General features: G+C 38.4%; 3 protein-coding genes across 9 annotated transcripts; 2 read left to right on the top strand and 1 right to left on the bottom strand.

Annotated features, from left to right (window-relative positions):
• Window positions 1-482: 482 nt before the first annotated feature.
• On the top strand, window positions 483-31,804 carry LOC121635906 (semaphorin-5B-like). Of its 4 annotated transcripts, none has more exons than XM_041979317.1 (22): window positions 483-555; window positions 15,922-16,107; window positions 18,060-18,159; window positions 18,658-18,703; window positions 19,117-19,179; window positions 19,264-19,386; window positions 19,576-19,789; window positions 19,884-20,169; window positions 21,433-21,568; window positions 22,532-22,739; window positions 22,835-23,042; window positions 23,544-23,661; window positions 23,750-23,934; window positions 24,279-24,422; window positions 24,544-24,691; window positions 24,841-25,066; window positions 25,900-26,121; window positions 26,198-26,368; window positions 28,387-28,530; window positions 28,797-28,832; window positions 30,763-30,974; window positions 31,067-31,804. In XM_041979317.1, the coding sequence occupies exons 2-22, from the start codon at window positions 15,963-15,965 to the stop codon at window positions 31,220-31,222; spliced, it is 3,291 nt and encodes a 1,096-aa protein (XP_041835251.1). In that variant the 5' UTR covers window positions 483-555; window positions 15,922-15,962; the 3' UTR covers window positions 31,223-31,804. The 4 variants fall into 4 exon arrangements, with proteins under 4 accessions (XP_041835251.1, XP_041835252.1, XP_041835249.1 ...); XM_041979318.1 differs by lacking the exon at window positions 483-555 and adding an exon at window positions 7,628-7,752 and having other exon boundaries at window positions 19,288-19,386; XM_041979315.1 differs by lacking the exon at window positions 483-555 and adding an exon at window positions 7,628-7,752.
• Window positions 31,805-38,043: 6,239 nt separating this feature from the next.
• LOC121635706 (voltage-dependent L-type calcium channel subunit beta-4-like) lies at window positions 38,044-56,640 on the top strand. 3 transcript variants are annotated; one of them, XM_041979009.1, is made up of 14 exons: window positions 38,044-38,279; window positions 39,657-39,740; window positions 45,045-45,215; window positions 45,367-45,489; window positions 45,608-45,735; window positions 48,314-48,390; window positions 48,861-48,880; window positions 50,591-50,671; window positions 51,583-51,641; window positions 52,040-52,149; window positions 52,275-52,426; window positions 53,266-53,361; window positions 53,527-53,712; window positions 53,820-56,640. In XM_041979009.1, exons 1-14 carry the CDS (start codon window positions 38,217-38,219, stop codon window positions 54,081-54,083), a joined length of 1,614 nt encoding a protein of 537 aa, XP_041834943.1. In that variant the 5' UTR covers window positions 38,044-38,216; the 3' UTR covers window positions 54,084-56,640. The 3 variants fall into 3 exon arrangements, with proteins under 3 accessions (XP_041834943.1, XP_041834944.1, XP_041834945.1); XM_041979010.1 differs by lacking the exon at window positions 48,314-48,390 and having other exon boundaries at window positions 48,862-48,880; XM_041979011.1 differs by lacking the exons at window positions 38,044-38,279; window positions 39,657-39,740 and adding an exon at window positions 42,617-43,030.
• A 3,265-nt stretch (window positions 56,641-59,905) lies between these two features.
• Window positions 59,906-67,403, bottom strand: LOC121635708 (ETS translocation variant 5-like). Of its 2 annotated transcripts, none has more exons than XM_041979012.1 (13): window positions 67,279-67,403; window positions 66,056-66,129; window positions 65,847-65,931; window positions 65,629-65,676; window positions 65,459-65,509; window positions 63,276-63,384; window positions 62,910-63,170; window positions 62,540-62,817; window positions 62,369-62,431; window positions 61,994-62,062; window positions 61,754-61,908; window positions 61,545-61,646; window positions 59,906-61,471 (listed from the first exon to the last, which is right to left on the bottom strand). In XM_041979012.1, the coding sequence occupies exons 2-13, from the start codon at window positions 66,101-66,103 to the stop codon at window positions 61,238-61,240; spliced, it is 1,503 nt and encodes a 500-aa protein (XP_041834946.1). In that variant the 5' UTR covers window positions 66,104-66,129; window positions 67,279-67,403; the 3' UTR covers window positions 59,906-61,237. The 2 variants fall into 2 exon arrangements, with proteins under 2 accessions (XP_041834946.1, XP_041834947.1); XM_041979013.1 differs by having other exon boundaries at window positions 61,754-61,905.
• Between the last annotated feature and the right edge of the window lie 425 nt (window positions 67,404-67,828).

The raw sequence follows: 67,828 nt of genomic DNA, 5'->3' as shown, positions 1-67,828 counted from the left end.
CATAAAGAATATGGGCTTAAAAAGCAGCCTCTTCCAGGGATTCCTGTTTTTTTTTTTTTTTTTTTTTTTTTTTTTTGTATACCTCACATAAAAATATTTATTTATTTATTTATTCCTAACTTAGAACTGCAGGTTTTAGTACAAACCAACACTGTTTACACGTCTGATAAAATTCTAATTTGTGCAGCTCAAACATTTGAGGATATGGAGAGTTTTTGCCACTAGATGGCAGCAAAGCACCAAATTTAATTTTTCTTCATTAAGCTGCCGGTGAAATAACTGCAAATAAGAAATAGCAGAAATGTGCCAATAAGTATGATTGACCAAATAAACAGGCACATATCTTCTTCTATTTAATCAACACCCCTGTCTTAATTGAGAAGTAAATGTTTTCTTTTGTAATGAGAAAGTTTTCTTATGGTTTTGTTTCTCAGGCTGAACGCTGGATATCAGCACTACCGCCACAGAGCTGCTGTAACGAGAGTTACACACTCACAGCGGACTGATGTGAATCTGCAGACAAGCTCAATCACCGGGATGAACTAAAACTGAAAGGTAAGCTCCACATACTTCATAAGTAGTCATATTTTTTATGTGTATGCTTTTAATTGTATTTCACGGGAGAATTTAAGAAAATCACCCGCAGAATCGTCATTTTTCCTGCTTTTAGCGTGAAATGATTTAACGCAGAACTCAATAAATCTACCACCATTTAATAGTTTTTCCTTTCAAAGAGGAAAACTTTTAACTGTGGGCAAAAGATCTTTCCATACATGCACTATGTTTTTATTATTATTTATTTTTTCAAGGAATGTGTCAACTATCGAGATCTTCCTTAATTTTAACTCATAATACCTACAGTCTATTTATTAGTCTTTACATGAAGAAAAGACATGTTGACAGAAAATCATTTAAGTGTTGTTTTCTTTTTTACTTCACAGATTGATAAAAAACAACAACACGTATTTATAGCAGAAATAAATACCAATGTTTTGATAAGAGACATCCTGACACTGAATAATTGACAATCATGCTGTAAGACCTTCTGTGTTTTTCTATGTGGAAGGAGAGACAGATGTGGTCTTGTGCATCTCAAAGTATATAAATTCATTTATAAATATATATTTTTTTTCACTCATCACTTTGTAGGACAGTCAAGTAAGCAGTTAAACAAAACAAAAAGTACATAATTTGAATGCACATTATCCTCATGTCTCAAATTAATGGTTAAATATAAAGTCATTGTATGGTAAATTAAAAAAAATGTGCAAATAATTACTGGCTCAACTGTATCTAATAGTATATTCCATGCTAAAACACAATAAACCAACATATTTTTGGATTTAAATGCAGAATATTGCATTTTTATTTTAAATAATGCTAATATCACTCTTCCTTGTGGTCACCATCGTTGCTGGAGGATGCTTCTGTCTCATTTATGACATATAACCAATAATACTCCCAAATCTAGTAAACATTAGCAAATATTTATTAAATTAAAAACATAATTTTAAGATGTGTTGGTTTACAAATGTAATTATTGTTAAGAGATTTCACTTACATGGTAATATATCACAGTGAACATATGTGCTGCTATTTTAGATGGTTATGTTATTATTCACAGAATATTCAAATAATCAGAGATCTGCTCAGTGTGAAACAGAAACAGCTGTGGAGAGTCTTTACTGCATGCAACAGCTCTGCTTTCGTTGATGTATAACCCTCTAAATGGAAGTGGTATTAAGTCATTAAATAGGGGCCTGTTTGACCTGAAGTAGGCTCAAGTGGGAAAGGAGAAAAGAGAAAGCTTAGTTCTGACATGATGGACAGGTAGTTGGGTGTTTAGTTTTCTCTGGTTACACAAAAAAAGTTGAGAAAGCAGCAAAAGCATGAATAACATCTACGAGAAAAAGATTGAGGATGCTGTGCGTCATGCTAACCATAAACCTTGGTAAAGAAATAACTTAAAGTCTATCTGAACCACAGTCTCACAATGTTACATTTCTATTTCTAAATAAGTAAACAGGCAAACTATGAAATGTAAATAAGACTTTTTGGTGTATTTTTCCCCTTTGACAGTCTCGTGTTAAGCTGGCTAATCTAGATGTGTCCAATATGTCATAAGAGCACCTTTTTTGTCATTTTTTTAACCTAGCTAAATCTTGTGAACGCCATACAGTTAAATTCGTGATTCACCATAAGTATCACAGCTCTGCTTCTTTAACCTCTAATGTGTGTAAGCAGCTAGTGTGTGTGTGTGTGTGTGAGAGAGAGAGAGAGACTCCTGTAAGCAGGTTTTTACTGCTCCAGTAGAAAGGTGAACCTCAGTGACTGCTGGGTTTTCAAAGATCAACACAGTCAGTCTTTAAAATGGAGCAAGCTGCATGTTTTAAGAATTAAAAGTCAATATTTCTTCCTGACACATCGACCTGTTTCACAGTGGAGCTCTATGTGCAGCACAAGGCATCTATTGAAGGCTGTGAGGTGGGGGGCAGGAGGTGGAGGTGCTGGTTTTGTGGGTTAAGAGTTGTTGGGTAACCACTGCAGGTCTCGTTTGCTGCTCGTCCAGAGATTAATGGGCACCATTTGAGAATGATGAGCATTTACAGTGTATTAATAAAAACCAGTGGGGCTATGAGTCTATACAGAGAATATTTCCTTGAACAAAATTGAATTGAAGAGTTTATAACCCTTTAGAGCCTGACCCAAGAAAAAAATAGGAGGGAAATTAAAATTTTATTAATCTGAGATCTTTATTTGGTCCTTTAAAATAATAAGTAAAAATAATTTGTATATATTTAATGTTTATTACTGTGTGATATATCAACAGGTATCCACCAGAAGTGTTGAATTGAAGAGGGTTTTGAGCAAAGTTTTTACCATAAAGTGATGCAAAAGCTCTTAGAAACTGATACACGCCTTAAAAAATTTAAAGAACTTAAACAACACTCATGTACAGGTTCATGATTTTATTATGGTTGTCTGCTAGACAATATTTAAGTTAATTAATGCTTAAAAAATGCAATAATTTTCTTAAACGGTAAATTACTGCTGCATCATCACGTGAGTCGAGCTAAGACTAAAAATATACTTGTGTTTTAACCTCTTGTGAGTGCAGTTGTCCTCATACTTGCTTGTGGATTACGCTTGTTACCAAAGGGTTCCACTAGGGGGCACCTTAAAGCGCTCAGAACTATAGAGTTGCTGAATTTATAGTAAACAAAACAAGCAAATATGTAAACAGTAGAGGAAGTTACCATTTTGTTAATTTTGAGAACATGGTGGAAAAAAATGACAGCAGCATTAGTGTAGATCAGTAGTTCCAAACCTGGGGTCTGGGACCCCCCAAGGGGTCCCCCATAGAGCACAGGGGTCCCTGAGGCTTTGAACATTAGAGCCATTGTGATTAATGTCCACAAATTGTCCCTATTTTAATGGATAAACAAAAAGTAAGGCTGTATGTTGTTCATTTAACTTTGGCTTTATCAGAGGACGGGACTCAGCCAGAATACATTATATATGGTGAGAATCTCACTTTTGAAAGTCTAAAACCAGCATAGTTCCAGCACAGGGTGAAGCAGGGGGTCCATGGCATTTTAGTATATGCATGAAGGGGGTCCCAGAGGAAAGAAGGCTGGGAACCACTGGTGTAGATGGTATATAAAGCCTCTAAAACAAGCCTGTTGTGTCTTTTCTTTCAAACTTTCCATCATTTTCCCCGCTGTTGATAACTCACCTCTGGTCAAACTGTTCCTACCCCTAGAGGTTATTCACATACTGCAGCCTGTGAACAGGTGGGGTTAATTATTGAGGATGTGCACAAACAACTCTTCAAATGCTAAAGGCAGCCATGATTTATTTTCGGCTTAACTTCAACTAGAGCTAATGTATTTGCTTCGTTCACCAGTTCCAGTTCGTTCCATGTTTTTATCGTCTGAACTGAAGCACCAGATAGTTTAACATGTCAGGGAGCTGGATTGACCGACATTTCTCCAATTCAAAGTGTAAACGTTTCTTGAATAATGCATAAGGGTGCATGTCGTCACAGCTAAATAGCTAAATCTTTTTAAGGTATGCCGTGTAAAACCACATCTAAATTATGAAAATACTCGGACAAGGCCTTGCACCTTCCTTGGACAATATTAGCCATTTTGGTGTGTTTGTCCCAAGCAGTAAAAGATAAAGTCTATGCGGAAGGGCAAAAAAATTGCAGTTCATGCTTCATCCGCTAGGGGCTGGCTCCAAAAAAGAGCAAATCCCTATAGACTCCCATGTAAAAAAGACCAACTTCACAGCAGAAATAAACATGTTTAAAGCCTGGTACCAAAACCTATTTTAGGATTAATAGGTCAAGTTTACCTTAATGACAACTGTTAGGGGGGTGAACTTTTTTATAACTCATCCGTTTAGATGTTATTTGAACTTGAAATTCGGCATAATTTGGGGCGTGTCCTTTAGATTAACAGGTATGGAATATCTGTGGCAAGAAGGGAGAGTGCAGCACAACTGTGGTTCTTAGCCGGCTGACAGACCGCTTTAGCTTTAGCACGCCTACATCCATTAGCTGGTTAGCTACCGTTAGCTCCGGGTTAGCTCGGTTAGCCCTTAGCTATAGACAGCTCGGAGTTTGATGGGTGTTAATCATCCATCCCCACCTTTACAGTCCCCCTCTCAGCTCCACCTCTTTGCCATTTTTGGATTTTCTGCATTTTTTCTGGAATGACTACATATGTGACACTGCCAAGATGGCGACAGTGGGAACTGCCTAGTGAGCTTCAGGTAAGCTCTTCGGAAACCTACAAGTGACGTCACAGAGGCTCCATCCATCTTTTATATATTGTCTATGGTTTGTCCACAACTCTCACTAAAAGTACATGAGCCAAAGATATGCGACTTAAATCCTGGCAAAATAGTCCGTTCAGAAATGTGTCCTGGGTAACACTGAAAGTCCAATATTTCGCTAAATGTATTTGTAATTTTTCAGAAACACAACCTACTGACAGCTGATTGCATGATGTAGGTTATATGTTTGTGTGCATAGAGAGTGGGTATCTGACATCTGATTACAAACGGTCTTTTAAGATACATGTGAGGATTCATTTTAACCCGTGTAGACACACGAAATCAGAGCTATCCAGTTGTGATCGGATGATAATACCACATCTAAACAGCCACACATCTGACAAGCAGCATACAGATGTGTTACATAGTAATGTCATTACCCAAAGGAAGAAAAGTCAGGACTATGAACAAGGAGTTTCAGGCAGTTATCTAGTTGGATAGCACATTGAGAGCAAAGGAAAAGCTTTTTGCATTGTTTTGCTGGTTGTTAGCAAGATATTGCAAAAATTATTGAACAATTCCAACACGTTTTTAGTTAAATTTGGGTTATTATGACTGATTTTACATTTCATACTTATATATTTTATTTGGTTGTGAATTTTATCGACTGCTTTCTCTGTGAAGCACTTGGTGGTGACCGTTAGTGAAAGGTGCTATACAAATAAACGTGATGCAGAGGTGCATAGAAGAAGAACTTGTCATGAATTCAGTGCAGATGGAGTAATAATATTAAACAGGTGACACAACAGCTTCTTGGTTTTAACATAATCTTCTTGACACTATAAAGTTAGAAAGCACAAGTGATTAAAAGAGCTCTCAACCAGTATTGATATATTTTTAGAATCTTCTAAGATTATAGAAATTAGTGTCATTTCCACTTGTAAAGGTGACAGCTTGTTGGATGTATTACATCCCTGAAGCCCATCGTCCTCTGCAAAGCCGACAATCTTTCACTGGTCCTGGTTTGGCTTTCATTCAGCTCTCCCCTGCATCTCACAGTGCCTGCAATCTTTCAGCTGCTGCAGTGACAGGAGGGCTGTAAAAACAGAGCCCGAGGAGGTCATCGAGAAGTTTGCACAGGAACGAGCCATTCATCGTCTCAGGGGGGTTTGGTACTCTGCTGTGGTGAGACTGAGGCTTAGAAAGATGAATATCCTACGCTGTAAAAGCAGGGGATGAGGCCGGGAAGTGTTATTTGTCTCTTATGCTCTGCTGGACACATGGAACGCTAAATGAGCCTGTCGTTTGTCAGTGTGCATGATTTATTGCTGCTATTACTTTCTGAATGGCAGGTCAGTCATTCACCTTATCAGACTGGCAGTCACTTCTAAAGCTAGTCCTGACTGGTGTCTCGGATGACAGCATGTCATGTTTCCTCCTTGTTGACATAGACAGGTTGATAAAGTACATCCACCCTAAGCTACAATACTGTTTAGGTGCAAAAATGCATCAATTTACTCCTTTTCAAACTTAGGGGTTACTCTCCATTGCAGTGCTTTGTTAAGTTGAACAACATCTGGCAATCACTTCAATACAGCTGGTATCTTAATAGTATTTGTTTCCACCATCCTATCAGCTCGCTTGCAATTGTGTTGCTTAAGCAAACATCACAGATGTATAACAAACCCAAAACCTCTCAGGAATGAGGAAAAGAATGTGTTGCGGGGGATTTGAATAAGTCAAGACATGCACAGAAAAAGCTACTATCCGTGGCTTTAATGTTGTTTTATGATCCCAGTGATACTGCAGATGTATTCAACTGAACTTAAGCCTCATTTCATATCTAAATAATTTAAAATGAACCTTAAGTCTCTGACGTTCTTGTTTGACTTTGTGCCTCCCCATACATAAGAGGCTGGATGCTCTGATAATGATAAATAATCTACACAAGTCCTTGATTCAACACATAAACAAAAAAAAGGGGGGTTTTTATGTGGCTTCTAATAGCAAATCCTACAATAACCATCTTGAATCCCTTTTCAAATCTAGTTCTGTCTGAAAATGAACACACATTTATTATTAAAAGATTCAAACTTTTTGAAGCGTGTAGTATAAATGAATGAGGAGAAGGTGCAACAACAGTTATCACTGGTGACTTCTCGTGAGGTCATCGTAGATGCTGCTACCGCATCAAAATCATCAGAGTTCAAGATATTTTTTTTTCATTAAAAAAGGGGGTAAAGAATGAAATAGGATCTTGTCTCTCTATTTATGGCTTTTGACCGGGGTTTGATTCAGCAATTCCACTCAATGGGTCTGGTTGGTCGAAGTTCAGCTGGGATAGATGGACGAGTCATCCAGTAACTTGCCAAAAGAAAATGATCTATCAAAGCTCTACCAGAAGTTTAGCAGAGAACTGGTAGAAGACTTTTTGGTTCATTCACCAGGAGCTGCTTGATTAACTAGCTTGCTATTAGCTAGTGATAAGCCACTTTAAAGGGGTAATAACTTGCAGAGATAGGAGAGATTTTAAAGTTCTCTGAAGTAAATGCAGTGGAAAACAGCACAATGCTTAGCCTATGTGACCAAATGGGAACAAAACATTACTGGTTGAAACGCTTGAGCTGGTTACCACCTTAATGTGACCTAATTTTTAACTGAATTTAAAACTGGATCCCACACAGGGCAGAACATCCCTCTGTGTTGGGAGAGTTAGCAGTTTGCTGTGCACAAACAGAAATGCTCTGCCCTCATTTTCCCCTCCATCTCCCCCATCACACACACACACATATACCCCTTTACATCCCCCCGCCTCCCTGCACACACTCGGGTCAGCGTGCTACTGTGAGTGGATGTGTAACAAGTTCTCTCTTTCTCTTATGTTTCTCATAACTCTTTTCCTCTCCCGCCATGTGAAGCGTGAGGATCTGGGACGCTTGTTTTTCTGCCCATTCTGCTCTGGTGGTGATGGTGAGCAAGTATTTTATTTAGTTTTTCTGGTATAAAGGAGCAGTGTGTGGAAGCATGCACGTGTCTGTGCAAAGGTTGGCTGTGTTGGTGCATTTACTTATTCTGTTGTGTTGATCTTTCAGTCTTTATACTTTTTGTCTGCAAGTTTGTTTCCTTTTCTGTTGGCTCTTTCCTACTTTGGTAGGACCCTTCATCTTACCTGCCTCTTTTTTACCCTCATTTTTCTTACATTTACAGCATATCCCAGATCAGTCTCTTCAGCTTTGATTATCTCTAGTAAAACTTTTGCCAGGCTATAGACACATGTTGCAGTGGCTGATGGCTGAAGTTTTTCATTTTGCTTTGGAGAACATTCTTTTGAGCAGCAGCAGCTTCTATCTGGAAATTTGCTTATAAAAATTCCTTTTAGTTTATTTCTACTCCTAAAAATGCAGATTGTTGCCTCTCTTTGTCAATATGAGGACTAGCTGTTGATCAGTCTATTTATGTGTTTTAATTTCTCATTTAATGAGTGCCATTTTTGGAATTTTCTCATGACAGGAAAATGAGAAATTCAATAACCTTTAATATGATTTGGTGAGTAATAAAGAGCAGATTTTATTATATCTTCTTCCATGACACTAGCATCAATTAGTTACAGTGGATTAGTAATAGAAACGATTAGACTATTACTCATCCAACATATTCAAAATCAGAGAGACAAATTCTTTCATATGAACCTACACTTTTAATCCTGCAATACAAGAGTAAAAAAAATCCAAACGCAGTAAAATAAGCAAATTTTTGCTTTAATATTATTGCACATTTGCATGGCTGTAGGACTTTATTATTGAATTATTTTTAAAATAGATATAAAACAACAATCTTTTCTTTCTAGTGATCCTCCTGAATCGTTTGGGTTTTCTCAGTTGTCACAGACATCATCACATGACCTAAACAGGAAGCAGTCATGTGATGTCAGGTTGTTTTAAATGGTTCAGAGATGGTCCTGACTGCTATTGATGTCTGCTTTTTGTCCACCGATGTCTGTTCAGTATGCAAAGTAGTAGTAAATACAGGTTAATAGGTATGCTCTATTATGTAACAGCTGTATAAAATGCATGTACCTTTCAGAGGAATGATGTTCAGTAAGTGATGCCACATATAAACAATCCTTTCTCTATCTCCAAAAAATATTATATATTATTCAGACAATCCCATCAACTCAAGGGAATAGTTGAATTGAGACGGATTTCTTGATTATCATTCTTTCCAAAGAGTGAAAAGCAATTATTGCTTACTAAATGTTGGATCACTACAGGCATTTGATTGGAGCTATCTTTGGAGCTGCACTGATTTGTGAAGACTTCAACCTAAATGAGCTAAATACTAAACCAAAAACAAAAACTGGCTCTCCTCCTGTCTGATTGCCATAGTTTGGGTACAGGTGACACAGTATGACAGTAGGATGATACTTTTTTTTTTTTTTTTTTTTTTTGTACATGGATGAAAAAAGATGCAAGGGTGTTTTGTTTTAAGGTGAGTAGAGTTTCTTCTGTTTAAACTTTAATTCTCTCTGCTTGCTTTCATTGTCTCTTACTCTTGTTTAGTCATTAAAGCTACTTTGTTGGGTTCAGGTATTTATTTATAAGGCTAGCTTGTTGGTTTTTCCTACTGGCATTAAAATTTTTTTTACTGTTGCTGCATTCCCCTCATCACTATCTAACGGCCCATTTGTGTTCTACACCAGGGATCACCAACTCTGGACCTGTTGAGCCAGTGTGCTGCAGATTTTAGATGTTTCCCTGCTGCAACAAACATGGTTCAAATTAATAGGTTAGGAGGCATGTGCAGAATACGACACAAGCGGTTGGAGAACCTTTGCATCTGAATCAGGTGATTTGCAGCAGGAAAACATCTAATACCTCCAGGACACTGGCCTAGGAGGTCCAGAGACGGTTATCCCTGCTCTGTGCTAAAGACAGATCCGGAGCATTTTATCCATCTTCTGCATCATTTACATGTGTGATTTGGTCTGCTTTTGGGGACCTTGCAGATGAATACACTGATGGAGCAAATGGGCCACCGGAGACCGTGACACATGTGGAATAGACGAAAAGAAGCCCGGATGTAATTAATGACCATACCACCACCGTCTACTTTGCTGCCTCTTTTAATGTCTCTTTCTGAGAATGTACAATATCATGATTTCCTTAACTGGCGCTATGTTTGCTGTTGTCTGAAACTGATGCCAGAACTCGGAGGTGAACTCTGAACTCTACACTAGATGGATGTATTGGTTAACAACCATGTCAACGTAAGGGGCACATGAAAGAACAAGGGCAGTGGTGTACATAAAGGGAGCATAAATGAGCCTTTCGGGTGCATTTGTATCAGGATAGTTCGGGGGACACTTTCACACTTTACTCAAGCAAACCAGACAGCGTCATGTAGTTATAGCGATTGACCAAGAAAGACCGGCTCATCAACTGGTCAGGTCTGAAGATGGCTCATACAGTGTCCTGCATCACTTCCTCTCTTTGGTTTTGGTCTGTTTGCTTTTTACACTGTAAGCAAACTGCACCAGGGTTCACTTGTAAGTGAACCAAGCCTCAGTTTTCAAGCGGACCAGAGTTTTCTTTGGTCCACGCCATAGTGTGAATGGGCATTTGCACTAGTCCAAACGAACCAGGCTATTCATAGAAGTGGACCAGGGTTAGTGTATAGCAGATGAAACCAGTGCCAGTGTGAATGTGAAAAAGATTTACCTCATGCTCTTTAAATTCAGTTTCATTTGATATTTATGTTGCTTGGATTGAACTAACAGGACATTCATTTGGAATCAAGAACTTTCCTTCAAATTAAACAGCATCAACTGGGAGAGATTCCTGCAACTGGTTTAACATCCTACTTGTGCCATTTATTCGAGAAATCAAAAGAAACAGAGTTAATGATAAAAGGATGGTGGGATGGAGTGGAGGGAGATAGGATGAGAAGGATCAGTGCAGCTGTGTACCTCTTTAAGATTCCTCCTCTCTACCTCCTCTCTCCGGGGCCAAACCGGCATCATTAGGTTTGGCACACCACCCGAGCGGCCATTGTTGGGACAGCCATGGCACGTTAGTGTTTCTTTTTAACTGTGGCTAAACTCAGTCTATTCACTTGTAAAAGAGAGCAGCCATTGGCAGATAGTTGGCAGGTTGCACAGAGAGGCCATTCACCTCGGTAGGAAGGAGCTGAGAACGCTGCCTCGGAAATGGTCCTCTCTGAATATTTTGATGGAGAGACTTTGGGTGTCCTCTTAGCGTCTGTTTGCTCCAACAAATCTCCATGAACTAACTTCTCTGGAGATTAATAGTACTGTTTCTTATAGTTGTGGATTTGTTTACTGTAAAGTTGGAGCAGCAACAGAAAGAGAATTTCAGGAATCTGCTGGTATGCATTGAGCTTTTTTTTAATTTAAGGAGGAATCTGGAGTTTGGAATCCTGGGTTTATGGGTTTAGGAAGGTGAAGGATTCACTGTTTCCTTTCATGATATTTGGACTTAGACCAAGTACTTGGGTGGACAGAGTTTAAACAAGAGGCTGATGTACAAGGGTCAGATGCTGGACCCCTCCTTTTATTTTTGACGCCAGGGAGGAACAAATTACAGGGCTTCTGAATGAACAATTAATTACTTGTAATCATTTCCCCTGTCATACATCGCCTCACTAAAGAGGATTTGTCTGGATTTTAATGAAGTTTCAAGAGGCTTGTTTTGCTGCCTGTGTAGTTTTGTGGAAGTACTACAAAGCATTTTCAAAGCCTTCATAAAAAGTAACCCATGTTCTGCACTCAGACTGTGACGTAAACAACTTTACCAAAGAAATTATGGGCTGGCTCAAGCTGACAGGAAAATAACTGCACCTTCTCTGTAAAGAGTTTCACTTACACCTTCATCAAATCAACTCATTCATAAAGAGGAAGGAGTATGGGTTTAAGTGAGACACACCATAGGAGGGCAATCCTTTGGGTTTGTCAAAAGACAGAATTATCTCTGGATCTGTTTCTTTCTTCTGAACAATTTACTGTTTTACAAGAGCTGTGATAGAAAAGGTGGTTTTAACCTGATATACAAAAGTATTTCTTAAGACGTTACAATACAGTGGAAAATACACATAAGAAGAGAATTTAAAGATTTGCAAAGCATTGAACCCTTTGAGCCCTGTGCCTACTTTAAGGCCCCTGCTCAAAAATTTACATAAATGTATCTTTGCAGCTAAATACTTTCCGAGTCACAGTAAAGAGAACATTTGGGAGATTTGTTAAAATTTGCAAATATGAGCATATGTGCTACTGGTGAAGAATAATTGAAAATGGCACAAATAAACAAAATTTGAGAGAGTTTAGTTTAGACAGTTCAGGCCATTTTGGCACAGTTTGGTCATCTGTTCTCAAATTCCTCCAACTGGAAGACCTTGGGTTTTAAAAGATGAAATCCCATATTTAGTAAATAAATAACTAAATATATAGAAAGGCATTCATTCATTCTTTATACCGCATAGTCCAATTCTGGGTCGTGGGGGCTGGAGCTTATCCCAGCATTTAGCAGGCAAGAGACAGGCTAGACCCCGGACAGGTCACCAGTCTATCGCAGGGCCACATAGAAAGATAATTAGGCCAATTTTGAAGCTGAGAAATATAATTATTCTCATACTGGAATTTTCACAGTATCCGATATGGCAATATTTGTCCCCTAATTTTAATCAATTGCAATTGTCAGTGCAGATAAAAAATCATCAAACCTCTCCTGTAGAGAAATGTCATAAGCTAAACTTATAATATGCTGTATTAACCTTTATATACCATTTTAAATGCATAACTACATGTCATCCTTAACAAGCTTGGCTAATCCGCTCCTGGCAACAATACTGAAATTAGCCACATCCAGACCAAATTCAGCTTCATGCATGTCAGTGTTGATCCATGTCTGATATTTGAATTAAAGCAGTTGTTAAAAATGGCACATGGAAAAAAAAAATCTTCTAGGCATGATCCAGTAACTGAGAGTTGGACAAAACTTCAGCTCTAAGTAAAGTTTATTCAGCTGTGACAAAGTTTTGCAGGAGCACTTTTACTCTCTCCAAACACTTGTTAATATGTCACAACACTTCTGCTGAGATGCAGAACTGAAGGAAAAAGTCTGGAGACTCTTATTAACTTAAGCATTTGTGGGGTGGAGCTGTTAATAGATCATAAGAACTAAATAAAACATTTATTTTCATGAATCACTACTCAAAAATTATTCAAATTAAATAATCTGAGGAGTAAAAAAGCAGTCAGCATCTAGACTTAATGCATCAAATGGCAATGAGTCACACTTTTCTCAGAAGTAGGTGCCTAGATGAGTCCTTGGAGCACATAATGAAGATAATTAATGCCCACAAAGCAGAGGAAAGCAAAGTGTTTTCAGCTTGCTGTTTTCTTAGTTTGAAAAGAAATGGAAGCTTGCAGGAAGAGCAAGAAATCTTTCTGAACGTTGGAGTTTGTATATGATAAGAAATAAAAATCAGATCCTGTTTTTGACATGTGCAACATGTCAAAGAGGATCAGACTGGGGTGGTGATGCACCACATGTACACGGTGAATTTTGGAGTTTGCAAAAAACATCTAAACACACACGATGGAATTTTGGAAACCAAATATTTGCTGAAGATTAAAAAAACATTTTTTTAATGTGTGTATTGGCAACAGTGTGCAGAGCTGCCCTCTCCACTGGTAAAGCATGAAGGCGGATTGATCATGCTTTGAACTTATGTGGCAGCCAGCAGTAGAGAGATGAAAGGACAGCGTAATTTTTTTAATGCTGTATCAGTGGAGTTGAAATGATATGGTGTTGTTAGTGGTTTTGGATCAAGAAGTTCCAGGATCTCTCTGAGGGTAATGGGGATTGAGGAGCTCCCAGAATGACATCATATAGTATCTTCATGGGCTTTGTAGAAGCTACAAATGACCTTACAAGACACACAAAGAGAGTACCATTTGAAATAAATCCAAAGGGAAGAGTTTATAATTTTACTATAAAGTGGAAAGTATTTGAGGAACAAATGAAGTGCCAGTAATAAATGTCAAGGCAGAATAAAATTGCAGGTGAAATGTCTATATAAGGTTAAAGAGGAGGGGAGCACCGCTGTTCCTATTGTAAGAATTTGTTTACATCCTAGGAGATGATGGACAACAGACCCCTCTCTCAAGACGAAGATACATGTAGTGGTTCATAGTGGTCACCAGGGCGTCTCATCAGGATCAGTGTAAGCTTGTTTTGTTACATGGTTTTCATCCTTATGATGCAATAAATGCTATTTTAGACACTATGGTATGTAGTGTGAAGCAAGCTATGCAGAGTCTCTTTTCTCCATTTGACTGAGTTTAATTCTCCTAGAGGACGTATAGGCAGGAAGAGAGGGGGTTTAGTCCAGAGAGAAACCTCCAGGTAAATAGAACTGTAACAGAAGCTAACAGATACACCTGTCCCACATTTCTGTATCAATGCATGCTGTGAGTCACACCACATCTTGGCACATCTTGGCAGGGCTCCTCCTGTGGGAGGTCACATGTTTTGCTTCGTGTTCCTGTGGTCCCCCCCTCCCCAACCACACACACACACACACACACACACACACACACACAATCCAAACATACACAGGTCACATGAATCTGAGACTGTATGTCTAATCTCCTCATAAGTTTTTATGGCTTTGTGGTGTTTTTCCAACCCGGACTGCTGCATGAATGTGTGAATGTTCTAATAAGCTTGTGGCTGCAGGAAAGCTGATTTTCAATTATCCAGATTAGCTTAGCCTGACTTACACGGTATATTTGCAGCTCATTTATTTATAAACAAGGTAACAGAAGTGCTGATATGTGACCTCTCATTGTCACACTGCAACGACTGGCAGATCTGAAAACACTAGTTAGTTCACAACCTATCTGATGATGAGAGTCTTTGCTTTTATCCAAGACAGTGTGAGAGTCTGCATGTGTATACATTTCAGAGCACCACTGAGGAATCAGACTGATGTCTGCTCCTTCTCCCCTTCATTGTACTGAATAGACAAATCCCAGAACATTAGGCCTCTCACTAGCCGGCCTTTGCAAGGCGAGAGGAGCACAGGCCCATAACAAAGGGCCAGTAGTGCTAGCTCTGTTCCTGTCGCTTCATTAAGCAGCAATGTAAAACCCAGCAGGTTGGAAAACTTCTGCCTGCACATATTCAGTTCTCCCAGAGAGCAGCAGACACACAGACATTCACTGTTTTGAATCTTGTAGCCCACAGAAGCATCAAACTGACAATTCCCTGCATGCTAACAAGAGTAGACTCTGTTAAAAAGGTTTAATGCTCAGCTTCAAGTATTTCATCATCAAAAGTACTCAGCGTCCAACCTTTTGTCCTCTGAACAGACCACAGGTGACAGCATAGCAGCTTGTAGTGCTCCATCAGTCATTTGAACTGCTTTCATGTCTCAGGTTTCTCTAAATCAAAGCATACTGCACAGGAACAGAGTCCAAGTTACAACTATCAGCTGAATAAAATACTAAAACCTATGTTGGTTTATGCAGCTTTGCTCCCTTTTAATCTCTTTTTGTGCTGCAATTAGGTATGGCTGATATTAGCAGGCTTATTTATGTGTAAATCTTTGCTAAAGCATGATTCCTGTACACCAGATCATCATCTTTGAGCAGATTTGATGTACTAAATGGATTTTGATGCTGATACAAAACTGCTCATGTGGCTCAGTTCAGAGTTCACGCCCTCTGTTTGGCTGTGAGCCCAGGATCATTCTGAATAGGTCCTCTCAGTCAGAAAGAGCTCTGTTGATGGCACCCTTGGTTTGAGAGTCGCCTTTGGGGAGATTGGCAGCCCCAGCCTTTTGAGGCGAATTAGCCATGACTGAGTCCTGCTGACAATGAGGAGCTGAACACCCAGAGCAGACAGACAAGAGGCAGAACAGGGACAGTGGGGTGCTGGACTGGCAAAACTGATTTTGATGGATGGAAAGGGGGGGGGGGGGGGGACAGAGACAAGGGAGGGTGTTCAAGCCTAAGCTCAGTCTAACATAAAATTTAAAATTACATTTTTGTTGACTGCTGACAAGATTGATTTGTTCATCTGTGTTTGAATTGACAGATATTCCTCTTTGCTCCCACAGGTGATTCTTGAGAACCTGATAGAAGACTGAATGTTGTAACTATGGTTACTTCAGGGTGGGGGGCATTGGCCCTGTCCTCCTGTGGTCTCGTCCTGGTCATCTGTTGGTCTACATGTCTGTCCGAGCAGCCACAAATCAAACCTGCAGAGTGCAGCAGAAAAGAACATCCTGTTGCCTCCTACCAAGGTGAGAGCATCAGTATCAGCTGTCTTATCTTATGATTTTTGACATCTATATTGAAGGAGGGACACTGATGATGCGAAGCATCACATTTGCTATGTTCAGTTTCAGCTAACATTAAATACAATATGCACCATTAACACAAAGGGGGTGAAGTTGCAAACCATGGATGTTAAACAAGTGAAAGAAGAGCAAGCACAAAGGACAGATGGCCTCTCCGGATATTGTATCGGTATTTTGGCTCTTGGGAAGTTTGCCCTTTCTCAGTTGTAATGGAGCTCTAAATAAACTCTAACACTCTAAATAAATATTTTCATTCTATTTTTATTTTAACAGCGCTGCTTTTATTTTTTTAGGCTTATTTAACTTTATGTAGGAACTATTTTTTCTCAACTAAAGCACTAACCATTAATGATCTCAGTGCACCGGTTCAGGTTGGTGACAACTTAACTAGCTGTTAAAATAATCTTTGTCAAAAATCACTCACTCATACATGAATCCTTGCTGACCAGGCAATTCATCATAAGGAATAATTCCTTTTGGACACTAAGGTCGATACTAGCGTGCATTTTTGTGATGTACCAAGTGCATTTAACTTTACCCATAAGTGTTTAAAGCCTTATATGTAATGGTTTTCTGCTTGGCTTGCATTCATCATATTACATTTTAGCACATCAAAAATGCAAGAATCATGTAAACTAAAATAACACAAAAATGGTGTAACAATAATAAAAAGAGTAGACAGAAAGACACTTAACCATTTAGTCTAGTGGATCTCTTGTGCTCAATAGTGATTTCTGGTGTGCCTTTAGAGGTCCTGCAGCAATAAAAATAAAAATAGATTAGTTATTCATCATGAGGTCCAGTCTGACTCCTGACCACTAGGCCTCCAATGACATTTTCAGAGCATCACCAATGTCCACCCCCTCTGGGAATGGCTGCAGGTGTGGCTGACACCAGTGGCAGCTCTGGATTAAATAGGTATCAAATTGCATTGCTCTTACTTTGTGCATGATGAAGAATTGTGAAGATTAGCAGCTTGGATATGACACTAAAAAATGTGGTTGAAAGTTAACTAAAACTGAAAAGAAGCACAAAAAACCCCCAAAAAGTTTGTATAAAAAGCAGACACAATATGTACACTGGACTCTACAAGTGAAAATGTATATCCTTTCCTCAGCAACATACTAAAAAAGGCCAACAACAGCAAACTACATCAGGCAGACACGACTGATACAATAAGCAGCAGAGTGCATGTCAGCTATAGAAATTTTCCAACATATAGCATATAGAATACAGGGTGGATGAAATTACAGGGCATTAATACGCACACAGGAGTATGTTTTATACATGAATGCAGTGGAGTCTAACTTTCTAATAGTATGTTGTTAACTGAGGTTGTCAGAGACAGGGGGGTTAGAACCAGTCTGCTCCAACAAACAAACTATTTCTCCATCTGAGCTGCAGGATTAGTGTTTTGAACATGTTCGTGTGCATGGATTCTGCTGTGCAAGTGATGGCTGTTTTTCTCCATCAGGACTCAAAATGCTGAAAGCAGAAAAGAATGATGTTCACTGTTGTTACTAATAGGCATATTGACACAGTGGTTGCTCATAACCTTTCAAAGTGTTACTTCACAATTTATGTGAGATTAATTAACATAAACTTTTACAAAGACCACATCAGCTGGTATTAATCTACATCTATCTGCTGGTGTTTACTCTTGTGCTGATACACAATATGAGTAATACTCTCAATACTTTAATATAATAATTCAAATTAAATAAATAGATGTAAAGATTGTCTGCAGTTTTGGCTCATTAAATGTTCCTCTTCAGCTGTTGAAGAACAGTGTGTCATGTTTCTTTCTCTTCTCCTCTCTTTTTTCTTTTCTTCTCCATCTACCTCTTCTTTTCATCCATTAACCCCCCCCCCCCCCCCCCCCCCCGCATCTTCAGCACTGAGGTCATGGGTTTCTGAGTTTTCTCATCCAGGAGCAAAGGACTTCTCACAGCTGGCCATGGACCTGAGCAGAAACCAGCTCATTGTAGGAGCAAGGTGACCAGAAACAACATTTGTTATGAATTTCCCTGCAAAGGGATTAATAAAGTATTTTTCATTCATTCATTCATTCATTTACTGTAAACCTAAATGTACTTCTATTTATCCTATATGCTGTTCCACATCAACACTACCATGTTCTCGACCATAATGCAGCATTCATACAGCATCATCTCGCCAACTACCTACATGGGTGACAATTTTTATCTGTCTAAGCTGTTAGCATTTTACAAAGAGGATGTAAAAGTCATAAAACCACCAGATGGGACAACTTTACATCGTTAAACAGCCAGTAATGCTGAAGAAACACTGATAAATCTTATGCTTAAATTCAAAGCAAGGCCTCTGACCCACAGCTCAAACAGCCAGTCAACATACCATAAATGACTAGAATTCAGTTCTAATATACAGCAGATATTTATTTATCATTTACAAACAATGTATTTCTGCTGTTTGCACTCTGCTGTTTAACCTCGGGAAAAATGTCTTTTGCAGAAACTTCCTTTTCCGGCTGAGTTTAAGCAACGTCTCCCTAATGCAGGTAAAGTCTAATATATGGTGATAACCAGAGTTTCTTTACTACTAAGAACAGTTTTCCCAATATCTATAAAATACATTTAAATATGATGTTCCCTTTGCATGGAGTCAACATCAAAATCACTGCAAAGGAAAAATAAATCATCTTGCTGAATAAAGTTAAATCAGTTTCATGTGACCTAAGAGGATATGATGTTTATCTTATGGTTTTATGATCTCACTTTCCATCTAATTTATATGTAAAAGTTACATGATTTTGTTAAATAATTGTATATGTAATAATAATATGTGTTATTATTTTTGTAATAAAGGAAAACAACTATGCTGGCACAATTAACACAGCTATATGTTGTTATAATTACAAGTACAAGAAAATAATTTCTAATTCTCCTAACCAAATCTAATTTCTTTTCTCAGGCAACAGCCTGGGCACCCAGTGAAGACACTAGGCGTTCATGTCAGAGCAAGGGCAAATCTGAGGTAGTGTGCTCTGTCACAAAATCAGGTCGAATGCATCATCTTTTTACTCTGACTAACAAACAGTCTGTCACGTGGAAGTGACAGCAGTTGTGTTGCGTTTTTCTGCAGGATGAATGTCAAAACTATATCCGTGTTTTGCTGATAAACCGGAGAACGCTCTTCACATGTGGGACCAACGCTTTCACACCTGTCTGCATAACCAGGCAGGTTGGTACCACAGGCTGCCATATCCCACTGTGGCATCTTGTTTTTATGTAAAACCGACAAAAAAATAACATGGGAACAGCATTTCTTCAGCCTTTCTTTAGATAAGGTTTACTGATTTTTTTCATTTGTGCGTTTTGGTATTTGTTGAATATGAATGAGATGATTTTTTTTCCCCCTTTTTGTTGCCAGATTTCTAACATCAGTCAGGTGCTGGACACAGTGAACGGTGTTGCCCGCTGTCCCTACGACCCGCGGCATAACTCCACCGCCATGATGACAGAGAAGGGCGAGTTGTATGCTGCCACTGTGATTGATTTCTCTGGGCGTGACCCTGTCATCTACAGGAGCCTGGGGAACATGCCGCCACTGCGCACTGCCCAGTACAACTCTAAATGGCTCAACGGTGACCAACGCACAGCCCAGTTTGTGTCTTTCCTCAACTTTGTGTTGATCCATGTCTCTGAACTGTTTTTTTCCTCTCCTCTCATCCCCTCTAGAGCCTCATTTTGTCTCTGCTTATGAGATCGGCCGGTTCGCCTACTTCTTCCTGAGAGAAACCGCGGTTGAAAATGACTGTGGGAAGATGGTGTTCTCTCGAGTGGCGCGGGTCTGTAAGAACGACATAGGCGGACGTTTTCTTTTAGAAGACACCTGGACCACCTTTATGAAGGCCCGCCTTAACTGCTCTCGCTCCGGAGAGATCCCCTTTTACTTCAATGAGCTGCAGAGCACCTTCTACTTACCAGAGCAAGACCTGATTTATGGAGTCTTCACCACTAATGTGTGAGTATATTCATTAACAGCATCATAAAAGGAGACAAAATGAGTTTACAAATGAGGGAATTATCATGAAAATCATGGTTTCTTGGGTTGTTCTTTTGTGAAAACTCTTAAAGAATAGAGAAAAGATTACTTGATTAATCTCCAAATGGAAATGGCAGGATATTGTTGCAGTTAAAAAGGAAGATGCAAAGGTTAAAGCACTACATAAATTAAAACTCTGTGCTTCTGACTCAATTTTATGGAACAGTGACATTTTTTTTACGTATAGTTGTGAAGCCATCGATGCCCAGCAGTTTCTTGAGTCTGAGAAACAACACTTCACAGATTTTTTTCATCCCGGCGTTTCACTGTACAGAAGTATTTCACTTTTTGGCACTGCGACACAACTAGATGACACCACGTCGGCCATTTTGAATGCACACCATGGTTATTCAGCAAAGAAACCTACAAGAAAGTCAGGAAAAGAAAGAGAGAAAGTGACAGAGCAAGACATAAGACAAGAGTCAACATACGACTGACTTTTACTCGCTGGTGAGATCTCAGAGTAGCGACAGTATGCAAAACGGATGCTAATTTGGCCGTCATCAGGGGGCACCTCAGTGAGAAAATCTGCCAGATTCAGTAGTGGGGCTTTACATATGTATAAATTAATAAAAAGAACTAGAACAAACAGTCATTATAAACATTTGTAAGGTGTCAATGAATAAAACTGTTGCTGTATTGTATATGGCACAGCTGGATATGAAGTAGCCTCTGACTGAACACTCTCTTGTTTGATAATGGTCAATTTGTAGGTGTATATTTGAAGACTTTAGAAATCACCCTTCACAAAAATGTCAATAGAGAATTGACTGGTTTATATATATATATGACAATCATACTTGTATATTTGTTGTCTTGTTTGTGATTTCCAGAACGATATGTAGATAATTGTATGTAGATATTTAAAAAACTGTAAAGAAAAATTGATGGTAGGGATTGACAAGTATTTATATACTTTTTCTTACTCCCTTTCAGACTTTATTTTACTTTATTAATTTATTTTTATTTTTATTTTATTTATTGATTTTGTACATATATTTCTTTCATCATATGTTCTCAGTAAAATTTTTGTTTTCAGATTTTCATATTTATTAAACAAAGAAAAGAACAGACAAGCACAGCACCTGAAATGCCACTAATGTTCTAATCCAAAGTATGTTTCTTATTTTCTATCACATTAAATAGAGATCTGACCCTGATTAACACCCTCTCCTCGTTCAGGAACAGTATATCAGCTTCTGCTGTGTGTGCCTTCAATCTGAGCGCCATCACCCTGGCTTTCAACGGACCTTTTCGCTACCAGGAGAATCCTCGCACTGCTTGGCTCTCCACCCCAAACCCCATACCCAATTTTCAGGTAACTCACAGATCAAACCAAGCAAACATTCCACACTGCATCCACAGATGCAGCAATGCTTTTCTATTGACAACTTGTTGGTAGACATAAGAATGTGTAAGCCACCCTGCAAAGTTTGTAAGCAACCTTTAAAAAAACTAGCATGCATTTAATTTTATTTTATGGAATTTAAAGCTTTACAGTACATAGATAAAGAGTGCAGATCTCTAGATCTCTAGCATACCTCTTAAAATAAATGCTTGGCAAGTTGTCCAGTAAACTACTATTTAATTCAAACTTCAGGGACTTAGTAGTGAAGATTTGCTGTTTTATTTAGCTTTGCATTTAATCCCTGTTGAATAAATATTTACTTAAACAAAAATATTTTCTCATTTTTCTTACTCAAAATGGAAGACATGATGAAAATATAAAAAAGGACAATCAAATGAAATTGGGTTAACTATGAAACAGCCATAAAATTGCCTAAAAAAAGAAAAAAAATGATCATTTATGCTGTAAGTGTGAAACATGTGTAACTAGTGTATAAGCCAATCAGTTTTATAAGCCGTCATTCATGTAAGGAACAAAATAACATTGCCAATTTCAAAACTAGTATGTTTGACACTAAGAAGTCATAAGAAACCAAGGAGTGTAAACACTGAGGCAAGTAGAACTAATAGAAACAGAAAACTTAACACATAGCAGGTGTGACATAAAGACTGGAATAAAATTAACAGAAATTCATAAGAGTAAACAGATTTTGAGACAACAACATAATTAATTTTAAATTCTTTATTTTTAGGAAACTCATTCAGCAGATTCTCATTGTCAGGAATTCTGCTGTATGAAGCAGCAAACAAGAAAGTCCACACATACAGCAGCAGCAATAATAATCATGAAGCTGCTGTTGCATATTATAAGAACAAAAACTAAATGTGTGGTACTGATACCCGTCAGACTGATCCCTCCTTTCTGACTTGTCAGTGTGGCACGCTAGAGGAGGACGGCCCAGGGCGAAACCTGACTGAGCGCAACCTCCAGGATGCCCAGCGACTCTTCCTCATGAGCGACGTGGTTCAACCAGTCACCATCAACCCCCTGCTCACCCAGGACAACCTGCGCTTCTCCAAGCTGGTGGTGGACATCGTGCAGGGCCGAGACGCTCTCTACCACGTCATGTATATTGGCACTGGTGAGCAAGAAAAGGCTGATCTGCAAATAACAGTAATGTTTATATTTAAATATTTCAACTCATTTATTGCTGTGCTTTTCTTCTCATTCCGTCAGAATATGGCACCATCCTGAAAGCTCTTGCCACAACCAATAAAAGCCTTCATGGCTGCTACCTGGAGGAGCTCAGGATCCTCCCAGAGGGGCAAGTGGGGACGATAAAGAGTCTGCAAATCCTTTACAACGACAGATCCTTGTTTGTGGGGCTCAATGACAGACTGGTGAAGATCCCATTAGAGCGCTGCTCCACCTATCCAACCGAACGGTATGAGCCAGCTGTCAACAATTTCAGGACTCGGTGTTAGGAATCAAATTCAAAAGCTGTCATCTTTAATTTAGTGTATAATTGTGTGTTTTCTTTTCTTTTCTTTTTTTTTTGTGCTGATGGTAAATGTGTAAATCCATTGACTCAGGTTAGTACTAAAGTGATGAATAAATGAGGTGCCATTAAAAAAGACACACTCTTGTGGGTATCCAAGTCTGTAAGGAACATAACAAACGCTGACAGAGGTGATTAAGCTAAAAGCATTGTTTACTTCCACTGTAAAGAGGCCGCATTTGAACGTTTGGGCCATATTTTGGCATGGCGGAAAACAGACTTTACATAATGAATTGCTTGATGATAAATGAACTTCTCAAATATTCTGATAAACTGTACATTAGTTCTTAGTCCCAGCAGCTCTTTTATGTCCTTATATATTGAGAAAACCTGTTGAAGATAGTCCATGTGTCTTAAACAAACTTTTGTTAACTGTTTTCCTCTTAGTGAATGCATGGGGGCTCGGGACCCTTATTGTGGCTGGGATCTAAAACAGAAGCGCTGCACCACCATCGAGGAGAGCTCCAACATGAACCAGTGGACCCAAAACATCACCGAATGCCCAGTAAGAGCAAGCTGTGGATATCGTAGTAATATTTGTGCCTCTAAAGGAATGTGATAAAGTCAAACACCCTCTTCAATCTTCTCTGGAGGTGAGAAACCTGACACAGGATGGCGGTTTTGGTCCGTGGGCACCGTGGCAACCTTGTAACCACGATGATGGCGAGGGCTTTTTCAGTAGCTGCCTGTGTCGGTCTCGCTTCTGTGATGGACCAGTGGCCAGATGTGGTGGGGCTGAATGCAGAGGCCCGACCATCCAGGTGGCAAACTGTTCAAGGTATGTTCCTCTGATGGACACGTTCAGAATCTCAATGCTATTTATTTAAAACATCAACCAAACCAGACAGAGTAATTAGCCTAAGCTGCTGTGAAACTGCACCTTATAAATTCTGTAATAGCTGTAGCAAAAGAGCTCATCAAGCTGTATGAAAGAACTTCATTAAGTGATTAAAGATGGGACAAAGATTCACAGGTGATTGCATGAGAAGGAGTAAAGAAATTGGGGAAAAAAAACCATCAGCCTTATTGCACTTTTTTAAGTGGACTACTAGCATTTAAATTCTGACGGATTGGCACACATCCTCACCTCATGTAGCATTTACATTACCTTCTGTTTCTTAGAAATGGTGGCTGGACTCCCTGGTCTTCCTGGGGCCAGTGCAGCAGCAGCTGTGGCATCGGATTCGAGGTAAGGCAGCGATCCTGCAACAACCCCTCGCCTCGCCACGGCGGTCGAATATGCGTCGGTCAGGGCCGGGAGGAAAGGTGAGGAGGAATGTGTTTGTACAAGGAAGGGGGAGAATGTAATCATAACAGCTGCTAGAAATGTAATCATCTTACAGGACTGTGACTGTGTTGCAGTCATGACGTGATTTTGTGCTTTCAGACTGTGCAATGAGAAAAAGCCGTGTCCGCTGCCTGTGCTGTGGACAGCTTGGGGGCCCTGGGCTCACTGCAGTGCTGAATGCGGAGGAGGGGTCCACTCTCGAACTAGAAACTGTGAGAATGGGAATAACTGTCCAGGATGTGAAACGGTACAGCTGTGTTTTTATTCAAGATGATAAAATGTTTTTTTGTTTATAGACAGACTATAGTTAATTGTTACTTAATAAAGCTCTTTAAAAAAGAAAAAGTAGTTGTTGTTTATTTAGTGATGATGAGCTCTCTTGATTCTGTTCTCTAGGAGTACAAGGCCTGTAACCTGGAGGCTTGCCCTGAGGTTCGTCGCAACACACCCTGGACCCCGTGGATGCCAGTAAATGTCAGTCAAGATGGGTCAAGGCAAGAGCAAAGGTTCAGGTACACCTGTCGGGCGCTGCTGCATGACCCCCAGCAGCTCCAGCTGGGCAGGAAGAAGCTGGAGACCCGTTTCTGCCCCAATGATGGCTCTGGATCTTGCCAGACTGACTGTAAGTCCTTGATTCGAGAGGAAACAATCCCACCAAAAAATTGCTAGAAGTTGTCAGCATGTATTCTTTGATTGTTACCGTGGAAACACAGCTGGAGCCTTGGATTCGGGTGTTTCCAGATCCGAGTTTAACTACAGGGGGATAATTGGGTGTGATTTTCTTTTTTTTTTTTGTTACATTTAAATCAATCTGTTATTTTAATTGAACTCCACAAATGAGTCCAAACAGTATCTATAACTGCTTGGTCTTTATGCTGCGCTGTTTGTAGCACTGCTCCCAGTCAAGAAACACAGCTGGTTTTATGTCTGTGAACACTGGACAACCAGACTGATTGCTTTTCATGTGGTCAGGATGAAAAGTGGGAGATTGATTTATGAATCTTGTTACCATTTCTCCAAAATCAAAAAAGCTGGCAGGGCGAAAATGTCTACAGTCCTTAATGACACGTTTTTGTTAGCCTTATTTGAAAGCCGCAGGAAGTGCTCCTGATTCATATGTAAATAATTTCTGATTGTCTGTGTGTGTGTGTGTAAGTGGGCTCTCAGGGAAATCCACTTTCTGTTTTTTTAGTCTGACTCACATTGCACTTGGCTAATTAATGTTTTATGGCACACTGCTTGCTAAGTTTGGCAACAAAAAACACACAACTCTGTGGAAAGTTATGTTTTATAAGCAGTTTATTCATTTAACAGGCTATGTCTTATGTTTGCATCAGCGTTAATAATTCAAATAGCTGAATTTTTCTTGTGCATTTCTTACAATTGAACGGACAAATAAATTATAACTTTGGATTCTAACAAAGCAAATAAAAAGTGTTTTCCCTCCATCTCCAGCTCTAGTTGAAGATTTAGCAAAGACTAGCAGCCGAACTTTTTCCCAGCCTCAAGGTGCCCGATGGGGATCCTGGGAAACGTGGTCCAGCTGTTCCCAGCAGTGTTCTGGAGGGTTCAGAACCCGGAAGCGTAGCTGCTCTACGTCCGAGGGACGGACTAACCCGGGAGCCTGTGTAGGATCCCCAGTGGAGTATCAGGACTGCAACATTCAGCCCTGTCCAGGTAACAAAGACTCTTACTGGCATTGCAGTTTTGCTGTAAAGTACACTGACAGTTTTATTATGCATGTGCACTGCAGTGAGTGGAGTCTGGTCTTGCTGGTCCTCCTGGTCCCAGTGCTCGTCCAGCTGTGGTGGCGGGCACTATCACCGGACCCGGACATGCAACAGCCCACCCCCTGCAAATGGAGGAGACATCTGTATAGGCCTGCATACTGAAGAAGCCCTCTGTAATACACACATCTGTGAAGGTATAAAAGCATATGTGATGTTTTTTGTAGTAGAAACAGATGGTCAGTGGCGTTCTGCAGGTCACAGATCAATAAATTCATTTTTTTCTTTGTTAAGGTTTAAAAAGTCTTGAAAATTTGTGAAGTTATCTGCTGTTAAAACAGTGTCATATCACTGTAGACATCACTTAGCTCAGAAAAAGAGGCATGCACGTGTTTTAGCATTTCCTTCAGAAGGAATTCAATTTATCTGGTGGTCTGGAACACTTGCTTATGAGATTTTCTTTAGCAACCTGGCCACAGTTGTGTCATAGTTCCCAGATTTTCTTATAGTGTAGCTAGAGAATGCACGTTACCAAAAGCTAAAGTTTTTTTTTTTTCAGCAAGGAGCTAGTGCTCCACCACTACTTCTCAAAGAATGCCATGTTGTTTTGCTTCTGAGATATCCCCCAAATACCTTGTTTTTGTTTGCAAGGGCAGTTTAACCCCGTTCAATAAATTTTTAGCAATCTAGGTTTGTTTTTTAAAATGTTTTGATTTGTTCACTTCACTTCTTATGAAGAAATGATGACACTGGCTTTGCAGGGAGACTGAAGTTAAAAGTTGATGTTCCAAGATTAAAGGGGATTGGCCTAGAATTACAGTTAGTGGCTTTTTCCCGGCAGCGTACATTGCAAATGAGAGTGGGACAAAGGGAAAACACACTAGGTTAAAAAAAAATGTAGGCATGCCCTCTTATTCTCACACTAGCTCCAGGGTAATCAGCTGGAATAACGTCAGTTTTCATAAATACGTGACCTGATAAATCTGGTAGCAGTTGCTGCCTGGAAATAGAAAAACTTGTGATTTTGGCTCCAAGTGAGTGAAATTGGCCACTATTATTATTTTATTACTATTTGCTCATTATGTTATGAATGTGGCAGCCAGCTCTGAGGTACCATAGTCTAATGGTTTAGCAGCACAGAAACAAAATGTCAGGACCTGCCCCCGTGTCTTAAGATGAAAAGAAAGAGATTTATCAGACTCAGATAAAAGGCTAAAATGTGTAACACCCTGACTTCTGTCATTGGTTAACACCTTTGGATAAGATGTTTAAGCTTAAATAAATGAAAAGCTCTGTTGTTTTGCTTGTGATATGTCTTCTAACATATAAAAAACATCATATAGAAGGTGTGTTAACAATGTCAAAAAGTTCATTTTTACCAGAGGGGGACTTTAAAATTAAGTCTAAATGTGCCAGATGTAAAACTATTATTTAAAATCTGATTTTCATTTTAGTAAAAGGAAAAAATGTTTTCTTTTATATCAATTAGTATTCATTAGGCTAAAAAAACAAAACAAAAAACAACAAAAAAGGGATTGTGCACAGAAACATATGCATATTTTTTAATTAAGACATCCAACTGAACTGAATATTTGCCATTTAAACATAGATTTAAAAGAAAGAATCCTAAACAGAGTTTATTGCATTTCATCAATACTGTCACACAATGAATTCATCCTGACATTTAGTGTGGTGATGGACTGGCGACCACCTGATTGAGACACCCGGCTTTGGAACTCACTGTGATGGATGGATGGATGGATGGATGGATGGATGGATGGACAGTGAGTCTGTCTAGAATAAATGTTGGGGCTTGTGTGGACTCTGACGGATAATCTCCACCCAGTGTAAAAAAATCAATATTTGCACTGAGAAGCAAACAATGTGGCTGTTGGAGCCTAATCCAGCATGTGTGTGCTGAAAGTCAGGAAATGGACAAAAAAATGGTAACCTCAAATTTTAGGCACTGAAAATATAAATGAAAGCAACATTTGCTGATGTCAAATTAAAAGCACAGTGAAATTGACATGTTTTCTGAGATAATTTATATTAAAAAATAAAATAATTAACATATTTTAGCCAAGATATATAGATTTCTTATACTTGGATGTTCATGCATTATTATATGGTGTAAATCATCTCTATGGAAAAGAATGCTTTATACAAATTAATGTCTTAGCTTTCTTCTGTATGCTGTCTGTCTCTTTACGGGCAGGTTGGGGTGAATGGACGGACTGGGGGGATTGTGATGAGGAGGGCTTGCAACATCGCACACATCGATGTGGTGAAGACCAGGAGGTCAACCTTTGCCAAGGCAACCTCACCCAGTCCAGGCCATGCCAGCCTCATGAGGTGCCAGGTAAGGGCATGCTTTAAATTGCTGAACCAAGGTATGCAGGAAGTTTCTGCTGATGTAAGCTGAAGAATCTTGCACCAGAGTGTAATCAGACCCCAACAAATGCTGACTCGTTCATGCATTCATGGAAATATAAAGGAGTTAATTAAGATGTCTGCAATGAGCCTATCTAGAACAAGGAGACAAATTAGCTGTTTTTTTTTATTTTTATCTTTTTGAGATGTACCAACTTTTCCTCACTCTACTGATGTGTTTTTCTCCTTCTTCAGTCATTTTACACGGACAAGAGGAGCAGAGCTGTGGAAGTAAGTTAAAGCAAGTGCTTGCTCTCCCCAAATAACAGTGCATTGTTCTCTCTGTCTATTGCATTCACACAGTCACACATGGTTTCTTCACAATTTAATTCCAGCAAAGTATTTTTCTGTTCATTCATGCCATCAAGAGACTAGTTTTGTCTGTAACGTGTAGCAGAGGCAACACAGGGAATTGATTTTCGGTCTTTGATAAAAGCAAACTGCTGACATCAACTTTCAGTTTGATGAAACTCCCTTCTTTGCTTTTCCTTGAAGAGAAGAGAGTCAGGATGAGGATGCACTCTAAACATGGTCCAAATAATATGTGATGACATGCACAGGGCTGATTGTAGTGATTTTTAGTGTTGTTATTGTCCCCAGAGCAGTGTGGACCCAGTGAACCTTTAAGCCCCTAGATTTCTGTCCAGAGCCAGCAGTGGTCAGATCTCCCTTCTTCAAAGCATTCATGCATCACCTCAGTGTTGCAGGGTTAAACCAACTTTAGATTGCTGTGCCTATCCACAAATGCACTTTCCCTGGTCTTCAGAGCAGTTCAGAAACAAAAAGCCAAATTCTCTTTCAAATAATGTTCTGCTCATTGAATGTTCTCAAAGAAAAGACCTGATGTTCTAAATTTCTTTTTATTTTTTCTACACTGGTTATTGTTTTCATGCTAGTATTTATACTCTCATAACAAAGGATCCCATTTTATCCCCCCTGGAAAACTGACTGGAGCTGCACAGTGGTGTGGTGGTTAGGCCTCACAGCAAGAAGGTCGCTGTTTCGAACCTTGGCTGGGCGGAGGTTTGAACCTGGGGGGCGGTCGCCTTTTTGTGCAGAGTTTGCATGCTCTTCCCGTGTATGCGTGGGTTCTCTCCAGTTACTTCGGTTTTCTCCCATCGTCCAAAGACAAGCATATTAGGTTAACTGGTGACTCTAAATTCTTTCTAGGAGTTAGTGTGAGTGTGAATGGCTGTTTGTCTCTATGTTGGCCCTGCGATGGACTGGTGACCTGTCCAGGGTGTATCCTGCCTCTCACCTGCTTCATGTCTAAATGAAGTTCTCTAACTTCCTGGATGGGTTTAGGCAAAGGCATCATAAACGGGTGGATCTAGGAAATTTTTTATGGGGACCTTTAAAAAAAAATCTAGATTTTAGTAAATAACTGACTATTAGAGCTAAATTGGTCATCTTGTGCAAAAACGGAAGCAAAATGTGTAAAAGGAAACAGCCAATGATATTTTTCCATCAACAATGGTTTACTTAGAGCATTTCTGTATTTTATGGCTTTAATCACTGCTGCACAAACACTTATACCTAACTGATGGCAAGAAAAAGATGCTTGAAGCTTTAACACAAGTTTTATCTGAGTTTCTTCAGCATTATAGCTGTTTAACTTCAATCATCATAACTGGTGGTTTTTATTACTTTTACTCTTCATAAAATGTAAACCGTTTGGACAAATATTACTATATAAGCAGCTGGTGATTGATGCTGTATGGATGCTACATTATGATGGTAGAGGTGATGTAGAACAACATAAAGAAGTACAAAACATGTTGCATTCACTTGCACTTGGGCATCTGAGGTTTGTCAAGGTAAAGGTGAGTTTACACTGAATACTTGTTCAAATTTGATTTGTCTGTTCTTGGGCTGGCACCTGGGGGGCCGGTCAAATTTAAGTGGTGGACCTTGGGAACAAAAGCCATCTTTCTCCTCTGTGTCCTGCAGCATGGGCAGTGGGGTAGTGGGGCAGTGATGAGAACTGCTCAAGATGAAAGATGCTAGTGCTCCAGGGGACATAGGAACAGACAACCTTATGTGGTCTTCTTAATCTTCTGAATGCTGATGTTATTAGTATTCAAGCCCACATTTCTTGGTCTCACTGGTTCATAGTGCCTTATTTCTTCCTTTATTTACCTCCCATCCCTCTATTTTTTAGCCTTTACTTTGTTCCAGTTGGTAGCTGTGGGTGCAGCCAGCTTCTTTGCAGCAGCCCTGCTGTCAGGACTGGCTTACTCATACTGCCACAACATGAACCGACCATCAGTGGAGTCAGCAGTGATCCACCCCAGCACACCCAACCACCTCACATACACCAAGCAAGGCAAAGCCACACCAAAGAATGAAAAGTACATCCCCATGGAGTTTAAGGTGGGCTACTGCAACACTAACGTTACTTAAGTTGGTCTTCTTCCTTTCTCCTCTAGCTTTGATTGGTCTTTAAACATTTCTCTATTTTCTAGACGCTAAACAAAAACAATCTTCACGTGAACGACGAGACGTGCAACCACTTCTCCTCCCCGCTGCCATCCAGCAACATGTTCACCACCACCTATTACCCACCCTGTGTGAGCAAATACGATTTCCGTCCCGACTCCCCCTGCTACATGCACAGCTGAGAAGAGACTGGATTCCGACTCAAACTGAGCCTTTTTCTTCTCGTCACCTACATGGAGCGTTTCTGAATTCAGCGAAGGTTTTAAATGGTCTGAAAGTAAACACCAAAATCATTCATTTGCCAGTCTAATTTTTAGGTGGGTTACTGGTGAGATTGCCTGAAATACACTTCATCTGAAATTTTGCTTGCTTATAAAAACTGAGAATAACTGTTTTAAAAATAAGCAGCATCTTCTTTTTTTTAGAGACTTTTTTAAAATGCTGTTTAATACACAGACCTGAAGGCAAGTGGATCATTTCTTTAGTAAAAAGTTCTTCCACTTAAGTAAAATAATCCCAATATTTGCAGTTTTCATTATAAAACTGCTAAATCTTGAACATCAAGTTTTCACTTTTGTAAGTCGGGTGCTGGAAGGTGAAATTTCTGTCAAAATTTGTTGCTCAGGCTCAGAAAAAAAATGTTGATCAGACGAAATCCCATAAGCTTGATGAGCTTGATGAGTATAAAAGGGGAATATTCTCCAAATTAAGGACTGGTTTTCTGGTTGCACAAACAAGCAGATGCATGCAAGACACAAAAGATGCACAAGTGCAGCAGTTTTTACATGCACAAGGAGGACTTTTTTTTTTTTCTAAAAAATAATTGCTTTTCCCTGCTTCTTTTCCTTCATCCACCCTAAGGTGCTTTGAGTTTGCTCAGGGCAGTGAAAACAGCCCTCACACCTTCGACTGCAGAATTTGTACATTCCTGGACTGACTGCAATCAAAGGAGAACCACACACTGTTTTTTGGGGGACTTTGTACATTTTTGGCCAGTAAGCTTAGTGAATTCACTGATCCTTCAGACTGCTATGATGCATGGTAATAAACACACACACACTGGATAGAAGTAAAAGATGAATAGAGACTTGTAAATTCATGGCTTACTTGCTTTAATTTTCATGTAAAGTTCACAATTAAAAGAGGAAAAGACACGCTTGCTCTGTACTGTATATTATTAAAGATGTTTGCTGACTTTTCTTTTAGCAGATATCTCCATCTGCTTTAGTATTTGGAACTTTTTAAACATTCACATCATGTTTGCTGTTCAAAAATCACCAAATTCAAACCAACCGTCTGTGTACTGTATATTCTAGTCACTTATTCCAACATGTGACATGTTTTTAAACTGTGACATTAGTTTTTTTGTAATCTGATTAAAAACAAATTTAAAACTCAAAGGCAGATATTACTTTTTTTACTGCCAAAATGGCCATTTTTGATACCTCATCTGAACTGTCCGTACTAAAATTTTGTTCTGCTTCACTTTATTAGAGCAGATTTTTGCAGAGATTATCACATATTTTACTATGATTTGATAGAGATGTGTAGCTACAGCTGCATCATTCCAAAGGGATGTTATTCATCTTAATACTGACAGTATTTTTTATTTTTTTTTGGCAAGCCTGAAAATTTTTCATTTGTGCTATGTGCCATCTTCATTTATTATTCAGCTGTAACACATATACTGATATTTACACATCTTGACAAATATAAGTATTTCCTTTACTGCGACTCCAGAAGTATTCAGATAGACTTTGTGGTTGCAGATATATTCATTTTCTTATGAATATGCAAATCTGCAGCTCATCAAATCTCCTTTACATAAAAACTGTATTAAAAGTCTTAAGTGGTTGCAGGACTCTTGTATTAGTATGCATTTATTTCATCTGGGTGTAGCTAATTAACTGTAAACATATTTTGTTAACTATGGAAAACGTTTACATTTATGCACTTTTGATGACTGAAAGGCAGTTAAATGAAATGAGTGAACTGGAACATTTACCATTTGAAAACACTTGTTTTAATTCCTTTTTTAATGTACTGCCAAATTGTGCTGTTCTTTACCAGTAACCTGTTAAAAAATCAGGTTACTAGACCAGTGATGTGTGTTATTAGGGCCACTTTTTTTTCTTTTTAAAGAATTTTTAAGATTTAGTTGACTTCAATGGACATTAGCTAAAATACAGCACATGCCCAACCTTCTAAGATTAATTACATTTATATAAAAATAAAAATAAACTATACACAGTCAGGATAGCTTGAGGCTTTACTCTATATTCAGAACAAAAATCTATGAATCTGGCATTTAAATAAAACTTTTCTCACAAGATCTTTTGCTTATGTTTGAAAATTGTATGTTAATATTAAATATTATTGAATGAATTCAAATGTTTCTCACCACCGTTCTGTCATGTTGCATGAAGCAAACAACCATAGTGTAAATGCATGCATGTGTTTACATCGGGGCTTTTTGTGTACAAATTCTGCATGCACTGTCCATGTTTTGTAAATTGCACAAACACTGTATGTGTGTATGTATTTGAAAAAGATGTTGGAAGTGTTTAAAGGGGGAGTACGAGTTTTTACTGAAAGGCCTCTGTGCTGTGAAACCTGAACATCTTATATAAATATCCTCAGTTTGTCCAAGGATCCGTAAATGTTTTGTTTTTTGCTCCCAAAAAAACACTTGTTTGATGTGACTATGATTGAACACTGTCTTTTCGACACTGTAAACTTTTCATACTCTCATACATATATTTTTGTATATTGTACACTGAAAACAAAAAAAATCAAGATGAATAAATCAGTTTTGATGTCTATATTTTGGTTTCCCCATTAAGAAGGCTTAGTTTGAAATTTTTATTAGTATTCTATAAAATATAATACTTTATTCATATTTATATTCAGATTCATATATTTATGTTATCTATATTTTATTAATATATATAATTTATTTTTATTTAATGTATTTTTATTAATTAATTTTGTTTATTTCTGTTTGTCTATTTATTGATTTATCAGCTAATCATTCCTGCTGCAAATTAAACTTGCCTCTATGTAATTTACTTTTAAAACTGGGTGAGAAACTTAGTTTATTGTGGTGCAACAGGTATGTTGCATCACTTAAACATAAGTCAGACTTCTTTCTTGTCGTACTGTTGTCTCTGCAGCCTTAAATGTTAATCGTTAAAGCTGAGGTGCTGCAGTCAAGGCGCAAAGCCAAATGCTGAAAAGTGCCGTCTTAATATTGCTTTGTAAGCACTTCTTCTATCATTTTGGCAAAATATTTGTGTATTGTTGCTGCACTGATCTCACTGATACATTTGGCCGATTAAAAGGGCCCTTTGTGGTGAGAAAGTGGGGACATGTCCTGCAGTTAGACTGATTGGTGCTGATGATGAAGTGAGCAAAAGTCCAATAAACAGCATCCGTATTGATTTATTTTCTTTCTTAGAGATGAGATGCAGTAGCAAGAAATCTCTACATATAGAATCTTATTTATTTATCTTTTTACAGACACGAATGTCAGTTCAATTTATAATTAAAGAGTGAGCATGTCTCTGTTGGTACTGTGGTGGACTGTCGACCTATTCAGCCCACTTCCTAATAATATCACTCCAACAATACGCGCACAAGCAGGAAGACAAGGGTCACAAGGTAGTCATCTTTAAGTGACTTACCCCCCTCCTCTTTCTTTAGGCTCCATCTTCAATAATTTAGCTTGCATGACAGACGTGAGGCACACAGGTAAACTACTTTTTTTGTCCCATACTTCATGGTGATTGTGTTTCTATTTTTTGTGACATCAGATTAAAAGTGCTTAACTGATGAATAATAGAAGCAATGGAAGCCCCTGAGGAGGGAAAGTACCTGTGAATGAGAGAACTCTGCTTGCAGCTTTTATCAGCACACTCATGGAGAAGATGGACATGCATAGTGTGTTACAGAACATGTTTCTGCAGGAAGTATTGCAATAATCTCAGGCTACAAGCTTCAATCAGGTCTGTGTTAATTTACTGCAGCCTTTTACTGCTGGTGGGATTATTGCTTCCGTGAGATAAAAGGCACTGAGAGGCTGAGTTCTTGGAAATCCCAGTTTTAATCCTGTTTGAGTTTCCCATTGATGCTGGTGGAGGGGTTGAGCAGTGCAGCCCGATCAAAGCAGTAATAGCCAGTCCCTGTTAGAAACTCCAGGCCACACTACCAGAAAGTACACAACACATACTTATAACTCTAGACTTGTGACTTTACTTTTCAATCCCAATTTTGGATTAGATCATTTTAAGAAAGCCTTACTGCACTCCCTGATTTCTAATATAAGACCAGTGTCCAGTCGTCTCCTCCCAGATGGTTTAGTTCTCACATCCTTGTTCTGAACAGACAGCACTGCAGTGTTTATTGTTCACAGCTGAGTGAGCAGCCCTGCTCTGCTGTCTGATAGTCTAATCTGCTGTTAAAACCACTGCCTCGCCAAAATGGCCCCTTTATTAATTTATTTATTCCTGTGAATTTCTTACTGGAGCATTGAGCCCATAAATATTAAACAGAATGTGGGAGATTCACCCCTTTCATGAAAGTTGCTTCGTTCATGCACATGAATGTTATGGTTTTTGAATATTCTTTAATTCAAATTCTTATTTTTTTACTCTGTTATTTATGTGTTGAAGTAAAAACACAAAATGGCTTGCCTATACAATCCAAGCATATTTAAGTGTTGACAGGTCAAATTCAAGGCAAAAAACATCAGCTTTAGGTGTAACTACCAGGGTGTAACCGTTCCAGTCCAAAACAACTTAATCCTCCCATTTTCAAGTTGCATAATCCATCTCATTCACTTGTTAGATTTTTTATTTGATCAAAGTGCATCTTAACATGTGCAGACGTAAGTCTCCTTCTCATTTGCTCAGTTGATTTGAAAGTGCTCAGACACTTAGAGAACCTCAGGGATACCGTACATCACGTGCTTCCCCTGTTTGAGCCAAAAATAAAGTTTCTGCTTCTCTTTGTTATCCGTGCCAGTGGAGCAAGATGTTTACATCCGTGGAGTTTTCTTAATGGATTCATGCAGTGTTGAGCAACAAAGTGGTTTATATGTGTTCTGTTTCTCCTTGATTGCATGAAGGAGGATATGGTTATTTAAAGCTCAGAGACTAAAATATTTCAAGGCTGACTGATATAACTGCGGTGTTGGTCAGGTAAACCACAGGTAAGGACCACTCAGCTAACAGAGAAGCTCGCCTGATCAGCCACCAGTTATTTTATCCCCAAGCAAAATGTTTAAAAGTAAAAAGCAATGGCTGCAGAATACCCCAAGTATTAAAAATGAACACTACAATCTCTCTGTCAGAAAATAGCACATTTCCACCCAATGTCTTACATAATCAAATGACTTCAATTGTACATTAAAGGCCAAAAAACACTGCAACAGCAGAACATCACCGTATTGAGCAGTTTTCTCATCAGCTTAGTTTGTGATGTATTAACCCAACTTAACACTAAAATTATGTAAAATATTTTGATATGGAATTTTTCTGGCATTGTCCCTTAAAGACCCCCCAAAATACACATAGGATTGCAGATTTTTTAGGGAGTTTTGTTTATTAAACTGTGGTGTAGTGGTGACGCTTAATAGGATGCATAATTTAATTTATCTCTGCGGCCTAGGCAAAGATTTGCAGCACTGAAAACGCTGTTAGCCAACAAATCTTCTTTCCTTTCGGCTTTTCCCTTTAGGGGTCACTACTGCTTCCATCTAACCCTATCCTCTGTTAGCCTACAAATATTCCTGTTATTTTTGATCATGCTGCCATCTGCTGGGTAAAAAGTGGCAGAACATGGAATTGCCAAAGAAAAAAATAGAATTTGCAGCATCTTCACTTTACCATTGGCCACTGTGGTAAAATGTTACAAAATAATTTCTGAATTTATTTAAGAAACCAGCCTTTGAGTTATAACAAACTTTTGGAATAACTTTAAGGAAAAGTGCAACAGAATTAATAGTAATTATCCTCACATTGCAACTGCCCATCTTTTGAGAACAACAACACACAAAACAGTTTGGTCTTGCAGAGAAGTTGCAGTTCTGCTTGTGATCTCAGAATAAAGAAAAATACCTGCAATACAACACTTAAAATAAGCCAAAAGTGTTTGAAAGTGCTGTGGACTGATCATGTAACAGCTGAAACTATTATTGGGGATAATTGGGGAATTAGGATTTGAATTAGGCCTTTAATTAAAACAGCTTCCTGGCAGCTTCTAAGCTTGATGTAGATCTAATATGATGCTTTGCATGTCAACCAAAGGCACAAGAATATCTGCATAGGTAAGCAGTAGAATGGATTCTGCAAGTCATCCATGTGGGTGGGACACAGCAGCTTTATGACCAACATGTTGAAGACCATCATGGACCACACTTAGGAATTAAATGATAAGACTTTGTAAAGGAGAGAAGTCGTAAAACAGTTTTATTTGGCTTGAAGAAGAAACTAACTTTGGTTGAAAAACTGGGGATAATGTCAAGTACCTTAATGCTATGCCAAATCTTCAATGTCATTTTTCTTTTAATCTGGCAAGACAAGCATGCTGTACGACTGAAAGAGAGAGTAAAACATTTTAGACTTAATTCTTTAAGCCCATCTTTGTTATTTACAATATAATGTTACATGTCTTATAGCTTTTATAAATAAATAACTAACTTTAGGCCTCACAACAAACACTTTAATAAGGCAAGGACAGTGGTTGAAGCCTGATATTAGGCGTAAAATTTTAGTTTTATTGGTTTATTTTTCTCATTTTAAACTGTAGAAATCTTTTCCTTGTAGCTGATTTGAGCCTAAAATACCTCATTGCTTAAACTAAATTAGCTAATTCCCGGAGGGACTCAAAGGGTGAGAACCCCTCCTCTGTTTTTAAAATAGTTCCGTCCATCAACGGGACGCATCTGGTTTTGAGTGGCGCAGACGGCAGCAGTGTGTCTGACGTACCTCCCGGCGCGCGCAGCAGAAACCAACGGGAACACCTGTCTCGTGGCGGACACAGTTGAGAAAGCATCGGCTCGGGAGCGCTCATGTTCTTCTGTGTGGCGTGAAGCTGGAGCACGCAGCCCGGAACCCGCCACCCCTTCGCTGGGCTGGACCGGAACAGCCAGCCCTCTGGACCGATGTCCTGGCAGAAATGTCCCGACACATCTACATACGGAACAAGATAGGCGAGGGGATCCAAGCGCCCATTTTTCAGGTAGGTCAGCTTACTTTGACCAGCAGGTACATCAAAAAAGCATGAATTTCTGAAAACAGTTTGCTTTTTACATTTTTACCCAAGAATTTAATTTATTTGTGTAATTTATATAGGAGTTATTATAAGCCAAAGATTCAATAGGTCACTCCAAGCTGGTCAGACAAAAATAGCTACAGCAACACTTCTAATATAGTTTTACCTGGTTGTTAAAGATAAAGGTGGTCAAGTCTCACCTTTCTCTAGCAGGTTTGCTTGTAATAAGCATTACAGTTGCAGTTTAGCCACTAAAGGCCAAGTTTCATAAATGACATTATGTTTGAAAGCAGAAACATTAATAAGATTAAGTGAAATATTTCTAAAGAAACCACCTAAAAGTAAGTAAGTCATTTAAGGTAATTTTGTTTCCATAAGTATTTATTTCAATTAGACTCTAGGGAGTTTGGATAAGTCTTTACTGTTTGTCTTATTGTGTTATTGACTTAGCTTCTTGCACATGCAGACTAAAGTGTGCAGTCATGCAATCTGTTAATTTTTGAGTAAATTATATCATGAAATAATTTATAAATGACTGTAATGAAGCATTTTGACTTTAGAAAATGCATGTTAGTCATAAAATAATCTTTGAATTTAACACTCGCTAATGAAGTCCTACTATGTTTCACACTAAATCATGCAGTTTCTGTCATTTCATTTTTTTTTAAATATGCGCTTATTTTTCCAGCAGTTGAGTAAATGAGACTCCCCACCTACTGGGGCTATAACGTGTTAAAATTACAACCTTTTTGAGCTCCTCTGTATATATAATAAACTAGTACTTTTCCTTCCTAACATAACTGATTATTGGAGGGTAGTCAAATAGTAACAGACTGGGTCCTTCATATCACTTCTTGGTTTTTTGCTGCTTGCTTGACTTGAGAAGCAGAAGAAAGATGGTGACCCAGATTAATGGCCCTGTTTTGTAAATTCAGGGAAGTAGGTTCTGACTTTTTAACAGTGACATTGTCATTAACTCTGGAGACTTGAACAAAAATGGGGCGAATAACTGGCAGATAATTAATTTAGCTCTCTGGAGATGAGCTCTGTTGGTATATTTAGATCTTTTTGGGGGAAAGATGTCCAGAGATAAGAAAAGTAACTTTGCAAGAGAAACATAAAAACCTAGAGTAGACGTCTTATTTGTTTGTGTTCCCTGTACACATCATACGGTTGCTGCAGCTGCTACTGTCTGCTTACTTTCTGCTGGTAAGTTGCCCTGATTATGTCATGTGAGCTGTTTAGGAAAAGAGCATTTTCCAGCTGTCTGACGTGTTTATGTTAGCCTGATTTGGTAAAAAAAAAAAGTTGAGTAGGCTAAAATCTTGCTTTTTTTTCACACAGGTGAACCGAGGGACTTATTCCAGGAGGAGCCGTCTCAAGAGGTCAGATGGAAGCACCACCTCCACCAGCTTCATCCTCAGACAGGTACTAAGCAGCCGTGGGAAAGCCTTGCATATAAAAATAGGAGGCTGTGGCTGTTTGGAAATGGGCTCAACATAGACATTCCCACATGTTTAATACAGATTTTTAAAGCAAATAACTACATAACTTATTAAAATGTATTATTATGATGATGCATTGAATGCTGGGGATGTTAAATTGACCTTTATTTTCTTAAATAATAAATTGTAGCCTAAATAAGTAAACACTATTGTTCACTGTGGCCTTTTCTACTGAAAGGAGTTCATTTTCATGTGTTCATCATGACAGCTCTAAGCTCCAGTCTGCTTTCAGGATTATTTTATGCATAATATACTAAATTAGAACATTTTTTTTTCTTAATTTTTTAACCTTGAAGTCATCTTGTGGAGTTTGTTAGTGCTGCAGCATGGATGTTTTGCAGTTGCATTGCTGACTCTAGTTTGATGTTGCACACATCATCACAGACTGCAGGGGGCGACATACAGCTGCTGGTAAAAGTTTGCAGAGTACACGAGAATTCAACCTCTTACAGATGAAACAAAGCACGATTAAGCCATGTTTTGACATCTGAAACATATGTTCAGCATGACTAAAGGAGACGTTTTTTTTATTGTGTATTGTAAATATTCTATATGTTGTGCAATTTCCAATGTGTTTAGTATCACTCTGAGGGCTTTGGCTACCAACATGAAGCTAGTTTATTATTGGTTGCATAAAATGCCAACACAGGATCGGCTGCCTTTTTTCAAAATGTGACCACATGAAGATTTGAGTCGGACTGAAACATTGTCATTTTGCAAATTTTCCATCCATGGCGAGGAGGTGGTGTTGTGTTGCTTTTGTTAATTTTTCAGCTGCTTTATTTCTGCTGCTCAGGCCCTACACAGAATCTTCTCATCGTTGTGACACTGTACAAAATTTGCAATATACAAAACCTTGTACTCTTAAATACGACGGTACTAACAGTTATTAATACTCAAATGTGTTGCTGCTGGAGTGAAGGTTGAAAAGTTGTTAAGCAGATTGTTTCTTTTTATTTTTAAATGTTTAAATGCATGCAGCAGGTGGTAATTAAACTACTAGCTATTTTTGACAGGTTGTTAATTTTAAGTGTCTCCAAGTATTGACACTGTCAGGTATGAGCCGATATTAGTTATTAAAGTAGTTTATTAGTTACAATTTTCACATTTTCTAAACGATATTCCTTGAAATGTCTGCCCTTTTTCTCAAACCTTAAAAACAAATCCAAAATTTATTAGACACTGCATAAAATAATTTAGGACACAGCATCCAGGGCATGTAAAATATTCATTGTAAGGGCCTGGCCAGTTACTTTAAAAATAGATTAAAAAAAAAAAATTAGTAGTTGTATTCACATTTTGTGGTCTGCATTTACAGTTTTGCAGCACAGTGTGAAAAGTGTTTAGAGACTAAGAATGTGTTTAAGGTTTTACAAAAAAGAGCAGATGAGTTTTGCAAGTTGTGTCTAAGTACTTGAACAGTGTTTGAGGAGTGTTTAATTTAGAGAAGAGTTTAGAGCTCTGAGAATTTGCTTCAGAGAACAGGGTTTAGTGTTTTAGCAGCTGAGAAAAACTGTAATTAGACTTTAAAATTCAGAGGTGAGAGGTTAATGTGGATTACACACTAATAAATCAGTCACTCTAATTTCCATTTTGGAAAAATGCTAAGATAATCTCAAATGAACATGGTTGAATACATAACAAATTAATAATAAAGCAGATCTTTGGGCTGATCAGCGCTCTGGTGATCAGAAACAAGACTCATCTAACATAAGTTGCCATTATTAGCTGTTTGCTAATATAGTCAAGCTGGAGAGTCAAGAGTGTTTGAGCTGAGTCGAGTGTGCAGCTGCAATCTGATGAGTGGGGGTAGAAAGAGGCAGTTTAATATTCACAGTTCTGCACATTTCACTTTAGAGAAGGGTGTAGAGCTACATCTATGTTGTTTTAAATCAGTTGTTCCTGAACATTTTGAGCCAACCCCTCCACCGCCACCAACTGGTTAAATGTGTGATATATTAAATGGGTCATCCTCCAAATGTAAGGCCTGAAAACTGTCAGAATCTTCATAAATAAGTAGATAAAGTGGTTTTTGGTGGCTCATGTTCACAGCTGTGACCAGAATCAGCTTCTCTTACTGAGATAATGCCAAATTCAAATTTTTAATATGGTATGAGAAATAACTCTTAAAAAAATTATACATTAATTTTTTAGAGTTTAGAGTCCAAAACCCAAAAGCACTTTAATATCAAAATATTTAAACAGCTGAGACTCTCTCATATTAGATTGCATTCCAACCAGCATGAAGAAGCCCTCTTTTCAGGATTTTTTTTCTTATCCCCTCGTCCTCCTTTCAGCAATTTCCAAAATTATAACTGAATACTAATATCAAATTTTAAAAAGTGCCCAAATACAGAACAAAAGTCTGCTTTGTGATCTCAATATATCTGTATTTATTTTTGTTTTATTCTTAATAGGAAATGAAATACTCTTCCTTTTAAATGCATTAATCATATTCACACATTCAGTGTGCCACTCTGTATTATTCGATCTAAATCTAATTAAATTTTCTGCTCCGTGGAGAATAGATAAGCAGATTGAGGATGAAAGGTAATGGAAACATTGAGGACGATGCTACCCTCTTTTACACCTTCATCCCCCTCCCCCGATTTCTTCTACCTCACTGCACTGGGGGAAAAAAAAAAAAAAAAAAAAAAGCCCTGAGCGTTCATCCGGGCTGAGTGGACAGCCAGCCAGCCAATCAGCTCCTTGCACACTAGCGCTGTCATCAGGCTTGGATATTGAGGAAGGTTCCACTGCTCTTCTTCTGCTGCTGCTGCCTCTGCTGCTCTCACTGTGTCTGTGTGGGTTTTGTGCGCGTGGAAGCTGAATAAAAATGAAATGCCAGGATTGGGCTACCTCCAGGGAGAGCATCTCCATCCTATAATGTGAGGCAGCCAGCAGCACTCCGGGATCTGGGAGAAGCTGCATCCATCTAGCAACGTGCCTCCGGAGGACCAGGCGTGATCCAACGGGACGGAGAGATACATTTTTTTTTAAAAATATTGTTTTCTGCTGTGGAGAGAAAGGATTGTCGTCATCCCCCCCATCTGTCCTTTTTTTTTTTCCTCTGGTGCCCCCTCCTTTCTCCTCCGCCTCCACTCTCTCTTTTTCTTTTTTTTTTCCTCCTCATTCTTCTAGAGGTGCTTGTTGGAATATCAAACCTCCATGTATGACAATTTGTACCTGCATGGATTTGAAGACTCGGAGGCGGTGAGTGTGTGGTTGACTGTGTGAATCTGCTTTTGTGCTCTTTTGCTGTGTATTTATTGAAGTAGCTAACGGCACACGCACACCAGACACACATATACACACACATATGCATAAGAGGCCTTTGATGGGTAAGCCAACGGTACAGCGTAGCGGGATCCAGGGCTATGACTGGAAGGGGGTTGGGTGGGTTTGTAAAGGGGGGGGTGGGTGTACATTAGGTGGATGGCTTCTGATGTGTGACATTCACACGATTCTGAATCAGTTTTGCCTTTTATTTGCATGTGTGTTGTATATGTGGCTGCAATCTGCCTGGAAGGCTGAAAGAATAGTCGTCAGGAACCCACCAGAGCCAGGAGGAGCCATTTAGTCTTCGATGCACTCTGCACCTCACAGAGATGAACCAAGATTTGATTCACAAAGGAAATTTAAAGATGAAAATAACCAAGATCTCCCCTTAAGGCCGTCACTAAAATGGCAAAGCATGTGTCACATTTTGTAGCATTTATCACTTTCTTGCAAATACCCAGCTGAGTATTCCTCATCCGGCCCTGCGACTGCGTGGTGTACAGACTCTGACGAGGCTCGGAGGAACATGCAACGTGATGTCATTAAGTGAATTCTGATGTTGATGAGTCACATGCTGAAGCTACTCCATTGGATAATACTTCATGCTACAGATGCCACAATGCACCCTCAAAGCTTTTACACAGATTTATTTATGACATGATGACTTCTAAATGTTCAAAGTATGGTGAAATACATAAATTTGATTAACTGCATTTACACACAATAGATGTGAACATAGTTTGTGTATTTGTGGGTGTCCAGAAAGACTGCTTACATGAGATAATGCAACTTATTTGCATCTTTCTAGGCCCTCCCGATCTGGTGTTTGCATGTATCTTAAAAAAATAATATACTTCAGGCTTTATTTTCTAATTTTGAAGTCTCAAAGCTCAAGCTGAGATCACCTCCAGAGCCACTGATCACATTATACAATTTAATCGCACTTAAACTGAACAGATGTGTGAGATCTGCAAGACTAACAATTTTAACAGAAGTGAAAAATCTTGAACAGCAAGCAGAAACTTGGAAATCCTGCATATGCCCAGCAAGTCTCCGAGATGGGATGCACAGTCCAGATGAGCAGTGTGCTGAAGTCAGGCTTTGCTGGCGCTTGCTTGCTGTAAAAGAAATGGAAAAGTGCTTAGCTGTGATGACTAACTTGATTGATCATCTCGTAACTAATGGCCCTTCTTAATTGAATCATCATTAGTGGCTGATTGTTTAGATTAAAACAGCAGAGGGAAGCACTTGATCCAAGCATGTCCCAGCAAAAAAAAAACAAAAAAAAACCAAGAAAAACAAAACAGTGTTGAAATTAAAGGAATTTAAAGCAAAGCAACTCAAGCCCACTAGTCATGATCGTATAGAATGATTGCTTTAAATAACTCAAAGAAGACTGAAACAAAAAAAAAAACAAATAAATAAAAAAGCTAAATCTGCCTTCCTCTTTCTGGGAGCAGCCACTGTACTCATCATTATCCAGAATATGTAATGAATAAGCGTCTGATCACACAAAATGCTGACAGCAGAGGGCTGAAAATTCCTTTTTGTCTGAGATGCTCCTGGCAGTCGGCTCTTTTCTCCATCACTTATTCACCTCTTCTGCATTCAGAATGCCAAGCCACCACTCTGGACTTGGCAGTCTGGAAATAGATGTAAATCCCAAAACCTCAGTAAATGATCCCATAAGGGTTTTTAACCTTGTTATGTCTATGTTATAGTATGCCCTTGCTTTTTTTAAAAGGGTTGTGTAGAACCATGTGACTGTATGAACCTCTGGGCAGTTTAAGTTATTCAGCTGCATCTGTCCTCACTTTTAACAGCAACACTAAAGCGTTTGTAGTTCAGAGGTCTTTTTCTCATTGTTTCAAACTTTGATGTTCAAACTACTTGTCATGTCTCCAGCCTGGACTGTATCAATAACCCACAGTGTTATTTTTGTTTTTAGGGCTCAGCTGATTCTTATACTAGCAGACCATCAGATTCAGATGTATCTCTGGAGGAGGAGCGGGAGGTGCAAGCCCAGGTCCAGAGCCAGAGCCCAAGCCAGAGCCAAGGACCGGGACAGAGCCGTCAGGAAAGGGAGCAACAGGCTGCCGTTCAACTGGAAAGAGCCAAGGCAATAAACCTGTGGCACAGCCTGATTAAAACCAACCACATATACATTTAAATAACTTATATATTATGTTCATAGTTTTTAATAAAAGAACATTAAAATAGAGTTTTATATTGGTATTATATGTGTTACTCACTAAGTTTCTTCCCTCCAGACTAAACCGGTGGCTTTTGCTGTAAGGACCAATGTCAGTTACTGTGGTGCACTGGATGAGGATGTTCCAGTTCCAGCCACAGCCATCTCCTTTGATGCCAAGGACTTTCTCCACATAAAGGAGGTACATGTGTACTTAAACATTAAATATGATCGTATGTACACAACATTTAAATGTTTGTTGCTGCAAATTTGGAGATCTCAGTTTGTGTGTTTTTTTTATTATTATTTTTTATGTTCAGAAATTCAACAATGACTGGTGGATCGGTCGGTTAGTGAAAGAGGGATGCGAGATCGGTTTTATTCCCAGTCCTCTGAAGCTCGAGAACATCCGGCTCCAACAGGAGCAAAAGAGAGGACGAGTCCAAGGGTAAGTGTCAGAAAAACTCTCGTCTCACTGTTTATTTCACACACTGATCATAGAAAGTCACATAACAGACACTTCGATTTCCTTTCATTAAATTTATTTTTGGCAGCTTTTTTGGAAAAAAAAAAAAAAAAATCAGAAAATCAACAAAGCCAAGAAGCTTTGCTCAAATCTGTAGGCGGTGTGTTAAATGCTATTATCCAGAAAATAGTCATGTTTACCAAACTCATCATTTAATGAGGCCATGATAAATTTTAGTGGGGGGTTTATTTTGATTTATTGTGTTAGTTATAAATAGTACAATAAAAATAGCTGAGATTAATGTTAAAAAGTGTTGTAGATAAAATTGTGGCTTTTTTTTTAATTATAATTTCAGTTATAATTTCAAGCAAAATGATGATTTAAACCTGTTGGTTTTCTTTGTTTTAAAGAAAGCAAAATATTTTGGATTGGTTATGGTTTTTCATCAAATTAAACAAAAAAATTTGGAGATAATTTCTCCAAATTTTCAAAAGTAGTAATTAGAGCAGTATGGGTAGGTTTTTATATATCACATTTTTATAACTTTTTTCTTTGGGTGTGTGTTTGGTCTTAACTCTAAAGCAGGTGATGCTTTATGATATTAATTTGAGACCTAGATTTTATTGATATAGGGTTTTATTAAAGTAGATGACTGACTTAGGAAATAGATAACAACTTGAGCACAAAGACAATATGTGTCAGCCTAAAGTGTTAACTTTCAACTAATCCAATAACATAGATGCTGTCCGATAACTCCTCTTTTAAACTGTTTATAATGCCTTTAACTATGACGTGTAGCTCAATAATTTCTTTCGAAGCCTGCTTTGACCCAAGTCTGCCAGTGACTCATACCTCTTTACCTTATTCCTTCTACTCACACTGACTGTACCAAACGCTTTCAGAGCTGTAATTAGCACACCTATCGCCCTGACTAGTTTTCTTGTGTGTATAATGAGTCTTGAATGTTCTGTCATCTAGAGTTTGTGCTATTAACTTTCTTGCACCTCCTCAAGCCTTGCCATGGAGGTTAATACTAATGTTACTAGACTGCAGTGCTTCAGTGCTCCTCTTACTATGGTGGCTTTTAGTCACCAAGCCTCGCAGATGAGGAGAGACACAACAACCCCATTAACCACGAGTACTCTTAGACATATTTCGTGTAATTTCTTTAAGTAGTCTTCGGGAATAGTTCTCCAGGCATTTCAAAGCTCTTCTTTGGATGTTTTTGCCTTTTGTTCTGTTTTCTGTCAAGATGATCCAACTCTGCTTCAGTAATGTTGAGGTCTGTTCTCTGGGAAGGAGGCATCACTCCATCAAAGCTGTTCCTGCTGATTTTCAGTCCAGTTCTTGAGTCATTTGGCATACCTCAGCCTTTTCCTCCCCGTTTCCCTTCATTGAGAATGGCTTCTGGACAGCCATCAAGTCATAGGGACCATTTCAGATGAGGTTTCAGCAATCAAGCTGTGTCAGGTCTTTGCTGCTTTTTATTTTTTAAGGACATCGCTTTCTGATTTCATTCATTCATTCAGCCTGACTCCTCATCTTTTGTCCTCCACTTTCAGGTTTCCTCTGTATTTGAGGACAAAGTTACTGACTGAGGTTCTGTCATTGACATCAGTACTGTCCTTAGTTGATCTATTCAGTTTTGAGTTAACTTACATTAAACTAACTTTAAATGATCACAATGAAAATATCTCGTATCTGGATTAACTGACTTAATGTGTGTGTGTGCTGCTCAGTGCAGGTATCAGCCACAAATGCACACACACTATGCAGGATAACATTTATTCAAAGCCTAATAATCTTGAATCTTTTACCAACTCCAAGCAAACTCCAGGAACTTAAATTGTAAAAATGTGTGACTGAATTCTGAAAACTAGAGCATCTGTTATCGTGTCATATTGAGATTATGTAGATATATATGACATGCAATGTAAATGTGGTTTAAATATAATTTAAAATAGTCTTTATCAAATATAAGCTCCATATATTTTGGTTTTTATCTATTTTTAATATGATTAATTTACATTTTCATCACTGTCTACTGCCATTTTATTCCTGCCAGGTTTATGCTTATTAAATCTATTTAGATATAAGTATGTAAGTAAGTATATATGAGTAGATTTGTTAAATGATAATTGAGTGGATGGTATGATGAGTAAGATGTACAACTGTTTCTGCCTCCAGCAGACTGAAGTGAAAACAGTGCTCATTATTTACCCTACCTATGAGTCAGTGTATCATAGCTCTAATCAACTATAGCATAGTTGATTTAAGCTACAGGTTTTTTCATAATTTTTCTTTTTTTTATCTGTATTCTGGAGTAGTCTTTTCTTGGTAAATGTGATTAGATTGTGTTCTGGGACTAGAAAAATGCTGCTTTGTGATAGTAAAACCCTTGCAAGCTAAAAAATAAAAAGAGGAAAAGGGTATTGTTAAATATTGTCAACTTTGATCTGCTCTGAACAGATTTTTAGGGTTCAAGAATGATTTTTTTTCTGCATTAATGCCACTTTGTTTTCTGTCTGTTCTTCTGTATATCCCCTCTTGTCTTTTCCAGTAAGTCTGGAGGGAACTCCTCTTCCAGTGTAGAGGATGAGGTTTCTGCCTCTATCCGACCACTCATATCCTCAGCAGGTGAGGACTTTGGAGAGGGGGAGAGGGCTGTTAGCAGCCAGCCTGCCAGCTTAGAGCCAAACTTCCTGAACAGCAGCAGCATAGATAGTAAAAGACTCTAAAGCCTTCCCATGTCTCCACATAGAGTATAAGTTCACTGCATAGAATTGCTGGTACATTATCCCATGATCCTCCTCTTCCTCCAGTTGAGGACTGCAGGCGCTCTGAAACTGGGGCTAACCAAAGTGTGAACCCAACGACAAGGCTATGAGCCCCCCCACTGAACTGCACTCATGTGATATTGTGAATATGACCTTAGGATGATAGAATTATTATTCTTTTTTATCCTTGTTAGGTTTCATTTGTTATTAAAAAAAGATGAAAAGTAAAATAAATGAAGCATGTTCAAGTGTTTTTGAGATATTGTGGTGATGTTTCCTGTAGTTGCAGCTACTGATGACACTGTTACTGTGTTCTCTCCCCTCCTACAGGAAAGCAGAAACAGAAAGTGGTAAGTTGGTGACAGTAAAACCCACTAATTCACCATCCATTCGACTCTTGTTGGTACCATCATAAAATAACAAGAACTAGCAGCAATGTCAGGAAGTTACAGCCTCATGCTGTAAAATACTTCAGCCAGACTGAAGCATACTGAGACAAATTATCATTACCCTGAGAAACCAAAGTACATTCAGATATCATTTTCTTAGATTTTGGGGAGGTAGATTGTAGTTAAGAGTTAAAAGAAAAGATGGGCCACTAGCTTTGTGCCTATGCTAATATGAAGATATAATTAGCTAATGTTACAGTGGTGTTGTAAAAAAGAAAATGGGGGTTTAAAGCTCAAATAATTAAACTTAAGGTGGAGGAAGTGTGTTCGCAAACAATTTTATTAAACATCTGAAATAAAATCAGAAAAAAAAACAGTCAAATAAAAGAAAAACAAAGCTTAATGTTCAGTAGTCTTACAAATAATCAACATAGTTAGCCTCTCATTCATAATCGATAATTATTTACCTTATTGTGTCTTTTTAACTGCATTGTAAAATTAAACCAAAGCTGATTATTTAATGTTATAATTTAAATGCCATGCATTTATTTACAGATTATGGGGGGAAAAAGTGAAAATAAAAACAATTAATTCTTGAAGGGAAATTATAATATTGTTGTATTGTTGTTTGTTTCTTTTTTAGGAATATAAATATTTATTAGTGAAATTGATTCATTTAAGCTCTTGTTCCAGAGGTTGATGGTTACTGGCAAGAATGACTTCCTGTACTCTTCTGTCCAGCAGACCTGAAGAAGCCTCTGACTGAACACACACCGTTTTATTTATTTTTTTCTTTTCTCTGTTATGTATTACTATACATAACATCAAACTGAGCAGTTCCAAAATGTTATTTTTAATTGTTTATGTGAACTTGGGAACTTGTCTAAAAACTTGTCAGAGAAAATAAATCCATCTGAAATTCTGTTGATCATCTAAATGAAGAACTACGACTTTGTACCTCAGGAACAGTTACTAAAAACTAAACTAACAGCCTTTCTCGGAGCTTCCAGATGCATCTTTTAGTCATCCTCTTTAAGTGGAATTTGTTGATGTGTAATTTAGATAACAAATTATGTTGACTAAACTGCCTGTGAGCCAAATATCTCCATGGTAACTAGAAAAAAACTCACTTAAGGCAGACTTTCAAAGTTAAATATAGCAAAATATTCCATACAGGTTATTTGAAATTACAAGTAAAAACTAGAGATGTACAAAGAAGTGCTCCAAATTTCCTAATTTATCAACTAATAAAAAAACTGATATTAAGTATAATTTTTTAAATAAAGGAAAATTCGAGTACATGATTACCTTTTTATATTTCTAAGAATGTAATTATCCTTTGTTTGTCATCTCTAAGTGGACTGGTTTACATCACTACATTATATCTGGTGTTTCCACTTCAGTCAGTTACTGTTGCAGCTTTTTATTAATGGACTATTCTGCAATTTGTACAACAGAAAACTATATCCATCTATCTATCTTGCAAATGATAAAACTTATCATTTGCTACATAGCTCGACATGGCAAAATGCTTCTCATTTAATACATGATTGTGAGTCGGTGTCAGGTGACTGTAGTCCATCACAGCTGCCAGTTGTGTTTAGTGTTCTGTAAAGTTTTGTTTCGGGTCTGTGTCCATATTGTGATGAGTCTGCTGCTTTGTGTTAACAGACGGAGCACATTCCTCCATATGATGTGGTTCCCTCCATGAGGCCCGTGGTGCTGGTGGGACCCTCGCTCAAGGGTTACGAGGTGAGGATGGTGTACATATGGTTAAATCAAGATGTATTTTTTTCTGTCTAAACAATGTTTAAAGGACACAACTGCAGAAAGCAGATCAACCTTGACGCTCTTGTGTCCCCAAATACAGCTCGCTGTTAGTGCGATTAATTTTCAGTGTGTAATTTCCCACAAAACATCACGGTTTCAGGCAGACTAACGAGGAGACTGAAAGGTCAGATGGAAATATGTTGAGTAGTTGGCAGAGTTTGCCTTTCCTGTGATGAGCATCCTCCTTTTAACAACCTTGCTGCCTCCGCTATTCTCCATAGATATTCTGCACACAAAGACTGCACAGAATACCCCAGTTGTTTTGCTATGCACAGATTCTGTAGTATACAGACAATTTTTATTATTTGAGCCGCTTTCCGCTGCTGGACACTTTAATGAGAGCTAAAGGAACAATCCAAACAATAAATATAAATCAAAACATGATGTGTCAAAGCCTTGAAAATTCTTCTGCTATTAATAACTAGATAGAAACTGCAGCTAAAGCTTAAAAATTATAACAAATATAAACTGTAAGTTTTTAATTAGCTAGGAAATTCTCAATGAGATTTGTGTGTGCTACCAAAAATATACAGCAATGAAATTACTTTTCATTAGTTATAAGACAAAGACAGATAACTGTAAAATGAAAGGTTGTGGTTGCTGGGGCATTACCTCACCACACCTACTTTTTTTAGGGGTTTATGACAGATTCTGCCTGCAAAATGCAAAAACAAAAAAAACTACCAGGATGTTGCTGTTGTTGCTTTAACAGTTCATATATCCAGGAGCACATTTTGCCCATTTATTAATTTGACAGATGAACATGAATACAAGCTTTCCTTTGTGACTAGTGATATAAAAATTGCTGCAAACATTTTGTCTTTTTCACGTAGGTAACAGACATGATGCAGAAAGCACTATTTGACTTCCTCAAGCACAGATTTGATGGCAGGTAAGAAAAAGAGACTAGTCGAGTAGATAAATGAAGCTGGAGAAAATCTCCATCTCCTTACTAGTTTTCAGCATAAGCCTGAATAATATCCAGAAACATTTATTCTCTCACTGTTCGAACAAAAACAAGCATAGATTACAAACCTCTGCCAAGACTTAATGAAATGAAGCCACATCGGGATCAAAAGCAGATCATTGTTCACCATGTCTGGTAAAAAACCTTTATGTAAATCCACACATAACTTAACTAATCTTTCTAACCAACAAGCAAACTGAACAAAGCTCATAGCCTTGGTGGAGGTCATCAATGTTGAATGTTTTTTTTTGTCCAAAGAGCGTCTTAAAGCAAACATTTGAGCAATTTTGTTTTCTTGTTCAGCAATATGCCTCTTTTTTCAGGATAACTATAACACGAGTCACAGCAGATATATCATTGGCCAAGAGGTCGGTCCTCAACAACCCCAGTAAGCGGGCTATTATTGAAAGGTCCAACACTCGCTCCAGCTTAGGTGAGAAAACTGCACAGTTACCACCAAAACTTACAGAGGTTTTGTATGTGCTAGAGCTGATTTTCTAATGTATATTATTGCTTAAAAGTGCTGCTCTTTATTGCAATTACATTTTGTCACCACAGCTGAGGTACAAAGTGAGATTGAAAGGATCTTTGAGCTAGCTCGCTCCCTTCAGCTGGTGGTACTGGACGCCGACACCATCAACCACCCAGCCCAGCTCCTCAAGACCTCGCTGGCCCCCATCATTGTCCATGTTAAAGTCTCCTCGCCAAAGGTACTACATGTTTGGAGAACATTTCTCTGCAGCAGGATGAGTTTAAACTCTGTTTTATGAGTGTCATGGACAAAGCCTGAATAATGTAATATGATTTCCACAGCTAAAATCCAAAAGAAACGGAAACAGCACCTAAATATTTTGAAAGGTAACCGGTTGATATTTTGCCCCCAAGATTCAAGCAGCACATCACAACTCCACAGCTAGCATGAAGTGCTGGACTTTAAAGTCTCTAAACATACAAGGATTTATGATTTAACATCTGAAATCAAGTTTGGCTTTAAATCTGCACCGATTAGCCTGCACCCTATCACGTTTGCATGAAAAAGTACATCTGTTGCACAGAGGGTGGATGAATGTTTGCACAATATTTCACAGTTTTGCCTTCCTCAACTGAAACCGCTCATTTCTTTAGAATGGTCACATGCTAGTCAGGTGACGCTTGAACACATTTTTACACTACACTCTCCTATAGCATGCAAAACAGCTGTTTAGATAAAACAGGAAGGAGGAATGAATGAATGTTATTTCTATTTGCAGGCATAAAAGTTTGTTTAAACTTCTAAATACCAACAACAAATGTTCAGACAGGAGTGAAACTCTTACTGGTTGAACCAGTGAGACCAGACTGCAACACAACAGCATTTAGTTGTTTGTTTTGATGTGAAAATGTCTCTATTCTACAAAAACATGTGATGCTATTATGATGGACATAATTTATTCTGACAGACGTTTGACAATGTTGTAAGATCTTTGCAGGAAAACTTATTTATCCACTATGAACCACAGTGTCTGTGTTTGTGTTCAAAGGTTGTGTGATGTCTCTCTCTGCCATCCAGGTTCTGCAGAGGTTAGTCAAGTCTAGAGGAAAGTCCCAGAGCAAACACCTGAATGTTCAACTTGTGGCAGCGGACAAATTAGCCCAGTGTCCACCAGTAAGTGGCATACTCAAAGGCAAAATTTTTTATTCTTTTTTTTTTATCTCCAGAAATGTATCACAAATAGATTTTTGCACTTAGAAAAATGAAAGCCAAAGATGTTTTTGCCTTCATGTCGAAAAGGACTTAATTTCTGTCCTTGTTGTTATCTGCTGCTAACAGGAAATGTTTGACATCATTTTGGATGAGAACCAGCTGGAAGATGCGTGTGAGCACCTCGCTGAATACCTCGAGGCCTACTGGAAAGCAACCCATACCTCGATGGCGACGCCTCTAAATCCTCTGCTGGGACGTAATCTGGGCCCCACCACGCTCACCCCATACCCCACCAGCATCTCTGGTCTGCAGGTATATATATCCACTTATCCCAGGCTACTTTATGGGAAAGGATTTTGGTTTTGATGTCTACTCCGCTTGTGCTGCTGTTCCTTACCCACGTCCTCTGTGTTCTTTAGCAGAGCCAAAGAATGCGACAGAGCAACCACACAGGAGACCATTCAACCCCTAACGAGCGACGCAACCTGATGACAACAGATGAAAATTACCACAACGATCGAGCACATAAGGGACGCAACCGCATGTCCTCAGGCTCGCAGCATAGCCGGGAACAGCAGGACCCCTATCAGGACTACCAGGACCCCTATCAGGATGCATACAAGCCACATCGCAATCGTAGTTCACCGGGCAGCTACAGCCATGACTCCCGGCACCGGCTCTGAGCCCACTCCAATCACCACCAGGGCCTAATGACCCAGATTCCACTGAAAATAAACGCTGCATAAGAGCCGAGATGGTCCCAAATTGTATCTTTTTTTCTTTTTTTTTTCTTAGTCTACCTGGCTATTTTTCTATTTGAAGTCAAACAGAATAATCTTCAGGTATTTCTTTTTAAGCAAGCTGTCAGGGCAACTCCTGACAGCATGAGGAGTCAGGAGATTCAGGATGCCAACATAAACTAATACTATAAAATTAATTACTTTAAAGTATGTTTCTGGGACCTTCTGGGATTGTACTAACACAATACTCAGCAGATGTGCAGCACAAATTGTGCTTGTTGCCTCTGTCAACAAGCTAATTATGGAAAATGGTCAGTTGGTGATGATGTACAAGCTTCTGTGTGCCTGGAGCATCGCACCAGGTCAGAGGGAAGTCTGCTGTACACAGACTGCTGAAGGCTGCTGCCCCTACCCTGGGCCGTGTATAAATCCTCTCACCATTTAGCTTATTGCATGCTGATAGATGACCAAGCTCCGCATCCACTTAAGTGATATTTTGTACTTAGCATACTGGAGTGTCTGTGATGAGGTGTAGGCAAAGAGGTCCAATTTTTTCTAAATCACCCAGTTGTGAATCAGCAGGTCACGGTAGGGTTTTTGGGTTGGTTTTCAGATAGTTTTGAAAACTGGTGCTTCACATTGCCAAACTATTTTGCTGTTTTGAAAGTCACTTTGAGCAAGGCCAGCTTTTCTGTAGCATAGCTTTAGCATCTCATTCGAGTGAAGAGCCTCATGTTCATAGGTGCTGGAATCAGATCTGAGCTACACTGTTTGGGAAGGCAATACTGCTTGTGAGTCTGTCGATAGCAAAATATTACTTGAGATGCGTTTGATGTTTCTGATTCGACAGCTGGTTTAAAACCAGCCAGTCAGAGTGGGATGTTCTGATATTTTTGCCACATCTACGGTAAAATAACCAGATTGGGAGCCGTTGTTTTGTTTTGCTTGTATGTTTGATAGATGTAAAAGAGCATCTCCAAGTTGTTTTGTATTTATTTGCATTGAAATCAAAGTCATGTAGATGTTTCTCAAAGATACCGATGTTGATTGCCAGAATATCATGCCTTTGGTTAATCATTGTCGAAATTTATGAGGTGGTTTTAGAGGATTAAAATGGTAAGAATGCGACATGACAGGATTGGTTGCATCACGTTCATCTGTGTAGCTGGCATGTTGTCCTGACTGCAGAGCATGCTCCCTTCAAACATAAAGTAGAACCCCGCTGTACTCAACTTGATGTTTGTAGAAATGTGGGGCACCTCTTAAAATAATAAGAAAAAAAAGCAAAACAAACTAAAAAAAAAATATTTTTAAAAAGAAAACAATAGAAAATAATATCCCAAACTGCAGATGAATGATATTTCCCGACCTCAGAGGTTTCAGGTGTTGTATTAGAAATCAGTACATGTTTGATCAGATGACACTGCATGATGTAGAAGTTGAGCCACCTTACTTATGAGTTTCTATGAGTTCATGGTTATGTTGTATAGTAAGTGCACTAAAACATCGTATACAGCCCGAGTTTACCGAACCTTGTGGTGCTTTGTATGAAAATAGGAAGCTGCTGCAGTTGCTGATGATGTTGAAAGTCTTTTTATAATTTACTGTACATATCTTATTGTTTTAAGATCATCTGTCATCCAGTTATTATGACGTAATTGTTGAATTTCTTTAAAGGATTTGTCTATTTTCTAATTCAGACATGTTTTGCTGAGTTTATCTTTAATTAGTCGTCTGTCTGTTTGCCACAGAAACATTTTGTTGCAAATCACCTGAAAGGGTGACGGACAAACCTGAGGCCTCACGACCACCCGTCTGACAAGATATCTTGACAACAGGCAAGATGAGGCTAATCTTTATTGGCAATACAAATAACTGAAGAGGACCAAATACTGAGAGTTTGAAATCGGTTCAGATTTAAATTGATTGTATAGTTACTATTAACTCAGCTAACACGTATTTATTTAGTAAGAATTTAAAAATGTGATGATGAAAGTGCACTTTAAGTGGTTTAAATCTTTAGAAATCACTTAAAAAGTCACTCAAACCGGTAACTGGCTAAGTTTTGTCCCCCTTCTCACAGCAGACGAGCTGCAAATTAAATGTGTTTTCAAGGTAAATAAGTGATGACACATGTACTGTATGAAACTGTCTTTTAGCATGCTAAGACATTCAGACTAATTAAAAAGGTAAAATCTTTTTTATCAGATCTATACAAAGTGTTTTCAAGACTAATACAGTTTAAATAATCAGAAACTTCTTCAAACAAGAAGGAAAGATAAGTAGTAGCTGCTGCTTTCAGGGAGCTGTAAAAAAAAGCTGACCAGACAACATAACAAACCTAGAGGCAGCCATGTCTCTCTCATCCGTTTGTTTATCAGCTGTGTAAAGGCTGAAAATGAAAAATAACCTAAATCTGACCTGAGAAGCACCCTCCCTTAGAAGATGTAAACTAACAAGTCAGGAAATTTCACGTTCTAATGTCATATGAAGCGTAAATTCATTGGTTTAAAATGAAGTTCAGGTTTGTCCAGCTGTGGTGTAGCGGCTGCACACGTTGTGAATAAAGCATGTAAAAACAGTTCAAATGAGCTCAGTTCACCATGACATTATTGTTGCAGAGTTAGGAAAAAATAAGTAATTCAGGGACTAAGTTAGCCTTCAAACTGAATTAATTATCAAAAAAGAATAATTACACTACTTAATGACAACATTTTTACCAAAAATCCATATTTTATTTGAGTGTTTGTACCTTTAAAATGCTCATAGAATACTGATTTCCCAAATTTAGGCTTTTAATATTGATAAAATCTACTTTAGATGGTCTGGAGTAGCTTTGTAAAAAAGGGGTTATCTTTTAATATCTCTCTAGTTAAAAAAATAAAAGAGGTCCTGATTTAATCTTCACAAAGATGACATAATTATGTCCTATATAAGAGATATTTGACTGTCTCAGAATTTTTCAGCCTGACACAGTTTTAAGTCCTGCTAATTTGCCAGCCCAAGTTAGATAAACTTTCATAAGAGGTTTAGATGGCTGAATGCCCCACTCCTCCTTCTTTTCCTTCCCTTACATCCTGAAGCTTGACCTGACAAAATGCTTGAATTTTCCCTGATTTTAAGCAGCAATCAATGCAAATATTTACAAGTCCAAAATGATATGTAACGGATCACTTTTATAGATCTGGAAAAAACAATTTTGGAACGCATGTATAGCACAAAAAGTGAATTTAGGGCAATTTTTTTTTCCTTTTTATGTATTTGTTGTACACTGTTGGAAACTCCGAATGAAAACAATGATACTGTTGATAGCAGCTGTCTCATCGTGCCCCCATAGCATCCAAATTCCATTGGTTGGTCAGACAGGGAGCCATTTACCAATCGAAAATCACACCAACCAATGTTGAGCCAGGCTGCTTGAGACAATCAGAAGGGATTTCCAGGCCAGCGCCCCTGTCATCTCTCTAGAAGTCATGAGAAATATTTGCTGATGTTCACTAATAGAATGGACCAGAGCAAAATAACATCCCAACAAAAAACAAACAAACAAACAAAAAAAACTATCAGTCCAAGCTTTGCTTTACTTCATTTGCTTTGCTTTTATCTGTGGCCATACTTTGTCTAAGAAAAAGAATTTTTACTGATTAAATCTTGAGGTAACAAATTACTGAACATATAGGGAGGATTTTCTTTGGTAAAATGTAAATTAAGAAAAAAAATGATGATATTAAAAAAAAAAAAAAAAGAGCAAACATTTATTCCAGTAGAAAAGTAATAGATGAATATTTGCTGGCGATTATTTTTATAACAAATAAATGTACATAATGTCTCTGAGAGATGCTATTTGCTGTGTACATGTGCTGAGATGTAACCAAGACCCATGTGGGACATTTGGGACAACGTTAAGATTCAGAATACAAAGTTTCAGTAACGTGCAATACAAAAAACGGCATGCTGTTTTAAAATGAGGAACTTCATGTACTGTACTATGCAACCGCAAACTGTGTACATCGCTTCATGCTATGGCTTCTCCAACCACCCTTTTCCAAGCAGCTTCATCTGAACTTCTGAGGGATTTTTGTGTTGATCTTTCTTTTTTGTGGAAGATGAATACTTATGCGGCTAATGCGGTATTGCATGCAAAATTTAGCATTTTAATTTATTTAAAAAAAAAAAAAAAAAGGACTGAAAGGAGGAAAAAATACATGGAATTGGAGGTGATTGTGTTTCAGGCAAAGCTACAAGTGACTTCAAATGTTTCTATTCCAAATAAACAAGTCGTTCTAAAGTTGTATGCGTTGTTTTGTTTTACTGTGATTCAAGATTTCTAAGATTTTCTAAAGATTCCCTTTAATTTCGCTGCAGTGATGCGTAGCATTGATGTGGCAGCATCACGCCGGGTTGCATGCTGAGACGGTGCGCCATCTTGTAAAGAAGGCTGTCCCATTACTTCTGTTTACAGCCATTTTTGTCTGCTTACATTTCAGCTTACATTGTCCCAATTTTAAGGAATAAAAGTAAGGCTGCATGTTGTTCATTTAACTTTGGCTTTATCAAAGGATAGGACTCAGCCAGAATACATTATATACGGTGAGAAACTCACTTTTGAAAGCCTAAAACCAGCATGGTTCCGGCACAGGGTGGAGCAGGGGGTCCATGGCATTTTAGTATATGCATGAAGAGGGTCCCAGAGGAAAAAAGGCTGGGAACCACTGCAGTAGAGCAGCTTTGGGATGTGGTGGAACGAGAGATTCTCACCATGGATGCAGCCGACAAACCTGCAGCAACTGTGTGATGCTGTCATGTCATATGGAGTAAAACCTCTGAGGAAGGTTTCTAACATCTTGTTAAATATATACCGTTGAGAATTAAGATAGTTTTGAAGGCAAAAATGGGTCCAGCCTGGTAACAGCAAGGTGTACCTATTAAAATGGCAGATGACATATGATGCCTAAACAAAGCATTTTCTACAGAAATTAGGTAACAGTATACTACTTTGCATTCTTAGGTAGTGAATGACCATACTCTTTCTTTTTTTGCCAGTGAAATATTGCCTGAAATTAACACCATTAGAAATAAGCTGAATTAACTTATAGGTACCTACTTATGGATGAGTATTCAGAGCTTTTTCTAGACAGACTGAGCAGCAGTGCCCTCTGCAGCTCGAACAGAGAAGTGTAAAAGCTCACAAATACAGAGATATCTGTGGTACTGAGGGTATGAAACGGTTTATTAACTTTTGATGAGTATAGCATAAGTATTAGATTATGCTATTTCAATTTATTTATCTACAAAGAAAGTTTGGTTTGATTATCATGGCAGAGCAAAAAAGTGCATTTTTAAAATTAAACTGATTCCGGTCCAATATTTAAAAATGCATGAAAAGTGTGTAAAGCTGCTGTCTAGAAAAGCAGCTCTAGGTGTTAGGCTGTTAGTTGGACTTACAGGCATCAGTTCCTTGTGGGTGTATGGAACATGAAGAATTAGACTAAATAAAATGAGCTTATTGTAACTTTTGAAGGCCAGCAATCACAACAAAGAGAAAACACCAAAGCATGTCTGATTGAGTAGCTCAGGCTGTCAAGATGCTGCTTTGTAATCTGGAGGAAAAGGGGTTGAAACTTAAGACTAAATTCATTTTGAGGTCCAGAACCAAAAATGAAGACTGAAAAGGGCTACTTTTCCCACTGTGGTGGGCACGGTGTGTGCTGGAGAGGTAAAGGGGTTATGAGCCAAACAATTTGTAGTGATCTGCAAGCAAAAGAAAAGAGTAAAATAGTTTATTGTATCAGTAAAGATCAACAGAAGGCACACATACAGTATCTGAGGGTAGAAGTCACACCAGTGTCAGTATCAACCATGTGATCATATAGTAAAATATAACATTACATCCATCTTCTATCTGCAGGACTCAGGAGCGTCATGCATCCTTGGGGAATTGATGCAACACATTAACAAGCACACAGCCTTTAGCAAAAATATATCCATATATAATTATATACTTTCTCTACACACTGAAGCAAACCAGCTATACAAAACACAGAAAACTGGATCGGAACATTAACTGGTGAACAATTTGGAAGATAGTCCATGCTTGCTGTTAGCATCTGAGTGGCAGTATTGCAGAATAAAAAATAGAAGCAGTACCTTTGTCATAAACTGTTATAGGAAAAAAGTACAAGTCCATATAATGGCAAAAATATTAGCTTTATAACCAAGAAAAAAAAAGAGTTCACAAAAGACATTTCATCATGAATATTTTAGGAATATAAGGTCTGGAAAACACAAGGGAGTCCCTTTGAAGCAGTCCAAGTTTTACTCCAAAAACTACCATAAGTAAATTAGTAAAAGGAGTGTCATGGCTTTGAGATACTTTTTGGTTACAAAACAGATCCCAGAGTTGACAAATGGGAGGACTACAGCAACACCATGCTACAAAATACTGGAAAGACCACAAAGACCAGTTTAAACTGTCCAAAGAAAGCTGAACATTTCCCAGCTGAAGTTCAACAGTTCCAGAGATATGATGGCCCTAATCAATATAAATGAGTATTATTGCAATTTTAAAAGAAGAAGCCGAATTATTTTCATAGAAATTGTTTGAGTAAAGCCAAATATTTTTGTATTCTTTTTTTAATACCTGCACACAGGTATTTTTATCATTTTACTACTTTTAATACATTATGAAACATCTCATAATTAGAAGTGTTTAATATTTTTGTACAGTTACATTTAAAAACTAGTAATATACTGAATAATGTTCTCTATATAAGAGTAATGATTTTCCCCAAATACTGACTAGATTTTCTCTGCTGTTTGCACAAGTTTACATTAAATCTTGAAGCTTTTTCTTCTAAAACTGCAACTTCCTCGTGAATATTTAAAGTTGATCTTTGACACCTGTTTGTTGGACCATCAACCCATCGTAGGTTTTGGACTAAGAATTGCATTTTCTCAGACAGAGAAAGTTTAACAGTCTTAGAGAGTCGCTGATTTTTAGCCTCTGGCTGAGTCAAAGTTCTACAAACAAAATTCTTCTGTTTTGAGACAGATGATGCATCTCAGTTATTTTTCTTCCAGCTGCCAGGCTGCGGGGTCTAGTATGGGTAGCTGTCAGGGAAAGCCAATCCCTGGATGCACTGCTCAGCTCCTTCAACCAGATATGGCCCCTCCTCTTCATAGCTGGGCAGGGGGAGGCCTTCCTCCTCGCTGGGGAAGTGGCTGGCCTCCAGATCGGCCTTCAGACTAGGCCTCTGGTTCTCTGGGAATGCCATGGAGAAAAGTGCGTCGGGGTTGCAGACAAATTTGTAGACATACCTTTCCCCAGCCACCTATGGGAGGAAGCAGTCAGAGGTGATACAAATCCCAGCAATACTTTATAAATAATCTGAAACTCTGCTTTACCTTTTGCATGATGCCCTTTTCATAGTAGTACCGCAGTGAGCGGCTCAGCTTGTCGTAGTTCATGGCTGGTCGATTTTTCTGGATCCCCCACAGACGAGCCACCTGGACACAGCACATGTTCCATCACACATCCTGCCTGTGTGTCACATCATTTACTAAAGAATATTTCAAAATAAAAGAAAAGTTTTTTTTGTTTTTTTAAGTCCCACCTCTTCGGGATCGATCAGCTTGAACTCCATGTTGCGTCCTGTCCATACGATCAGGTGTCCGTTAGCTGGGTTGTCCAGCAGCGTGAGCAGGAACTGCCAGAGCTGCAAGGAGCCGCGGCGCTGGTACGGCAACCCCTCCTGCTTCACTTTACCTGCTTACAGAGCCACACCGTCACATATGGGTCTTCTTCTCATTGACTGTCACCAGCTCATATTCAGTGGTGGATATCAGCGTCTTACCTTCCATTCTTTCTGGTACAACACAAGTGTCATCAAAGTACAAAAGAGGGTCTCTGTCAAAAGCAAATCCTGTAGGGCAAAAATGAAAATATCAAATCAGATGACAGCAAAGCTTTCTTTTATTTTACTTTCATTTTCTGTTTTTCAATCTTTGTTTTATTTCATTTTAAATTTGATTACATTTTTTTATTTGAATTCCCTTTTATTCTTTTAACAAGTTAAATTTTAATTTAATTTTCTTTTGTTTTAATTTAATTTCACTGTTTTTTATTGATCAAATTCAATTAATTCATTGTATTTAAATTTTATTCAATTGATTATTTAATTTATTCACTTCACAGCAACGCTCTCTTTAGTTGCAGTAATTGAACTCACCATGACCGCGTTTTGGAAACAAAGGTGAATTCTTCCCATATGACGACTGGCATGTTTGAACCTCTAAAAGACAAACGCACCAGTTATGCCTCCCTCAGAGTTTTCTTACTCTTTTTAAAACAAGTCACCTCAACTACAACTCTATTATGACTCAAAGTATAATCCACACACCTGGGTCAAAGCCAAAGTCTCTTGGCTCTTGTTTGATCATGACATGGCTGAAGGTGGAATGGGGCTGAGCCAAACTTGGACCAGCAGACCCCGGATCTGGATATCGAGGGTCCACTAACTCCTGTTTGAAACCTCGGGCAGTGTGGGGGACAAGAGGCTCCGAGAGATGGCGCTGGTACAGTGGCCGGCTGTCGCAGGCTGCGGGGTGGTACGGTGCGTTTGGGGTTTTCTCTGGAGGCAGAAATGGCAAGCAGGGATCCGACAGCTGCCGCTGGAACCTGCCGTGTGGAGGGAAAAGGGATCGCTCTGAGGACTGCCTTGATTGTTTGTTTGTTTTTTTTTAATTATTTAAGTCATAACCAGAACTCACCTTTGTTCTGTGTTGAAAGTTGCTCCGGAGCAGCCGATGGCAGGATGCGGCAGAGCAAACCGATTTTGGTCCGCCTGTGGAAGGTTGTGTCGGTGGGAGGGGCTAGGGGCTGAAGCATGGCTTGGGGAGCAGTTACTGGCCAGCTGGAGAGGGGGAGGATGTAGCTGCCTCTGTAAGGGTGGAGGCCCAGCAGGGTGGATGGAGCCACATTGTGTCGCAGGTGTGGAGGCTGGAGTTGGACCAGGCTTGTGGTCACAGGCACTGAAGAGACAAAATAACATGATGAAGTGGTGATTTAATGGTCACCCATCGCTGTATCAGAGCTAACATTATCATATTGCTTGGCTTAAAACATTTATCTGGTACCTGTAGCTGTAAAGGCACATGTCAGTCTGAGGCGTTCTGCAGGGAGACAGGTCTTTGGATGGACTGGATTCTCGCTTCACTTTGCAGACAGGTGGTCCAGGAAACATCACTGCAGACATAAATATTAAACACTATTAAAAGAATTAACTTGGTACCTAAAAATGACACATCATACTTGTCATGTAAACCTTTTCTTTTAAACCTGTACAGCCAGAATATTCAATTTTCCCTCAAAACAAGAAACATTTATGGATCTATGCCCCAATTAAACAATGAAATGTGTCTAATTATGCAATTTTCCTCTTATTCTACTTATTTGGTATGGTATACAACCTAAATTTTTATTTCACAAAATATCAGCTCAACAAGCTTTAAGTTAAATGCTGCAGTTTCATGTTATACTTCCAAAATTGACAATTTAATGCACAACTTTTTCTATTTGATTTAAAACTTAATCATACAAACACTTAATTTTACATCTTAATTTTTATACGTTTTTTTAAAGGTTAATTTTTATGTTCGACTGTTACAAATGCACAACATTTAGACCAATTACCCAGTATCCGGTACTAAAAAGTTACCTTTGTTTGCTCAGGTTTGAACATATTACCAAAAACACGACAGATCAGACACTTTCATCCAGTAACATCCAGCTTAATGAAGTTGTGTATTCAATACAAGCATTCTTTTAACATCGTTGCTTTCATTGGGTCCTTGTCTCTTTGCAGTTGTGTAGACAAATAATAATAATAAAAAAAAAAACTCCTATCTGAACTGACATATCACCGTTCCAGGAAAGAGCACCACTAATGTTTCCATCTGTGACACCTTCACTGCCAGCTTTATGGTCTGGGCTCGGAGTTGTTATGGCAAAGCAGCAGCCCCGATACCAGCAATAAATACGTGTTTGGCTGCAGGACTGCATGTACCATTTCATGTCATAGCTTATCTGTGGAATCTATTTAAAACGTAAACGCACGGGCGATTGAATCATTTTATAGCTCCCATTTCCTCTCCAGGTGACTATTATCACTTATTTGGAAAAGCGATATGTGTTGATTTCAGGGTCATATGATGGAACAGCAGCCAGTGTGATCACTGTAAACACGGGTGTGATAATGGAGAGCAGCTTCTGACAAGTCAGCTGGGTTTATCCATGGGCTCATTATTGATCTACCAGAGTAAGCTCTTTTATATTTTGTTATTTACGGGACATGTTTACATATGTATGTTTACATGCGTGTACTTATTCTATGTGATTGAATTATAACTGTGTTTTAATTTAATTATATTTGTTTTATATTGTATTTTTAAAACTACACTCTAAAAACTACACTTTACACAATATTTACAACAGGTTTACACTTTACTTTTTATGTCTGCATTTTATTAGATATGAACTGTTGAGGTTTATTTGTGACCTGCTAAAGGACTACAGACAAAAGCTAGCAGTAATGCTAACTCGGCACAAATTTACATTTTTTTTCCACTCATGTTCATCAATGTACAATATGGCTCTTATTAAAATAATAAGAATAACTTTCACCCCTTTGGTCATCATGTGTCAACATTTTGGACAATCAATTAATTTGCTCAATGTCTTTGAGCTGATTATATTTTGGTGTTTTTGTATTCCATTTTAAACCCCCCAAAAATGAGCATTTAACACGCAAAATTCATATTTTTAAAGTTAGAAAATAGCTTTTTTGTGAGATGTATTACTTTTTTGTTCACAATAAAGTCTTTATACTTGTGTTTGTAGTAAGGATAACTGTTTTGTCTCTTCTTTCTTGTTATAATCATTTATTTATTTCTTGTATTAGTATTTTTTATGTCTTTGTATTAAATTCCTATAAATAATAAATCCCTTTTTACTGTATTCACATCTCATTGGAGTAATTTAGCATCTTCAATGAGTATTTTGACTTTTTTTAAACTCTCATTTTCTATAAAGCTAGCTGGTTTTCTAAAGAAAATGAGCCAGATCGGTCTTTTAGCTTTGCATAAATCCATTTGCAGTGTGGGTGTTGACATGAGTGACAGCTCTTATGTTTGCCATGATGAGAGAATATTTTTATCACAATGCATTATTAAGCAGTGTGTATGAATCTACAAAATATTCCCATCTTATTTTAGCACTTTGGATGCAATCTATAAATATGGGAGAAGAAGCAGTCACTCACAGTTATTGGACTGGAAATCTGGGACAAACTGCTCGTCATCAGGAACCTGAGCTGTCAGAGGGGAGAAGAAAGGATGTTGAGCCATGTCATGTTAAATATTCAGCCTTAAATGTTTGATGTTTTATAGCTTTTTACATGTTGGCATTTTTAACCATGCTTGCCCATCTCACCTTCTGCGATCCAGATTTCTTGGAGCTGGCTCAGATCTTGAAAAAGCTCTGCAAGACAGTTAAATAAATTCTGTGATACAGAGCTTTGGTTTTCCAAACAGTAACTGTAAGTCTTCTTCCTTGTCTTTTATCATTATATGTCCTTGTGCGCACTGAAATATGAAACAGCTTAAATAGCACACCGAGACACAATGAAACTTTGAGCTTTTATACTGTACCTTCTGTGTCCTGATCCAGTTCTGTGTCCAAAAACTTCCTCCGTCTGTCGCTGTGACATCTCTCTGCCACCTCTGTATGACATTTCTACCATAACAGGTGCAAAAAAAAATAAAAAATAAATAACTCAGTATGATTGTAACCAATCAATTTCTCGCCCTGTTTGTAAAGAAAACAATAATTAAATTTAATCAGCACATTTCAAACTCACCCTTTCAGGCACCACAAAAGGAACCTGCTGGTCATAAAACCCATCCATGCTGCAGCACTTTTTTTTTTTTTACCCTGGACGAAAAGAACATGGGATAAATTAGGGAAATGTTGTGAACAATCATTCCTTCCATGGGTCTTGATTTTCTAAACTCCATGACCTCACAGGAGGTTTTACGGTGGCTGTAACAGTCCTGATGACAATGCAAGTGTTTTGCCACCTGCAGTAGGTGATGTGACTTATGAGCGTCAGCAGGAATTGCTGTTTAGAGACGCTTGAGTGGGTGATAAACAAAAAAGCAATAAAATGTGACGTCTTTTCTTTTGACTGCACAGTGTTGCTCTCCACCAGTGGCCAAAGACAAAAGATCAAACCACTGATGAGTGGATTTCTAATATCAAACAATTCATTTGAAGTATGCAAGCTGAGTAAAGTTTGCATATTTGAATATTATTATTTTGTATATTAATTTTGAAGGACACTAATCAATAAGGCTTTCTATAACATCCTTAGTTTAAACTTTGTGAAGCCATATCTTTTTATCATTTTGGAGTGAACCCATGTTAGGCCAACACTAAAGTTACAGTTAAACTAGATTCTACTAAAGTGTCTTCATTTCTTTAGTAGTCTTCAGTGCCTAAGCCTCTCAGCAATGCAATTTGAAGACTTGTGTTATTAACAAAAAAGGATTTATTTACGTTTTATTTATTGGCCGTAACAACGCCACTTACTTTTAAAACCAATGTAAATGACTTTATACTTTTCCAATAGGTTAACTAAAAGCCGAACATTAAATCTATAGTTTTTAAAATTGAGTTTGGCGTGACGCGCAGTAAAGAAAAGCGCTGCTTGTGGGACCTCCTTGTTTTTCTCAATGAAGTGAAACTTGATCCTCGCAGGAGGAGGAGGAGGGGAAAAAAAGGGGGGCTCAGCTCACCATTAAGAAATATGCCACAGAGAGCAGAGAAATATTCACCAAGTTAACAGAGTTTAAAAAATAAAGCTGCTGCAAACTGAAACATCGCCTTGCAAGGTTGACAGATGCGCGGAAATGGACGCGATGTTTGATTATCAGAAAATGGCGTTCGCCTCTAAGCCCCCCCATCTGCTCCCCCCTTCGCAGCCAGAAGCAAACCACGACGCTGAGGTTTGCTTTTTGTTAGCCAACCAAGCGTATACTGATCGCTTTAGTTGAAAATATAGCATAACAGTGCAGAACTTACCCTGCGAAGCAAAATTCCTTGATACGGTGAATAAAACAAGTCGACGCAGAGTTCCTCCCCTACATCCCCTGCAGCTCCTCGAATAAACGCACGGCTGTGGATTTTTGTCAATGAAAAGCTCTCCGAGAGCAAGAGCTAAACGGACCAGTGTGCGGCCTTCTCATTGGCTAGAAGACAACGTCAGTCAAAGTAAGAACCAATCGATTTCCAGACTACTCTGACGTCCATCTCTTGTTGTTTTTATGAATGGCTGCGTTTCATTCATGGATCCAAGACTCTCTTAAAGGGCCAGAGTCACCGATCAGATTAAAAAAAAGAAAAATAGTGACATAAAATTAACCTTGTTATTCTAAATCTACACGAACAAATGTAAATAATGTTAAAAATAGGAATAAACAACAGAAATGTTTGGGCTAATTTATTACAACTTGCTCAGCTGAGTCTATTAATCTACTTTAATCTTTATGGACTATGACGGAAATAATGTATAATATAAATATTTGTCTATACATGATGACATCTTTCTTACAGCTATACCTAGCTACATCAC

The sequence above is a fragment of the Melanotaenia boesemani genome, chromosome 24, assembly GCF_017639745.1.
Source record: "Melanotaenia boesemani isolate fMelBoe1 chromosome 24, fMelBoe1.pri, whole genome shotgun sequence".
Lineage (NCBI taxonomy): Eukaryota > Metazoa > Chordata > Actinopteri > Atheriniformes > Melanotaeniidae > Melanotaenia > Melanotaenia boesemani.
Note: the sequence above shows the minus strand (reverse complement) of the source record. Positions and strands in the feature narration are given on the sequence as shown.

What these genes read in the sequence shown, in the direction of transcription:
- LOC121635906 (XM_041979317.1), top strand. Translation starts at nt 15,963, where the DNA reads ATGGTTACTTCAGGGTGGGGGGCATTGGCCCTGTCCTCCTGTGGTCTC. An exon ending in GGTCAGGGCCGGGAGGAAAG is followed by an intron (nt 24,423 to 24,543) that starts GTGAGGAGGAAT and finishes TTGTGCTTTCAG; the next exon opens with ACTGTGCAATGAGAAAAAGC. An exon ending in ACTGTCCAGGATGTGAAACG is followed by an intron (nt 24,692 to 24,840) that starts GTACAGCTGTGT and finishes TCTGTTCTCTAG; the next exon opens with GAGTACAAGGCCTGTAACCT.
- LOC121635706 (XM_041979009.1), top strand. Translation starts at nt 38,217, where the DNA reads ATGTCCCGACACATCTACATACGGAACAAGATAGGCGAGGGGATCCAA. An exon ending in ACCACTCATATCCTCAGCAG is followed by an intron (nt 48,391 to 48,860) that starts GTGAGGACTTTG and finishes CCCCTCCTACAG; the next exon opens with GAAAGCAGAAACAGAAAGTG. An exon ending in AAGCACAGATTTGATGGCAG is followed by an intron (nt 51,642 to 52,039) that starts GTAAGAAAAAGA and finishes CTCTTTTTTCAG; the next exon opens with GATAACTATAACACGAGTCA.
- LOC121635708 (XM_041979012.1), bottom strand. Translation starts at nt 66,103, where the DNA reads ATGGATGGGTTTTATGACCAGCAGGTTCCTTTTGTGGTGCCTGAAAGG. An exon ending in ACTGGATCAGGACACAGAAG is followed by an intron (nt 65,677 to 65,846) that starts GTACAGTATAAA and finishes ACTGTCTTGCAG; the next exon opens with AGCTTTTTCAAGATCTGAGC. An exon ending in AGATTTCCAGTCCAATAACT is followed by an intron (nt 63,385 to 65,458) that starts GTGAGTGACTGC and finishes TTATGTCTGCAG; the next exon opens with TGATGTTTCCTGGACCACCT.